We start from the raw sequence: 69,560 nt of genomic DNA, 5'->3' as shown, positions 1-69,560 counted from the left end.
TGGGAACTCGGAGCTGCTTTACATCACCTGCTCTCACAGATCGAAAGAATCACAGAATGGCTGAGGTTGGAAGGGACTCCTGGAAGTCACCTTGTCCACCCTCCCCACACAAGCAGAACCACCAAGAGGCAGTTGCCCAGGACCGTGTCCAGGTAGTTTTTGAATATCTCTAAAGAGGGAGACTAGGTAAACTCCCTGGGACACCTATGCCAGTGCTCAGTCACTCCCACAGCACAGGACAATGTGCTGCCCCCTCTCCAGGGCACAGGTCACTGGACTGATTGCATCCACAGAGGATTACCCAGTTTTGGTCAGTCGAGTATTAGAGCATTGTCTTCAAAGGAAACAGTTCTATTCATCAGTTCTACTGTCAAACACCACAACCCTGCCAGCTGTTTATTGGATGTGAACAAATACGAGCAGCTTTCCCATCCCTGTTTCTTAGGGTGCAAATCAAGAGGTTGCGCAGAGGAGTAAGAATCATGTAAAGAACAGCTGCTGTTCTGTCCAGTGACCATTTGGAGGTCACTTCCCATGATGGTGAAGACACATGGGCCCTAGCAACAGACCACAGCAGTGAAATGGGAAGCACAGGTTGAGGCAGCTCTGGGCCTGCCTTCTGCACAGCAGAGTCACAGGGTGGTTCTTGCTCTGCACCTGTAGGAAGTGAGAATCAAGATGAAGCAGTGGAGGGTCTCATCATCAGTACTGAAGGTAATCACAGCCTTGTTGGCACAAGTGCCAGCACAAGCCATGTCCAGGGCAGCTTGTGAATCAGCTAAGAAGTGGAGGATGTGCTTGGGCCTGCAGGAAGCCAAATGGGAGGTGAGTAATGCATGCAGAGAAGGAACCAGGGAACTAGCCGGCCATGTGCCTGCCACCAGCCAGATGCACACAGCCTTATGCACGATGGCCTCATAGTACAGTGGGTTGCAGAGAGTCAAGCAGTGGTTGTAGGACATGAAAGTGTAGAGAAAGCATTGAGCACTTCCCAGGAGCCAGAAGTACAGGTGGGCCATGCAGCTGTGGAAGGAGATGTGTATGTCCCCTGGCCTGAGAAGCCATACAGAACCTTTGGAAGGAAGGCACTGGAGAAGAGAGACTGCAACTTTTGGTCTTCGGTCATTCGGAGCTACAGTTCATCCACCATAATTCCATCCCAGTGGAGAACGTGGGTAGGGTGATTACCGTCCTTGCACTTGTACAGTTTGTGCCAAGGCAACTGGATTTTCATGGTGGGAAATAAGATATGAGACTGTGGTGGCTGCCAAGAGGTAGTTCCACCGATCATAAGGAAACAAGGTTGCTTGGAGCCCCATCTAACCTAACCTTGATGCTTCCAATGATGGGGCTTCCATAACATCTCTGGGCAACATTTTACAGTGTCTCACCACCCTTATCATACAAAAATTTCTTCCTTATATCCAATCTAAATCTACCCACTTTCAGTTTTACGCCATCGCGCCTTGCCCTTTCACTACAGGCCCTGGTAAAAGGAATTTACATGTTAAAAAGTGCTCTCCCTCCAAGAAAGGCAGCCAATTCCTGAGTAAAAATTATTTAGGGGGACCAATGAAGCAGTCAAGAGCTCTGCACCTGCCTTCAGCATTCATGGGAAGTGCTCCCAGTACCCTCATCCTTGCTGATCTTCCCGTTCTCCTGCACAGTTTCTATCACAGCAATTTGATCTCCTTCAGAAATCAACTGTCCCCACTTCTGTGCTGACCACTCTCAGCTCCACATGCTTAGCTCCGGTTTCGAGCCTTGATACATTCAGCGGCATAGACGACTTTACCCTGCTGCTGCCTCCAGGCCATGGCCCCTAAATGAGGTGGTGGAGGGGAGACGTCGACCCAAAGGCTGTTCCCTGCATGACCACTCCTGCTATTCTGCCAGCAAATCATCTTCCAGAGCCCCACACCCTTCACCCCACCACCCCAGAGCAGCTCCAACCATAGTGAGAGGAACACCCTAACACCCTTCCTCAAGAGCTCATGGGGCTGCTGAGCCCTCAGGATCTCCTGCCTTCTGGGCATTTGTGGGCAGAGATACCAGCAGGGCAAGGCCTGATGCTCACTGGCAGCAGAGCAGCCACAGATGTCTTCCTCAGCTCCAAGGGATGGTTCCCAAAAGAGGAGCCAATGTAGGGTGTTTGAACCGCTCATTTGTCTGTGACTGGAGCAGGGTTTCCTTGTGCTCTCAATCCCTTCCACCCCTTCTCCTTTGGCATCTTGGGGACCATCCAGATAGGGAAGGACCACATGGAGGCCAAGCTTGAATGCAACAGAACTTTAATGAGTCAAAAGAGGGAAAGAAATCTCTGCCAGTGGAGGCCACCAATGCATGGATGCCCAGGGGCAGCTGTGAGTCTTTCGTCCTTGACTGTGGAGATGTTTCCTCATCGTGTCTGTCTGCCTGCCCCATAGAGGATGAGGAAGACAGATGGTCCCCAACAGGGTAGCCTTGTGGGAACCTTGCTGCTAAGGGGATGTGAAGCAATCAAGGAAAAGGGAGAGAAAACCAAAGTCATTCAGCTATGCTGAAAGCAGCATTGAAAACATCAATCCTTTGCCCAGCACCATGTTCTGAGTTCCTCAGGGTGTCTCCTTGGGGTTTCCCCAGAGTCTTTAGTAGGGGAGGCACCTTCTGCCACTGTAGCATCTGGAAATGCCAGAGAGGTCACAGCACCCAGAGGTGATGGGCACTCCATCACAGCTGAGGACGTTGCCAACGGCAGCGGAGGTGGAGGATCCCACAACGGTGTTCTGTGGGAAGGAGCTGAGGATGGGGCCAGGCAGGGTCACCAGCACAGCAGGAGGCTCAATGAAGACAGTGGAGTTCTGGCACTGCCTGATGCAGGGCTCATTGCAGCTGTTGGCCAGTGGTGTTGGGCCACAGGGCAGGCACTGGTTGTAGCAGGACATGTCTCAGGGCTGGAGGTGCACCTGGGAGAGAGGATACGGATAGTGAAGAGCACATGGGTGAGTGAAAAGCAGCCTGATTTCCCTGTCACAAAGAATCTAAGGCCACTACTGAGTGGAGAGCTGAAAGCTCAGCTCGAAGCCAGATGGTCCCATTTTCCTACAAAGAGGAGCCTGGACTATGGAGGACATTTCCTAGCACATAAACTAAAAGATCCCTCTGCCATGTCCCAGCCTCTCGCTAAGCAGACGCTCATCCCTCTTCCCTCTATCATGACAAAAACACCCAAGCCCCCCAGCACAAGCCAGAGCCAATATCAGCTGAGATGTCCACCAGGAGAGATCTCACTTAGGAAAAGAAGGAGGATGAGCTTCAGACTCACCTGGTTCCTAAGGAGAAGGACGCCAGAGACCTTGGATCAAGGAGGACCTGAATGAAAGGAACATGAAGCCTGACTTTGCTGTGCTGTGAGTGGAAGGATAGACCCTGTGGCCTTCACAGGAAAGCCAAACAGCTGATGACCACAAACAACTTCATGTGCCACATTGGAATCTCAGTCTGAGCCCAGCAGCTCTCCCTGGGAGGAAAGGGTCGTTGGATTCAAGACCACATCCCCCAAAGCCAGCTACTGTCCCACAGGGCTGTCCAGTATAGACCCTCTTTTTGACAAGGGCTGTGCCCAGTGGGGAAATTTTCTAAGGCCATGTCCCCTCCTGAATATCGATCAGCCTGAGCTCACATCCAGCTTGGAGACAGTACAGCCAAGGGCTTTCCCCCTTGCCTTTGAGAGACCTCAGTGAGATCAGAGCCAGGGAGCTCTGCTGGGAGAGCTCAGCCAGGGCAGGTTCCCCTCTCCGTGGAGCTGCTGTTTCTGAGCTGAGGCTCTAATGTAGCCATGATAGCTGACTTTTCCTTTTCTATTGCTACCTGAGAGCTTCCAGCAGAACCCCGTGCCCTTCCCTTCCACATCTGGTTTTAAATGTCCAAGTTTCCAATGAGACATATTCGAGAAAATAAGAGTACTGTTAAAATAGCAAGCACTTGACCTCCAAACCTTCCTGCCATGCCCTGCTGCTGTGCCGTTTGCCCTCCCCTTGGCTCCTTCCAGAACACCGGCGTCCCCGTGGCCGAGGTGCCCGTGCCGGGGACAGCCCGCGCCCGCCCTAACCTCACCGCCGGTGTCGCTGCGGGCAGCTCCGCTCCGGCCGGTCTCTGCCGCGGCGCCGCCTTCCTGCTCGGGGCGTAGGGCTGAGCCCCGGGCGGAACTGGCGGAGGCGGAGAGGAGAGTAGAGGAGGTGGCGGAGAGGAGGGGGCGCGGCCGGAGCGGAGAGCCGGGGCTGGCGGTGGGCAGCGAGGCGCGGGCGGCGGAGCGGCGGGATGCGGCGGTGCCGGGGCGAAGGGCTGTCGGGGCTGGCCGTGCTGCTGCTGGGTGCGTGGAGCTGTTTACTCGGCGGCGGGGGGCCGGTCTGAGGGCTGTGTGGGGCCAGGGCTGAACCTGGGGAGGCCCTGGCACGTCCCTGACTTCTTCACGTACTTCTCTAATCATCCTCCCATCCATCTCCCCCTCTGTTACATCACACATTCCATGTGAAAACTCAGTGCTCAGTTCTATGTTCAGCTCTCCCTATTTCCTTTCTTTCATCTGTGTCTTTCCATATAACTCATATAACTCATGGAGTCATTCCTTCCCCCTTGCTACTTTCTTTCCTGTATCCCCTCTTCTTCTTCAGTGACTCCACCCTTTCACCTATCATTCATGCATTCATCTCTCCATCAAATATGAATGGACACTTCCATTAATGCACATGTTGACATCCTCTGGAAACACATCTAATTATCTCTAATTGTTCCTCACTGCTTCTAGTAGATTTGTTCTAGGAAACAGTAGCAGGGCTGGGCAGAAACTTTGAGTGGTTTTTCTTCTTTATTTCCTCAGCAGTGGCTGCGGGCAGAGCCCAGGTGCTGCAGGAGCCGTCGGCAGAGACCCCCGAAAGCACCGGCATCAACATCACCTGCTCGCACCCCAACATACAGACCACGGAGTTCATCTACTGGTACCGTCAGCTCCCGGAACGAGGCCCTGCATTTCTCGTGCTCACTCGTAAAGACTCGAAAGAGCTGCGGGACCCGCCGGGGCGGCTGTGGGTGTCGGCAGACCGCCGCTCCAGCGCCCTGTGGCTCGCCCGGCCCCGGCGCGGGGACGCAGCGGTGTATTACTGCGCCCTGGGAGACACGGGGAGAGGAGCCGGGGCTGCGGCCGGGCAGGAACCGGCGCGGGCGGGGCCGGACGTGTGTGTCGGGGCCGGGGGGACAGCCCCGGACGGGCCCGCCAGGGGGCGCTGCCGCTCCGCCCGGCGGGGGCGCCTCGCCCCAAGCGGCCACAACTGGCCCAGGCTTGCCGAGGCCTCCCAGCCCCCTCGCTCCCGGGAGACGCGCTCCCGACTCCCACGGAGTCAGTGGTTCAAGCTCCCCAGCGGCAGGAGAAGGGCATGTCGAGGTCAGAGGCACCTTCAAGCGCTCCCCACAGGGGCTCAGTGGTGAGACCACGAGCTTGTTTGACAGGATTCAGCACCTCTGGAGTTGAGGCCCAGGAGACAGGGCAAAATGCTTGGCCTGGACACACTGAGCGCAGCCTCAAGGTATGCCAGGTTCCTCCTGGAGGAGTGAGTCAGAAAGGGTTTTTGCTGAGACCAGGGGCTGGAGGTCTGATGGGAGTGAGAGCTGGCAGGAGGCCTCTGGCAAGAGACTGTGGGCTCCAGCCAGTCCCTGGGGAACCCTGTGTGGCTCGCGCAGCTGTCAGAGGTGGTCAAACCCCATGGGCAGAGGCTTCTGAGGCACAGAGGGAAGGATCAGCCCTGCTCCCTGTTCCAGCTGGACTTGAGAAATGTGTTTCCAGGCAACTCTTGGCAGGTGACAAAGAAGGCAGAGTAACAGGTATGGCCAGGCCAGCACACGCATCAGACACATGTTCACACACTTTTAGTCCCTCTCATCCCTTTCTCCATCTGTCTTCCCACACTTGTTTTAGCCCAAACTGCTTTGATCCTTCCATTTTCCTGTGTTTGCTGCTTATTTTAAGCATACCATGTCATGTGCAATCCAGGAAAAAACTTTTCCACTTCATCCCATAAGGGGTTTGATCCCCGTGTAGGTAGAAACACCCGGAGCTGAGAGGCAGTGCTTCTACACTGGACTATGCCTGAAAGGATGCTCAAGCACCTTCTGACATGGAGGGCTGTATGGTGTATGAAGGCACGGACTCCGGCTGTGATAAGCACGAAATCATTTATTGCTTCTCAGGCCTCGGCTTTTATACCCAAGCTCTAAAATTTTCCATGCACCTGCTAGACAAGTAAACACATATTTCAGATCACTAACCCAGTTGCCTTATTCAGTTCCCACTAAGATAAGTATGCAAAGCTGTTTTCTGTTCCATGTTTATATTGGACCAATTCCTCTTCATTTCGTCCATATTGACATCTGCGTTCCTTTTTCTGTGTGCTCTGTTTACTGTCTTTGGCCGTACGCAGGCCTCTGCTTGTAGATCTGCCACAGATCCCCCTTTTTTGTTTAACACCAGACCATTTATTAACAAGGTCACCATGACTCGTGCTTCTACTCGTCGTGACGCTCTTAGCAGGTTATGTATCATACTAAAAACAATTAAAAACAGAATCAAAAAGAACCCTGCTAAGGCAATAAATACACAGATTTTTAAATTTAGTGCAGAAAGACAATTTTTTTGATTTACCCATGAGAAATCCTTTTGTAATGTTTCAAATGCATTGCAGTTCATTAAATCTTGAATTTTTAGTATTTGAGCTTTTAGTTGATCATGTAAAGGACGAATATTTTGTTGCAAAAACATGTCAAAACCACCTTGGAGATGGTATTTAACCATTTCCAAGGCATGTAGCGACGTATTCCAGGGGAGAGATGTAATACGAAGTCTTTGAGAGTTGTACCCCCAATCACAATACAGAGAGAGATGTATTTTTAACGCATTTTGCCGATCCCCTATCCATATTACTGCTGCTTCTAAAGCTTGTAATCTGGCTAATATTTCTTCATCTATATGTTCTTGCGTATCTAATTCTTCAGTTACATTAAATAAAGTTTCTCCTACAAGCTTAGCAGTCTGGACACATTCAGTAAACACAGCAACAGCTACAGGAGCTGAAGCTAAAATAACAATTGCAGATACTATTGCAAAAATCAGCCATCCAAAAAATCGTTTAGAGCGTCTGCGTGTTTGGTTTATTTCTTCTTGCAAAATTCTGCTAAAATGTCCTAACCCTCCAGAACCTTCCCATTCTCTGGTAAGGTTGATGGGCAACCACACTTCCACTTGTCGTCGCAATAGAAGATGACATGAAATATTATTGATTATTGGTTCTTGTGTAGATATATGTGTTTTATACCATACTCACATTAAATTTACACAATAAGATTGATTACATTCTTGTACACTTGCATTTTGAGCCAAAGCAAATACATACAGCTGAGAAGTACAAATCATTACAGAATCTTCTTGCTCACAACTACTATTTGTTGTAGTATTATCTGTGGTTAGCTTATGAAGACTTCTGTTTACAAATACAAATCCCATTCGCCAGCCCTCAGTATGTAGTCCAATAAAAAAAGAATCTACATGAGACAGAAAAGAGATAAGCATTAAAAACTGAAAGATTAATAAGAATACACATCCCTAGGTATGCCTGATTTTACTCATTGATCAGCTCGAGTGGTTCCAGCCTTCCTTTTCCTGTACTGGGCTCAGCTGATGAGCCGGCTTAACGAATTTTGCAGGAATCCAGAAGGAATCTGAGGACAAAGACACACAAGCATACCCTTGACCCCATGTTATCAGGAGGACTGGTCCTTCCGAGCGCTTATAATACACCTTCAGTTGTTCAGGCCATTCAACAGTTCTTCTGAAATGTTGCTCTACTGTTGTGGATGGCAAAGAAGACATCTCTAGAAAATTTAAAACATAAGTTGCTTTATACAGTCACTCTTGAGGTGTCATACCTACGGGATTTCCCCTTTTTTGTTTAGCAAGTATGGCTTTTAAAGTATGATGCATATGTTCCACAATTGCTTGCCCAGCTGGGGAATGAGGAATACCGGTGACATGTTTAATACCCCATGTCTGTAAAAAGGCCTGTATTTTAGCGGACACATAAGCTGGTCCGTTATCAGTTTTTACAGTTTTTGATACTCCTGTGACTGCAATGCCTTGCAACCAATGTTCAATAACGTCACGAGCCCTCTCTCCTGTATGAGCAGTAGCTACAACAAAGTGAGAAAACAAATCAACTGAAACATGTACATAGCGCAAACGTCCAAATTCCATAATGTGCGTAACTTCAGATTGCCAAAGTTTATCAGGTGTAAGCCCTCATGGGTTAACCCCCGCAAATGATGGCAGAGGAGCCAGCTGCTGACAATCGGCACAAGTTCGCACAATATCATGTGCTTGTTGTTCTGTTAAAGAAAATTGCTTCCTTAACGCCTTCGCATTTTGATGAAAAAAATCATGTGACATTTTAGCTTGCTGCATAATGTTCGGAGTTGTTACCGACAGAGTGTGATAATCTGCAACTCCGTTTCCCTCAATTAAAGGACCAGGTAAACAGCTATGAGAGCATATGTGGACAATAAACTAAGGAAACTGTCTTTTTTGTAAAAACAACATTAATTGCAGCAATAGCTTAAATAACAATTGGTTCCCTACTTGTTTTAGAAATGCTCCTTCAAGTCTTTGAACAATGCCAGTTGCAAATGATCAAACTGTGTGCCTGAGCACTTCTCTCTTACCCTAGAGTGATATTTTCTCCTTTTTGTCCCTGGGCACAGAGGTGGCTCCTCAAGCAAAACATCTCCATGAACAGCAGCTGCTGCAGAATGTCTCTGACCTGAGCCCACAGCAGGAGTCCGTGAGGTTTTAATGTTCACGTGCAATTGGGTAGGCTAGACCAGGAAAGCAAGAGCAGGAGGTAGGAATGGAGATGACCCCAGCCCAGGTCAGGCAGTGTCCACGCTAGAAGGATGCAGGTGCTCATGGATGACTTTTACCACTTCAATATCTGCTGCAGGAGGAAAATGGCTGCCACAAGGAAACCAGTTGTCTGAGGTGTATGGTAGACAAATTTCTGAAGCAGGCAATCCATGAACAGACTAGGACAGAGGCTCTCTGTGACCTGCTAACTACAAGTGAGGAAGAACTGTTGGATGATGTAAAGTTCAAGGTCAGCCTTGCCTGCGGTGACCAGGAGTCTGTGGAGTTTAAGATCCTCAGAGAACTGACCAAGACAAACAGGACAACTACTGCAATGGACTTCAGAATAGCACATCTTGAAATGGCCAGGGATTGACCTGCTTGGCAAGATGCCCTGGGAAACTTCCCTGGAGCACAGCAGTCTCAGGAGAGCCAGCTAACCTTCAAGGAGAGCCTCCTCAGAGTACAAGGATGGTCCTCTGCAATGTGGACAAAAGAATGCAGCTGGAGTGGAAAACTGCAAGAGATGTAAAGGGAATCAAGAAAGGTGTTTCTGGGCCTATTGGCAGCAACAGGATGGCTAACTAGATGTGGGCTTATTGCTTGGTGAAGAAGTGGATCTGGTGACATGTGCCATGCACTTGATGTCTCTCCTGAGCTTTTGCTGGTATGGCTTCTCCTCAGGCCTACCACATGCCTGCATGTCCCCACAGACTCTATGGGAATGAAGCAGCACCCACAGTAGAAGAATAAGGAATTAAGGAGCTCGTACTACCATTTGGACATACACAAGTTCATGGGATCTCTTGGGATGCATCCAAGGGCATTCAAGGAGCTGACTGGACAGTATCTACCCAGTGCCTGGAAGGAAGATGGAGCAAATAATTTAGAGAAGGCTCCTTCTCTAAATGCATGAAAGGCAAGAAGGGGATTTGGAGCAGCTGACATGGTTTTACTGAGGACAAATGATGCCTCACCAACCTCATTGCTTTCCATGAGGAGGTGACAGGCACTGTGGGAAGGGGAGGGGCACTGCCTGGGGTGTGCCGTGACTTTAGCAAGACCTTTAACATAGCCTCATGGGTGCACACACATGCACAGCCATAGGCACACAGAGCTATGCACACTAGCAGGCATGCACATGCACAAATATGTGTGCTGTTGGGGAATTTTTATTGTATCATTTAAGGCAAATTAAACACATGCTTATGCTTAGATTAAAAAAAAAACCAACACAACAATCACCAAATGATCAATGTATTGGACAGTCTTCCCACCATATGCAGTTCTACAAGGAGTTTGCAAAGATGAGTCAATTCCTTATATACACTGTCAGCAGCATAAGTGCCAACTGTCATAAGTGATCTCCCTAAGGGTGCCGTGGGGGTGTGGGACCAGTCCCAGCTCTGTAAAGTCACTGGTGCCTCAGTGATGAGTATTCACAGGGCAGCAGAGTGTGGCACACCTGGGACAAGCCAGACTCCCCACAGGCTGCAAACACTGAGGCTGGGGCGCCCGAAATTATAATAACTGATCCCAGTAAGAAAGGCACTCCTCCTCTTCAAAGCATTCCTTAAAAATGTCATTTGTTAGTGCCAGGACTAGAAAGAAAGAGATGATAATATAGGTAACCTTACATCCCTCGAGACGCTGGGCACACTGAGCAGGTCCCATTCACAGAAGAGTTGCTCCATTTTGGTCCGTTGAGTTTTAGAGCATTTTCTTCAAAGGAAACAGTTCCATTCATCATTTCAACTGTCAAACGCTACAACTCTGCCAGTTGTTTATTGCATGTGAACAACTACGAGCAGCTTTCCCAACCTTGTTTCTTAGGGTGGAAACCAAGGTGTTGAGCAGGGGAGTAAGAAAGATGCAAAGAAGAGCCACTGGTCTGCCTAGTGACCCTTTGGAGGGGGTTCATGTGTAGGTGGAGACACACGTGCCATAGAAACAGGCCACAGCAGTGAAATGGGATGCATGGGTTAGGCAGCTCAGTGCCTGCCTTCTGCACAGCAGAGCTACAGGACGATTCTTGCTCTGCACCTGTAGAGAAGTGAGGATGAAGTGGAAGCAGCAGAGGGTCACCTCACCAATACCGAATGTGATGACATCCTTGTTGGCAGAAGTGCCAGCACAAGCCATGTCCAGGAGGAGGGGTGGCAGATGACTGAACTGGTGCATGTGCCTGGGTGCACAGTAAACCAAATGGGACATGATTATTGTAGGCAGAGCACACAGGGAACTGGCCAGTCCTGTCACTGCCACCAGCCAGATGCACACAGCTGGTGCGTGACGGCCCAGTAGCATATTGGGTTGCAGAGAGCCAAGCAGTGGCCACAGGACATGGGAGAAGTACAGCTGGGCCATGCAGCACTGCAAGGAGATGGGTTTGTTCCCTGGCCTGAGGAAGCCCTCCAGCACCTTTGGAAGGAAGACACCGGAGGAGAAGCTTTTTGTCTTCAGTTGTGCTGAGCTGGACATCGTCAGCTGTAATTCCCTCTTGGTGGAGGACATGGCTGTGGGGATTTCCATCCTTCCACTTGTACACTTTTGTCAAGACAGCTGGATTTGCATGCAGGAAATAAAATATGGGAGTGTAGTGGTTGCCAAGAGACATTTTCACTGATCAGAAGGGAAGAGATTAACATCCTCTCCTCCCTGAATGGCAACCAGTCCCTGAGCACAGAGTTTCTGTGGGGACTCTTGGAAAGTGCACCCAGTCCCCTCATCCTTGCTGATCTTCTCATTCCCCTGCATGCTCTTTATGAGAACAATTTGATCTCCCTCAGAAATACACCGTTTCACTGTCCCCATTTCTGTGCTGACTGCCCACAGTTCCCACAGGTTTAGCTCCAGTTTCCAGCCTCAACTCATTCAGCAGCATGGGTGACTTTTCCCTGCTGATGCCTCCAGGCCATGGCCCGAGATTTGGTGATGGAGGAGAGAGGTCACCCCAAAGCCTGTTCCCTGCATTACCACTCCTGCTGTTCTGCGGAGCCAATCATCTTCTGGAACTCCACACCCACTACCCAACCACCCCAGCACAGCTCCGGCCATAGCAAGAGGAACACCCTTCCTCAAGAGCTCATAGGGCTGCTGCCCCCTCAGGGCCTCCTGCCTCCCTGGGCACCCATGAGCAGAGACAGAGCAGGGCAACGCCTGATGCTCATTGGCAGCAGAGCAGCCCGGGATGCCTTCCTCAGCTCCAAGGGATGGTTCCCAAAAGAGGAGCCCCTGCAACCTGTCCCAACCTCCCATTCCTCTCTGAATGGAGAAGGATCTCCTTGTGCTCTCAACCCCTTCCATCCCTTCTGCTTTGGGATCTAGGGGACTGTCCACAGAGAAGGACCACATGGAGGCCAGGCTTAAATGCAACAGAACTTTAATGAGTCCAAAGAGGGAAACAAAGTCACTCCACCTGGAGGCCATCAATGTCTGGATCCCCAAGGGCAGCTGTGAGTCTGCTGTCCTTGGCTATGGAGAAGTTCCCACATCATGTCTGTCCTCCTGGCTCACAGAAGGAGATGAGACAGACAGTCCCTACCAGGCTGGCATTAGGGGGACAAGGGGATCCAAAGCAAACAAGGAAAAGGGAGAGAAAGGCAAAGCCATTCCGCTGTGTTGAAAACAACATTCAAAAGATCAATCCGCTGCCCAGCACCATGTTCTGAGTTCCTCAGGGAGTCTCTTCTTGGGGCTTTCCTATAATCTTTATCAGAGGAGGGACCTTCTTCCACAGTAGCGGCTGGAAATGCCAGAGAGGTCACAGCACCCAGAGGTGATGGGCACTCCATCACAGCTGAGGATGCTGCCAACGGCAGCGGAGGTGGAGGATCCCACAACGGTGTTCTGTGGGAAGGAGCTGAGGATGGGGCCAGGCAGGGTCACCACCACGGGAGAGGGCTCGATGACAACGGTGGAGTTCTGGCACTGCCTGACACAGGGCTCATTGCAGCTGTTGGCCAGAGGTGTTGGGCCACAGGGCCGGCAGGGCAGGCACTGGTTGTAGCAGGACATGTCTCGAGTGTGGATATGCACCTGGGAGAGGATGAGGGAGGAAAGAGAGTACAAGGGTGTGTGAGGAGCAGCCTGGTTACCCTGTCACAAGGGATCTAAGGCCACTACTGAGTGGAGAGATGGAAGCTGTGCTAAGGAGCCACATTGTCATCAGTGGTCTACAAAGAGGAGCCTGGCCCATGGAGAGTCTCGTAATTTGTAAACCAAAGCCATCTAAGGTACATTTGAGCTACTCTCTTTCAAAACTTCCCCACACTTCTATCTCGCATGACAAGGAGCTCCAGGACGCAGAAAAGAACAGGGGCAATACCAGCTGAGAGGTCCATCGAGGAGAGATCTCACTTTGGAAGAGGAGGAGAAGGAGCTTCAGACTCACCTGGTTCCCAAGGAGAAAGAGGCCAGAGAAGTGGATGAGAGAGCAGGGACTTGGGCTGGCTTTTATACCTGCCCTTCATTGCCGCAGCACCAGAGGCACCCTTTGCGGAGGTAACAATTTTTGCACAAGCTCATCTTGAATGCAAACCATCGCAGCTGATGATATGGGCTGTGCTTTGGTCTCCTGCACTGCTGCCTTTTCATTTCCAGAGTTGTTCCATGCCCATTCCCCAATGAAAATTGCATTTGAGGAAGAGGATGAAAGGCCCCAGGATTTCCAGGGCAGGAATACGGCAGTGCAAGGCAGAAGACTCAGTTCAAGTGCTGGGTGGGTCCAGAGGAGGCAAGTGACACCAGCCTGGGTCACTTCAGTGGGGCTGTTTTGTGTCGTTCTCTGGAAGAAGCTCCAGCCGTCCTCCGCTGGCAGCCCAAGTGCTCCCGCACATGAGGAATTGATATGTCCACCTCTTTCTTTCCCTCCTCAGCTCACCCCAGTGGTCACTTGTTGCCTCCCCAGGTTTGTGCGTTGTCCTGTTAGGTTTTTGACCCCATCCTGCCTAACACTGTCTTCAGGAAAAAACTGTGGCCTGTTTTGACTCGTCCCCACTCTGTGCAGTCTGTGAGTACACAAGTAAAGACATGGAATGCCTGGGGCCTTGTCCTTTCCCAAATGCTCTAACCCTGCCACAGTTGTCCCCAGGTGTTGTCAGCAGGATCCACACCTGGGTGTGTTCCTGCATCTGTTCTTCTCATCTGTGCTTTATGAGCAGCTGTGTTAGCGTGGATGAATGTGGAATCACAAATTAGTGTATAATTTCATGGTGGCCTGCATGAGACCGTGTGTGCATGTGTGTCCTTGTGTGTCCCTCCTCAAGAAGCAATATGCTGCTCATGACAGGGACATTCTCTGTTGCTCTCTCCATGAGCACCAGAGAGCAGCAGATTCCCAGATTCAGAAGGCACCTGAGTGCAGCTGAGTGGTGATGGCACCAGCCTGCTGGAGATGTGTCCAGGGAAGAGGCACTGAAATGCAGCCCCTGCCTCCTGACACCTCCTTCTCCTGCCCCTCCAAAGCTGCTGCCAATTTCAGGCCACAAGAACAGTTTCACTCCTGTTTGACTCCTTAGTTTAATTCATATTAACAATATTGGGAGTGCCTCAGCATGGTTGGCAGTCCCCACTCCCTGCCTCTCCAGGCCAGGACACAGCTCCTTTCCCCAGTATTAGGGAGTTCAAAAGGATGGGGATTGTTTTCTGGGCAAGGAGAAAGGATGAGGAATCTTGTCCACCATGTGCTGGCCATCCTTGGGTGCAAGTTTCCAATGCGGTGTTGGTGGTGTCTGGGGTGGGATGCAGTCTTATCTCACGTCCATGTCAATGCCAAATGGACTTGTACAGCCCATTGACCTGATGCCATGTCAGGCAGGGGTTAAGACCTTGGATCAAACAGGTCCTGAATGAAAGGAACATGAAGCCTGAGGTCACTGGTGAGTGGAAGGACAGACCCTGTGGCTTGCACAAGGAAAGCCAAAGAGCTGACAACTGCTTTGGTCTTACAGCCTACAAGGACCTTCATGTCCCACACTGGAATCTCAGTCTGAGTGCCCAGCAACTGCCGCAGGAGGGTACAGACATTAGATTTGAGGCCACATCCACCAAATCCTAGTGCTGTCCTACAGGGTTTCCAAAAGGGACCCTCTTTCCGACACGGGGTGTCAAGGGTGTATGGAGTTCCTGAGCCCATCTCCCCTCCCGAATGTTTGTCTTCCTGGACTCAGGCCCAACCAGGAGACAGTGCAGCCAAGGCTTCCCCCTTCCCTTTCATGTATTTTGGTGAGCTCATTGCCAGGGAGCTCTGCTGGGACAGCTCAGCCAGGGATGACTTCCCTCTCTGTGGAGCTGCTTCTGAGCTGAGACTCTAGTGTAGTTGAGGGCAAAGCTCATTGCATTCTCAGGAGGTGATGAGCACTGTGGACAAGAAAAGGCAGTGGAGACGAGTATCTAGAGTATAGCAGGACCTCTGACAGCCTCTCCTGTCCTTTTTATGACCTAACTGGAGGTAATTGGGCTTAATAAGAGGATGGTAAGGTAAGAGTGGAATGTCAGTCAGAAAGAGTTGTGAGCAGTGGTGCAAAGCCCAGCTGGCAGACATGACCTGGTGGGGTCCCTCAGGGATCAGCAGTAGCACCAACACTTCCTAGTGTTTTCATGTACAGTAGTAGGAAGGTCAGCACTTCCTGCAGGTTTGGGGATAACACCCAAGTACAGGGAAGAGGCAGGATACTGATCTCTGTAAGCCAAATTGTTCCCAGCAGGTCCATGAAGTACCTGTTTCAAGGAAACCGAGAAGGTTGCCTAGACTCTGGAAGTGCTCTGCCACAGGAGTAGAGGCAATGAAGATCTGCTGGAATGAGGGGAGCTCAAGTTCAGAAGCAGGCTAAAAGAATTGAGAACAGGAATGGGGTGGTGTTGGTGGGGGGGTGGGTTCTGCAATCTCCATCCTGGAGTGGCCTGGTATAATGGGAACTGTTCAATGCAGGTGTTGGTCTAGATGACCTTGGGAGCTCCCTTCTGACCTGTGTTATGACACTGGGATTCCCCACCACCCCTGCCCTCCGTGACCCCTGCCTGCCCATGGGCACATTTGTCCTCACACTCCCTCTGCCCCAACACAACTCCTAGGCATTGTGCTGCGGCTGCAAAGCAGTAGCTGAAGGGAGGCTCTCAGCCTCCTCACTCCCAGCTGCAGGAAACGAGTGGCTGCTGGTTCCATGCCCTGGGCTCGTAGAGAGCTCTGGGAAGCTGGTCCATGTGCTGGGCCAAGGCCCCGCTGCTGTGCCAGGCTGCCGCTGGCGCTGTGCAGGTTTCTTCTTGCTGGAGGACGGGGAGAGTCCATTTCCCAGTTGGGCAAACTGGTGCCCGTGCAGAGCCTCTGAGTGCTCTGAAGCCGGGCGATCCTCCGAGCGGCGCCGGCGCAGAGCTGAGCGCCGGGGCGGAGCAGACGGCGGACGGCAGGAGCGGAGAGCAGGAGAGGAGGCGGCGCGGCTGGTGCAGAGAGTCGGGACAGGCGGGGAGCAGCGAGGCGCGGACGGCGGACCGGCGAGATGCGGTGGTGCCGAGGCACAGGGCTGGCGGGGCTGGCTGTGCTGCTTCTGGGTGCGCGGGGCTGGCGGCGGTGGATGGGGCCAAGGTTGTGCCCGGCGGGTTCCTCGGGAAGCCCAGCACCAACTCTCCCCTCTCCTTCTTCAGCCTCTCTTTCCCCCTCCTGCCTTTCTGACATCTTGACCATGAGCCAGCAACGTGCCCTTGTGGACAAAAAGGCCAATGGCATCCTGGGGTGCATCAAGAAGAGTGTGGCCAGCAGGTCAAGGGAGGTCATCCTCCCCCTCTACTCTGCCCTGGTGAGGCCGCATTTGGAGTACTGTGTCCAGTTCTGGGCTCCCCGGTTCAAGAAGGACAGGGAAATGCTGGAGAGGGTGCAGCAGAGAGCTACCAAGCTCTCTAGGGGACTGGAACACCTCTCTTATGAAGAAAGACTGAGTGATTTGGGTCTCTTCAGTCTGGAAAAAAAGTGACTGAGGGGGGATCTTATCAACACTTTTAAATACTTAAAGGGTGGGTGTCAGGATGATGGGGCCAGGCTCTTTTCAGTTGTGCCCGGGGACAGGACAAGAGGTAATGGGCACAAACTTGAGCATAGGAAGTTCCACCTAAACATGAGGAGGAAATTCTTTACTTTCAGGGTGGCAGAGCACTGGAACAGGCTGCCCAGAGAGGTGGTGGAGTCTCCAACTCTGGAGACATTCAAAACCTCTCTGGACACGTTCCTGTGTAACCTGCTCTAGGTGACCCTGCTCTGGCAGGGGGGTTTGACTAGATGATGTCCAGAGGTCCCTTCCAACCCTATGTTTCTATGATTCTATGACCTTTTGTGCCCCTTCCCAACCCTCCGAGTCCTCTCTCCTGTTCTCCCTCTTTTTTCCCCACCTCTGTTGGTACGAGACTCCTTGCATGTACACCTGATTTTTCACGCACGCTCTCCTTCCCCTGTGCATTCTGCAGTTCTTATTGCCCTCAATATAGCTCTCTCTCCTTCACTGTAACAAGCCCTCTCCCTGTCTGCTCTTTATCCACCCATGCACTCATATTCTGACTCATCTCTCCATGCATTTACCATCTCCAAAGCCTCTTCCTACTCCTCAAGACCCCTCTCTCATCTTTCCCTCTGCTTCCTTCATATCCATAACCACAAATTGTCTTTTCTGCACCGTGCCATTATTCCATATATCCTCTGATCCCTCTGTGCTTTCTGCATTTATTCTTCTTCTCAATTCAGCCCTTCATTCTTCATTGTAGCACATCTAACTCTACTGTCTCCTCTTCTTCTCTCCACCCATGCATCCATCCACCCATGCATCCATGCATCCATCCCTCCACCTGGCTTTCATTCTAGCTCTGTATGCATCCATTACAAAGTCCCTTGCAGACTTGTCCCCTTGCTCCACAAACCCACACGAGGATCACTCTCGATGCCCACTTGGTCCCCATTTGTTCCAGTCCATCTCTATCCACATGCCACTCTTTCTGACGATTTTTCTGGCAAAAGAGCCATCAAACCTGAGTGATCTTTGGCCTTTTCTTATACTTTCTCAGCAGTGGCTGTGGGCAGAGCCCAGGTGCTGCAGGAGCTGTCTGCAGAGACCACCGAGGGCATCGGCATCAACATCACTTGCTCACACCCCAACATAAAGTCTTACGACTACATCTACTGGTACCGTCAGCTCCCGGGACGAGGACCTGCATTGCTCCTGAGCACTCTCAAAGACTCCAAAGAGCTGCGGGACCCGCCGGGGCGGCTGTGGGTGTCGGCAGACCGCCGCTCCAGCGCCCTGTGGCTCGCCCGGCCCCGGTGCGGGGACGCGGCGGTGTATTACTGCGCCCTGGGAGACACGGGGAGAGGAGCCGGGGCTGCGGCCGGGCAGGAACCGGCGCGGGCGGGGCCGGGCGTGTGTGTCGTGGCCGGGGGGACAGCCCCGGACGGGCCCGCCAGGGGGCGCTGCCGCTCCGCCCGCCGGGGCCGCCTCGCCACAAACGGCCCCCCGCCCGGCCCCGCGCCCCGGGCCGCTTCTCCCTCCCGACCGGCCCCGGCAGCGGCAACCCCGCACTCCCAGCGGGACGCACACAGAAATCCCCCGCCACACTGCCGCCGCCGCCGGGGCAGGAATGGTGCCCGGAGCGCTGGCCGTGTCCGGCGGGGCCCGGCAAGGAGCGATGGCAGCTGCCGGCCCCGCTGGCGCCCGGACAGGAGCAGCGCCTTTCTGCTCCGCACAGGGCGGTGGGCGGCAGAGATCCTCCTGCCCACGGGCAGCTGCACAGCCTTTGCTCCTGCCGCACGGACTGCCCAGTGCTGACATGGAACATACAGGGCCTCTTCTCGGCCTTTTGACTTTCCCCACGAGGATGCCGAGGGAACCCTGAGCAGCTGCTTTCCTCTGCTCTGCAACCACAGGGACTCCAGGGCGCAGTTGCCAATGCCAAATGGTCCTTAGAAAAGGACAACCAGGAAGGGTTTCTCATTTCATTACTCTGTGAAAGCTCAGATATACAATGGAAAACTGAGTCCTCCAGTCCCACATTTTCCAAGAGCTTTCAAAATGTTCCTGCTGGCGTTACAAAGTCGTTGCATGTGTTCAGGAGTTGAAGCTCCCCAGCAGCAGGAGAAGGGCATGTCGAGGTCAGAGGCACCTTCAAATGCTCCCCACAGGGCCTCAGTGGTGAGACCATGAGCTTGTTTGACAGGATTCAGCACCTCTGGAGTTGAGGCCCAGGAGACAGGGTAAAATGCTTGGCCTGGACACACTGAGCGCAGCCTCAAGGCATGCCAGGTTCCTCCTGGAGGAGTGAGTCAGAAAGGGTTTTTGCTGAGTTGCCCTCAGGGGCTGGAGGTCTGAGGGGAGTGAGAGCTGGCAGGAGGCCTCTGGCAAGAGACTGTGGGCTCCAGCCAGTCCCCGGGGAACCCTGTGTGACTCAAATAGCTGACAGAGGTGGTCAAACCACATGGGCAGAGGCTTCCAAGGGACAGAGTGAAGGATCAGCCCTGCTCCTTATTTTCTTTCAACTTGATGACTTTATTTCCAGGGAACTCCTGGCAGGTGACAAACAAGGCAGAGCAACAGGTATGGCCAGGCCAGCACACACATTAGACACACGCTCACACACTTTAGCCCCTCTCATCGCTTTCTCCATCTGTCTTCCCACGCTTGCTCCTGTCCAAATGGCCTTGATCCCTCTATTTCCCCATCTCTGCTGCTTCTCCTAAACATCCCATGTCACACACAATCCCCAAATACTTTTTCACTCTATCCCATAAGGCGTTTGATCCCCTTGTAGGCAGAAACATCCCTGAGTTTATGTGATGATCCTCTCTTCTCACACTTCTGGAGGGTGCCGTCCCTAGAGAAAGTGGCTGATTGTGATACTTGAATGAAGAAGGATTTGATGTCTGTGAAGCAGAGGGCTGTGCTGGATGTCCTCCAGCCAACAGAGGTGGTGTGTCTTACTGTGGGTGGGATGTTTACAGCAGGTGCTCTTCCTAGAGACATTTCTCTTGAAAGGTCTCATCCATGGCCTTGGGAGAAAGGAGAGAAAACCCTGTAGGGACAGGGAGTCAGACGCCTGGATCTAGGTGCTATTGGCCATTCCTCGTTCTGCCTCCTTTCAGACACTACCGAGGCACAAGGACCACATCACGGGTGCAAAAGTTCCTCTCTCAAACCCCATGACAGGTGAGTGCAGGCCCTTTTCCCTGGCTGGGCAGTGGATGCCAGGAGAAGTTCACTGCTCCCATGCTGGGGGCTGGTTGTGCTGGTTGTGATCTCCAGGAGGAGCAAAAAGCAGGAAAACAGCCTGCAGCCTCCTAGTGCCTGACAACAGACTGCTTGCTCTCTTCCTTCAGGCTTCCACAGGAGTTTTCAGGTCCTCAGGTCCCTTTGGCAGTGTGACCTGGAGCTGAGAGGCAGCGCTTCTACACCAAGCTATGTCTGCCTGAGGGGATGCTCAAGCACCTTCTGACATGGAACACTGTGAGAAGCCTGGCTGTGGCCTGACTTCCCAAAGACGAGCCTTCCCGTGCTGAACAACCTCCCCTTGGCCCTTGCAAAATTAGGGTCACAGTTTGGTTTCGTTCCTTGGGCTGAGCACTTTAACAACTTCAATTAGTCTCTCTGCAGAGCCTCCTCGTGGCAGAGATGTGGAGTCCCAAGCCAGACAGTCCCAAACTCCTGTCTGCAGCAGCAGAGAAAGAGTTTTGCTCCACCCCCTGTGCTGAGGGTTGGTGGGTGCTTTGGGCTGGCAGAGGGAGGAGAAGTGGTGAACTCTCAAGCTTCAACTCCTGCTTCCTGTGACATGCTTTGACACGGGGTGCATGGGAGAGTGTGACATGGTCCTGATTTTCCTGGCAGCTCTGGTGGGACTGGCATATTTTGGTGAGACACAAGGTTCAGGCTGGGGAGGAGCAGGGCAAGAGGTTGTTGTGCCAGTGGTGGGAGAAGAAATTTGAGTTTGACTCTGCAGGAAACTGGGATTCATTCCACAGGGAGAGCAGGGAGTACAGGTGGGAATGGAAAATCATCTGGGAGATGTCAGCTGTAATGGGTATGGAAGGAGGACGAAGACTCTGCACATGCCTTTCAGTGCTCGCAAGAACCTTTCTATGGGTTATTTTTGCACGGGTGTTTAGAGAAAGAGAGAGCTGCTTGGGTAGAGTCCTACACTGGAAATGGAAACTTCTCTCCCAGGTGTATTTGACCAAATGCTGCCAGCCTGTGTAGGGATGGTTGAAATTTTAGGGGAAGGCTGGGTCAATGCAAGGAATGTTGGAATTCCTTTACAGGTCATGCACAGAAGGACTCTGTGCTCCAATTCCCTCCAGAAAGGACCATCCAGGCAGGATACGACACAACACTGCACTGCAATTTCTCCACCAACTATTCCGGTGCCTTCATCTACAGGTACCAGCAGCTCCCAAAGCAGTCCCCTCAGATGCTGTTGTGGGTGAGCAAGTACAAAGCTCATGTGGATTCAGGGAGGTTCTCCTCCATGCTGTCTGCAGAGGACTCCCAGGTGCTTCTGCATGTGCGGGACGCCGAGCTCCAGGACAACGCTCTCTACCTCTGCGCACTGAGCCCACATCTGTGCCCTCAGTGTGCAGCACTGCACAAGAAGGGGAGGGTGTACCCTGGGGAGTGATTCCCTCCCCACCACTGCTTGCATGGAGCTCTAAGCTCATCTTGCCCAGGAACCACACCCGGGTGCTGTGGTGAGGCTGGGTCTCTGTCTGCACAGTCTGTGCAGCAGGGAGAGGATCTGAGAATTGGTTAGGTTGAAAAGCATCTTTTGAGATCATGCAGTCCCTGTTAAAGCCGGGCCAGCCAGAGCAGGTTTCCCAGGACTACGTTCATTTTGGTTTTTCTGCTGGTGGGCACTCACTCTTCTCCCGTCAGTGGGCATTACTGAGAAGAGTCTCTTCTTCATTCCCTCCCATCAGCTATTTACACACATTGCCAAGATCTCCCACAAGCCTTCTCTTCCCCAGGCTGAACACTGCCAGCCCTCTCAGCCCATCCTCAGAGGAAACATGCTCCAGTCCATCCACTATTTTGCTGTGCTCACTCCAGTATCTTTCTTGTACTGGGGAGCCCAGAACTGGACCCAGCACTCCACAAGTGGCCTCACCAGCACTGAGTGGAGAGGAAGGGTCAGGTACCTTGTCCTGCTGGTGATTCTCTTCCTGCTGCAGCCCAGGATGCTGTTGGCCTGCCTTGCCACGAGGGTGCATTGCCACAGCAGGCTCAGGGACACCCCTGAGCCACTGAGACTGAGTGGGACACAGCAGTGAGTGTTCAGGAGAAGCATCCCAGAGGCTTCTTCAGCTATAACTTTTCCTGAGCGTCCCTCAATGACCACTGTGTGAGAAGGGGGCTCTTGGTGGGAGACGTGACTGCTCCTGTGGCTTTACTTCCCAGGTACAGAAGCCCAAAGTGGGAAAATGACTTCCTGGCCCTACGTCTGGGGATCAGGGAAAGCCTAGACATGTGAGCAAGACCCATCAACCAGGCATTGGACAAGATTCCCTGTTCAACCACTTGAGCTGTCCGCCTGCTTTTCATGTCTCCCCTCCAGCCCTGAGCACTCACTAGTACTTGGCTGGGGCGATGCCTCTGGGTCCCTCTGGGTTCTCTGCCCAACAGAAAACTGCTGGTGGCTGCATTTCCAGGATGTGCATTTCTGGGCTCTAGTTTGTCCCTCTGTGCACAAGGCTCTTGCCATACTAAGTCCCTCAGCCTTTCTTTATGAGAGAGGTGTTCCAGTCCCCTAATCATCTTGGTAGCCCTTTGCTGTACCCTCTCCAGCAGTTCCCTGTCCTTCTTGAACCGGGGAGCCCAGAAATGGACACAGTACTCCAGATGCAGCCTCACCAGGGCAGAGTAGAGAGGAAGGATGACCTCCACTCGATCTGCTGGTCACGCTTTTCTTGATGCACCCCAGGATGCCATCAGCCTTTTTGTCCACTGGGGCGCATTGCTGGCTCATGTCTGAGGCCAGGTTGTCCACCAGGATTCCCAGGTCTTTTTCCACTGAGCCGCTCTCCAGCAGGTCAGCCCCCAACCTGTACTGGTGCATGGGGTTATTCCTCCCCACGTGCAGCACCCTACGCTTGCCCTTATTGAATTTCATAAGGTTTCTCTCCACCCAGCTCTCATGCCTTTCCAGGTCTCACTGTATGTCAGCACAGGCTTCTGCTGTGTCAGCCACTCCTCCCAGTTTTGTATCATCAGCAAACTTGCTGAGGGTGCACTCTATCCCTTCATCCAGGTCATTGATGAATATATTCACTAGGACTGGGCCCAGTACTGACCCCTGGGGAACACCACTTGTTACTGACCTCCAACTAAACTCTGTGCCTCTAATCACGACCCTCTGAGCTCTATCTTTCAACCAGTTTTCAATGCTTAGGGGAAGGGTCACAGGTGAGGGGGAAAGAGGGGATTGGGGATGAGCAAGGGGAGCCAATAGAGAGGAGGAAGGAAAAAGGGAGGTACTTGCAAGTAGGCAGTGGCTGGTCAGTGCGCTTGTTGGGATGAGCCCTGTGCCCGATCACCACAGTCCCCTCTACCTTCTTCATAAATCCTTTCTTAATCTTCCTTCTGTCTACCTTCACTCCCTTTCCCATGTGCGAATGCTACAAGGTCTGAGGGCCAGTAAATGGAGCGACTGATGTGCAAGAGAGATCTGGGTGCCAGTAACTGGGCAAACAACCAATGGCCATGGGGACTGTAGGCCTGGGTGCCAGTAACTGGATGGACCAGGGTGTGCTGCAAGGTCTCAGTGTCAGCAACTGGAGAAGCGGCCTCTGGTCACAGACCCTGTCGATCTCTGTGCCGGGGCTGGAGGGACTGGGGTGTAAGCAAGGTCTGGGTGCCAGCAACTGGAGTAGGAAGAACGTGTCCCAGGGCTCATATCTCTTGCTGTCAGCAACTGGAGGCACCACACTGCATATGTGTGTGTGAGAGATCAAAGGACCAACGACTGCAGGGACTTCGGTGTGTTTTCTCCTGGGTGAATTGAACCTGACATGCATGGGTGATTATGTGGACTCTACCAGCATATTTCAAGCTGGCCCATCCAGAGAGTGGGAGAAAAAGCTGTATCTGAAGTCTGAGACAGAGATGGGTAAGTGAGATCAAGGCTAGTGCATGGCTATTAGAGAGCCTCATATGGTGGCAATATCTGAGGGATCTGCAATTGTGAGGGTGGTTGTGAGAGGAGCGGGTGATTGCATGTATCTGTCTGTTGGAGAAAAACAGCCTAGTCTAGCCAGAGACCCCAGTGCTGGGTAAGAGGGCCCAGGCTGCAGGCAGGGCTATTGGATGGGCTGAGGGCCTGTGTTGGTATTTGAGACACGCACAAATGTGGGTGTGCTTGTGACTCCAGAGGGTGAGGGGGTGTGTGTTAGAACTAGGGAAGTGCATGTCACAGCCGTAATGGAGTCAGTCAAACAAAGGGACACTTTAATGATGAAGAGACCGGAGCATCTCTGGTAGGCTGAGAGAACTGGGCCCGTTCAGCCCCAAGAAGAGAAGGCTCAGGGGAGATCTCATCAAGGCATACAAATAGCTGAAAGGGAGCTGTGAAGAAACTGGAGCCACGCTCTTCTCCCTGGTGCCCAGTGACAGGCATTTGGCACAAACTGAAACAACGGAGGCTTCGTCTGAACCCTAGGAAACCCTTTTTCACTGTGAGGGAGCCCTGGCACAGGGTGGCCAGAGAGGTTGTGGTGTCTCCGTCCTTGTAGGAATACAAAATCCATCTGGACATGGTCCTTTGCACCCAGGTCTAGGTCACGCTTCCTGAGGTGGTGTGTGGACCCACTGACCTCCAGACATCCCTTCCAAACTTACCAATTCCGTGTTTCTGTAACACAAGACATGAGGAGGGTCTGAGAGGACTGGTCTTCTTCAGCCTTCAAAAGAGAAACTAAAGTTGAGAGCTTTTTCTAACACTTGATTGGAGCATGAAGAGCCAGATGGAGCCAAACTCCTTCTTGAGCACAGTGAAACAGAGAAAGGCAATGGCCATGGTCTGGAACAGGGGAAATTCCTACTAGAAATTTGGAGTTCTTTTTTTTGTTTTGTTTTTTTTTGTTTGTTTGTTTTTTTAATGCATGCATGTTGATCCCATTAAGAATGGGACTCTGCCTCCACAGAGTCTTGACTAAACTACCACCAATTGGAGATAAGAAGGTAAAGGGGCATAGCACAGGTGATGTTATGTCCCTTCAGGTGCTGGGAGCCCCAGCTCTGGGGCATGAAGTAGAGCTCGAGTCGGGTCTTAACACATAGTGCAAATCCTGCCCATGCTGAGATTCATCTTAGGCATTGTCATCTCTGGAGTTTTCATGGCATTTCCTTAGAAATAAACCACTCCCAATTTCTACTGTTCAGCAAAAGGGCGTTTATATGAAAGCACAGTGCTTCACTCCTAGATCAAGACAAGGACGTGCTTGTGGCAGCATTGCCAAGTTTGCCAAGTGATATATACAGCTCAGCACAGCACTGGTCTGGATCTACTCAGGTCAGGTTAACTTAACGACAATGAACAGTTTGTCCCTCTGCCATGAGTGGTGCATGGGATCACTCTGGAGTTCACATGGCAAGGGGGTGGGAGTAGGAGTCCCCACCTGCAGTACCCCCACCCCTTCACATGCCCTTTCAGCTGTGGGTGCGGGGCTGCCCTATCCATAGCCCTCACAGTGCAGCACCCCAATGGGTGCCCCATGGTCTCCCTGGGAGTGGGTGTCACCACTCATCCCTCATCCTGCTTTCCAGTGAACTTATGCCATTTTCCTAGGGTAAATCGTCCTTATCGTCTCTGGGTTTGTGGCATCTACACAGCAGTTCTGGAGCCAGGTTCTTCTCTCACACTCTGGGTTATCCCACCAGAATAGGACAGAGCCAGAAGCCCTGGGCTGCTGCACAGCAGTTTTCATCTTGTGTTTGGGGGAATCTGGGGGAGAGTTGTTTTTCCCAGGTAGCTGAGGAAATAATGGGGAGAAGTGAGAGAAATGGAAGAGACTTCTGTTCCCAAAGGAAATAGCAGTGTCCCCAAATTGCTCAGGCCCCCAGGCAAAGTTCTGAAACTTCACTGTGGAAGAAACCCCTGACGTCCAATATAAGCCAGCACCGGTGTTCAGAAGAGCAGGGGATTCTCGCTGGGGAGGAGGGGACTCCACTGTGAGCTCACTGGGAACAGCCTCTCCCCACCACTGGGACACGCAGAGCCCCCAAGGGCTCTTCATGGGGAAATGCTGAGAATGCCACTGGCTGAGGGAGCCACAGGTGTTGCTGCTGGAGGAGGGAGAAACTCAGAAGCAGCATCTGAGGCACAGGAAGAACAGATCACTGCTCTTCCCCGCTGCTTCCTTGGCTCCCCCAACAACATTGTTTCCGGCAGCTCTGTTATCTCGGGGCTGGGAGGGGGTTTTCTGACTCTGTCTCACTCCACAAAGAGGAGGGTTGATGTCGACATGCAGCTTGGATCTCTCATCCTCACGGCCTTCCTGGGGCAACTGCTGGGTAAGTCCTGGCTTACTATAAATGCATCCTTCTTCCCCCAAGGAAACCCTTGCCAGCCTGATCAGGATCATGCAGAGAACTACTCTTGAATTACAGGAAAACACTGTGAAATACCAGCTCACATTTGTGGTTTTGCACCATTTTTCTCAAGACGCTCTTGCTGTTTGAAAGGAGAGAGGAGAGATACCTCAGACCTCTTCTGCTGCTCTTCTCTCACCTTCAATGCCTTTCTCTCTGCATCTCTCTTCTGACCCACCTGCTCTCACCATAGGAGATCTCAGCGCTCTCTCTGCACTCTCACACTTTTTCTTTCCAATGCAAATCAGCAGAACTTGTATGCTCTCATCCCACTGACATTAACTGGGTGTCCCATTCTGCCTCCTGGATGGCTTATGTCTGCCATGGCTTCCAGTTTTCCCCTGGTTGTTGACTCAGTCGGGGATCCCTCTTTCTACCATTCAGCTGGTAGATGAGATGAGAGGGATGGGGAAGCAGGATGAATCTTTTTGACAGAGCCCTATGGATGCCTCAACATGATAGAAGGGTGCTGGTCCCAGCATGCAAACACTAGGCTACTACTGGGTAGTAGCAGCAGGAGCAGGGAGGAGGAGCAGGAGGAGCAAGGAGGAGCAGGGACTCAGCACAGCTCTTCTCAAGATCCACACTGAGCTCCGAGCTCCACATTGCCACTCAAACTCCTCTCCACCTGACTGTCCCCAGGCCTCAGGATTTTCCTCTAAGGCAGATGACAGGGAGCCTTCTATGCTTGCTTTTCAGATGTGCTGGTGGTTTTCTTCCCCTGCTGAGCTGCTGACCTTCGCTTTCTTCCAGGTACCATGGGACAGACCACTGTCACCCAGCAAGAAGGACAAGTCACAGTGAAGCAGGGAGACACCTTCCAGACAACCTGCACATACCAGACTTCCAGGTTTTATGCCTTGCTTTGGTACCAGCAGAGGAAAGGCCAAGGTCCCCAGCTGGTCTCCTATCAGGTAGCAGCTGGCCGCAAGCCCAGTGGCCGTCCCACCACCGTGCTGAACACCACTGAGAAATACAGCCTCCTGCAGCTGGAGGAAGTCGGGCTCTCTGACAGTGCCTTGTACCTCTGCGCAGTGCGTGACACCCCGGTGCAGGGAGCTTCCTTGGCTGTGCAAGAACCCAGGGGAGGGAGGGGATGTGTCTGTGCAAGGCTAAGGGTGGGGGAAGGGGCCCTCAGCTGTGCCCTGGCAGTGCTGCTTCCCCTGTACACCCAGGGGTCTGCAGGACAAGATCCTGTGATGGAATGTTTTCTGTCCATTCCACACATTGATTTATGCAACCATGGTCTTAAATAGTCCCATACCACACTAAATGAAGGCACAGTCTTCCTATAGCCAATGCATTGGAAGTCTGGTAAAACACAAGCAGCACGCACATGAGCCATTGCATGTACATATTAGCGATTTATTCGTCTTCGCCACTCCTAATAACCACAGGCACATCCATCCTCCCCAACAGCGACTGAGTTTGTCTTGTCTCGAGATGGTGACACCTTAAAACTGGTTCCATTGTGTTATTTCCCTCTTGAACATTGGCCATGGCAGTTGATGTAAAGAGATGCTGTACCTTTTCTTCACGTAAGCAGATCTCAGCATGGGGCCTCCATGCATCCTCATTCCCCTGTTCTCGCTGGGGACGTTAAACATTCTAGTGGGAGCTGGTCAGTTCCTCCTGCTCATCTGCTGTGACGAACTGGCACTTTTGGTAGCAAGTGTCCTGGATCTGCTCAGTCACAAATGATCAAATTGTGTCTGAGCACTGCTCTCTTCCCCTAGAGGGTCCTTCTGTCCTTTAATCCCTGGGTACTGTGGTGGGGGAAACAAAGGAAACATCTCAAGGGAAACATCCCCATGAACAGCAGCTGCTGCTGCAGAGGCTCCCCACACAGGGACAGGCGTTGCCCCTCACTCTACTGTGTTGGGGAGGACACTCATCACAGCCTCACAGACTCTCTGGGAATGTAGCAGCACCCACAGTAGAAGAATATGGAACTAAGGAGCTCTTAATACAATTTGGACATACACAAGTTCATGGGATCATCGGAGCGTGGCACACCTGGGACAAGCCAGACTCCCCACAGGTTGCAGACACTGAGGCCGGGGCACCAGAAATGACACTGACTGATCACAGTAAGAAAGGCACTCAGCCTCTTCACAGCATTCCTTAAAATGCTATTTGTTAGCATTAAGACTAGAAAGAAAGAAAGGACCAGTATAGATAACCTGACAGCCCTTCAGATGATGGAACCCAGAACTGCGCTACATCAATTGCTGTCACAGAATGAGAGAATCACAGAATGGCTGAGGTTGGAAGGGAGCCCTGCAGGTCATCTGGTCCAACCTCCCCGCTCAAGCAAGGGCACCTAGAGCCAGTTGCCCAGGATGGTGTCTAGGTGGCTTTTGAATATCTCTAAGGAAAGAGCCTTGGCAACTTCCCCGGGCCTGCCAGGCCAGTGCTCTGTCACTCCCACAGCACAGGACAATGTGTTGTCCCCTTGACAGGGCACAGGACACTGTGCAGATCTCATCCACAGAAGGGTTACACAGCTTTGGTCAATCATGATTTCAGATCATTTTCATCAAAGGAAACAGATCTTGTCATCGTTTCTACTGTCAACAACTACGACCCTGCCAGAAGTGTATTGTACACGAACAAGTATCAGCAGCTTTCACGTCCTTATTTCTTGGAGTGTAAATCAAGGAGTTCAGCAAGGGAGTAAGAAAGGTGTAAAGAACAGACGCTGTTCTGTCAGTAGATGGTTTAAATCACCATTAAAAAGAAAAGAAAGAAAAGAACTTTTGGCTACAGTGCCCTTAATTGGAGCTGTAAAACCCACATGGATCCTGTGCCCTTTTCCTGCCTTTCCAGGATCATTTTTGTAGAGCTGGCCATCCTAAGGGCTGTTCCCTGTATTAGCACTCTAGACATTCTACAAAACAAATCATGTTCCGGAGTATCACACCCATCACCGCACAACCCCAGAGCAGTTCTGGCCATAGCAAGAGGGACACCCTTCCTCAAGAGCTCGTGGGGATGCTGACACCTCAGGGCCTCCTGCCTTCCATGGCATTTGTGGGTAGACACAGATCAAGGCAAGGTCTGATGCTCACTGGAAGTAGAGCAACTCAGAATATCTTCCTTAGCTCCAAGGAATGGTGCTCAAGAGAGGAGCCACTGCAGGCTGTCCCAACCTCCCACTCCTCTGAGAATGGAGACGGGTCTCCTTGTGCCCTCACCCCCTTCCACCCCAGAGCAACACCTTTCTCCTTTGGCAGCCTGGGGAGTGTCCACAGAGGAAAGGACTACATGGAGGCCAGGCTTAAATGCAATGGAACTTTAATGAGTCCAAAGACAAAAAGAAAGTCATTCCAAATGAAGGACAGGAGTGTAGGGGGCCCTGGAGGCAGTCAAGAGTCTGCTGTGCTTGACCATGTAGAAGTCTTCACATGATGTCTGTCTGCCTGCCCCATAGAAAGAGAGGAGAAAGATGATCCCCACCAGGCACGTCTTGGTGGGACCTTGCTGTCAAGGGGAATTGAACGAAGCAAGGAAAATGAAAGAAGGACAAAGCCGTTCAGCTACACTGCAAACACATGCCAAATCCTGATCCTTTGCCCAGCATGATGTTCTGAGTTCCTCAGGGAATCTCCCTGGGTCTTTCCCAGCATCTTTATCAGAGGAGGGACCTTCTGCCATAGTAGCGGCTGGAAATGCCAGAGAGGTCACAGCACCCAGAGGTGATGGGCACTCCATCACAGCTGAGGATGCTGCCAACAGCAGCGGAGGTGGAAGATCCCACAACGGTGTTCTGTGGGAAGGAGCTGAGGATGGGGCCGGGCAGGGTCACCACCACAGCAGGAGGCTCAATGACAACGCAGGAATTCTGGCACTGCCTGACACAGGGCTCATTGCAGCTGTTGGCCAGAGGTGTTGGGCCACAGGGCCGGCAGGGCAGGCACTGGTTGTAGCAGGACATTCTATAAGGGTTTGGAGGTGCACCTGGGAGAGAGGATACGGATAGTGAAGAGCACAAGGGTGAATGAGAAGCAGCCTTGTTTCCCCGTCACAAAGAATCTAAGGCCACTACTGAGTGGGGAGCTCAAAGCTCAGCCCAGAGCCCCATGGTCCTTATTGCCCTACAAAAAGCAGCCTGGATCTTCCCTAGTGCATAAACCAAAAGATCCCTCTGCCATGTCCCAGCCTCTCGCTAAGCAGACGCTCGCCCCTCTGACAAGAACATCCAAGCCCCAGCACAGGCCACAGACAATATCAGCTGAGATGTCCATCAAGGAGAGACCTCACTTAGGAAAAGAAGAAGGAGCTGCAGACTCACCTGGTTCCCAAGGAGAAGCAGGCCAGAGAAGTGGATGATAGAGCAGGGACTTGGACTGGCTTTTATACCTGCCCTTCATTGCCACAGCACCAGAGGCACCCTTTGCAGAGGTAACAATTTTTGCACAAGCTCATCTTGAATGCAAACCATCGCAGCTAATGATATGGGCTGTGCTTTGGCTGCCTTTTCATTTCCAGAGTTGTTCCATGCCCATTCCCCAGTGAAGGCTTCCTGTGATCAGTGGGATGAAAGGCCCCAGGATTTCCAGGGCAGGAATGCAGCAGTGTGGACAGAAGAGTCAGCTCAAGTGCTGTATGGTTCCAGGGCAGGAAAGATGCCTCAACATAGGCCACTCTGTTGGGGCTGTTTGAAGTGTCGTTCTGAGAAAGAAGCTCCAGCCGTCCTCACCTAGACACCCATGGGCTCCTGTGCATGAGGAAGTGCCACATCCTTCTCTTGCCCTCCCTCCTCAGCTCACCTCAACGGTCACTTGATGTTGCCTTCCTGGCTGTGTGCGTTGCGCTGCTAGGTTATGACGACATCCTGCCTCACACTGCCCTCAGGAAACTGGCCAGTTTTGACTGTCTCCTTGCAGTCTGTGAGTACATCAAAGACACCATGGGCATGCCAGGGGCCTTGTACTATCCCAGAATGCCCTAGCCTTGCTGTGGTTGTCCCCAGATGTCCTCAGCAGAGCCCACAGTACATTTTTATGTGTTTCCATTTGTGTGCTTTTGAGTGCAGCCAGCTTTTTGTGAATGGATACGGGAGAACAAATTTGTTTATGATTCCACACCAGTGTGCATAAGCCTGTGTGAGTGTGTGTGTATGTCCTTGTTGTCCCTCCTCAGGAGGGAATGTGCAGGTCATAGTGAGGACAATCTCCCCTGCTCTCTCCATGAGCACCACAGAGCAGCAGGTTCCCAGGATTAGAAGGAGCCCGAGTGCAGCTGAGTGGTGATGGCACCAGCCTGCTGGAGATCCGCCCAGGGAAGACGTACTGAAATGCAGCCCCTGCCTTCTGAGATCTCCTTCTTCTGCCTCTCCACAGCTGATACTCTGCTGCTGCCCATTTCATGCCACAACAAGGATGGTTCCACTCCACTTGGGATCCTTAGTTCAATTGAGTGTGACAATATCAGGAGTACCTCAGCATGGCTGGCAGTCCCCACTCCCTGCCTCTCCAGGCCAGGACACAGCTGCTCTCCCCAGTGCTAGAGAGTTCAAAGGATGGGGATTGCTTTCTGGGCAAGGTGAAGGCTGAGAAATCCTGCCCACCATGTGCTGGCCATCCCTGAGTGGATCTGCTTCCAATACCGTGTCAGGGATATCTGGGTTAGGACACAGGGCCCCTCTCATGCCCAAGCTAAGGCCCAACGGAGTTGTTCAGCTCATTGGCCTGGTGCTGTGTCAGGCAGGGGCTGAGAGTGTGTCCCAAACAGGTACTGAATGAAAAGAACATGAAGCCAAGGGCCAAGTGCATTGCTTTCTCAGGAGGTAACAGGCACTGTGGAGAGGGCAAGGGCAGGGGATATGGGTACCTGGAGTTCAGAAGGAACTTTGATACCCTCTCCCATTCTTCTTTATGACCAAATTGGAGATGAATGGGTGCATTAAGAGGATGATAAAATGGGTGGAAAATTGGCTGGACTACCAGGCTCAAAGAGTTGTGCCTATGGAGAAATGGGCTGACTGGAGCCTCATGAAGGCCAAAAAGTGCAAGGGCAATGTTTTGTATCTGATGGAGGAACCAGCCCATGCACTCACGTAAGCTGGGAGCTGGCTGCCTAGGAAGCAGATCGACAGAAAAGGATGTGGGGTATAAGGACAGCAAGCTGAACGTAAGACCACAGTGTGCCCTTGCAGCAAAGGTCAAGTGCATCCTAAGCTGTATTAGTCAAAGCGTAGCCCACAGGTCCAGGAAGGTGACCCTGCCCCTCTGGCCCATGTGAGACCACATCTGGAGCACTGCCTCCAGGCTGAGGTGCCTTCGTCCAAGAAGGATATTGACCTACTGAAGCAAGTCCAACAAAGGCCACCAAAGCAGATAGGGGGCGGGTAAACATGACGTGCGAGGAGAGCCTGAGAGAACTGGGCCTGACCATCTCGGAAAAGGAAAGGCACAGGGGAGACCTCCTTGCTTTCTACAACTGTTTGATTAGAGAGAAAAGAGACAAAGGACGAAGACACTGGAAGTGCTAAGTGACTGAGTAGCGTCAATGGACATCACCTAGCATAGGGAGAAATCTGTAGGATTTCATATGGGAAGCTGGACCATCTGCTGTGCCAAGGCCCCGCTGCTGTGCCAGGCTGCAGCTGGCACTGTGCAGGCTTCTTGCTGGAGGACGGGGAGAGTCCATTTCCCAGCTGGGCAAAGTGGTATTCGTGCGGAGTCCCTGAGCGCTCTGAGCTCGGGCGAGCCCCCAAGCGGCGCCGGCGCAGGGCCGAGATCCGGGGCGGAGCTGGCGGCGGCGCAGGGGAGAGGCGAGGAGGCGGCGGGGAGGAGGCCGTGCGGCCGGAGCAGAGAGCAGGGTCTGACGGGGGGCAGCGAGGCGCGGGCGGCGGAGCAGCGGGATGCGGCGGTGCCGGGGCGCAGGGCTCGCAGGGCTGACCGCGCTGCTGCTGGGTGCGTGGGTCTGGCCGTGGTGGATGAGGCCAGGGCTGTGACCGGCGGGTTCTCTGGAGAGCCCAGCACCAACTCTTCCCTCTCCTTCTTCAGCCTCTCTTTCCCCCTCCTGCGTCTGACATCTTTTGTGCCCCTTTAAAAACCCTCCGAGTCTTCCTATTCTTCTTCTCCCTCTTTCTTCAACACCTCTGTTGGTACAAGCCTCCTTGCATGCACACCTGATTTTTCATGCACCCTCTCCCTCCCCTGTGCATTCAACAGTACTTATTGCCCTCAACATAGCCCTCTCTCCTTCACTCTAAGAACCCCTCTACCTCTCTACTCTTCCTCTCTTCCCTCACTGATTTTCTGACCCATCTCTCCATGCAACTACCATCCCTAACCCCTCTTCCTGCTCCCTGAGGTCCCTTTCTCTTCTTACCCTCTGCTTCCCTCATATATGTAGGCACAAGGTTGCTTTCTGCATCGTGCCATACATCCACTCATCCCCCTGTGCATTCACCTTTTATACTTCTGAATTCATCCCTCCATCCTTCACTGTAACACACTCACCTTTCCTGTCCTTCTGCCTCTCATCATCCATCCATGCACCTGACTTTCCTTCTGTCTCTCCAGGCATCGTTTGCAATTTCCCTCCCAGACTGCTCCCCTTGTTCCACACACACCAGGATCACTCTCCATCCCTGTTGATGAGCTCCCTGTCCCCAGTTATGCCAGTCTGTCTCTGTCTCACTGCCACTCTTTGTAGTGATTTCTTGGGGAAAAGAGCCATCAGAGCTGGGCGACCATTCTTGATTTTTGTTCTTTCCTTCTCTTTCTCGGCAGTGGCTGTGGGCAGAGCCCAGGTGCTGCAGGAGCCGTCGGCAGAGACCACCGAGGGCACCGAAATCAACATCACTTGCTCGCACCCCAATATACAGACCATGGAGTTCATCTACTGGTACTGTCAGCTCCCAGGACGAGGCCCCGCACTGCTCCTGAGCACTCTAAAAGACTCCAAAGAGCTGCGGGACCCGCCGGGGCGGCTGTGGGTGTCGGCAGACCGCCGCTCCAGCGCCCTGTAGCTCGCCCGGCCCCGGCGCGGGGACGCGGCGGTGTATTACTGCGCCCTGGGAGACACGGGGAGAGGAGCCGGGGCTGCGGCCGGGCAGGAACCGGCGCGGGCGGGGCCGGGCGTGTGTGTCGTGGCCGGGGGGACAGCCCCGCGCGGGCCCGCCAGGGGGCGCTGCCGCTCCGCCCGCCGGGGCCGCCTCTGCCAAACGGCCACAACCGGCCCCGCGCCCCGGACCGCTTCCCTCGCCCCACCGGCCTCGGCCCCGGCAGCGGCAACCCCGCACTCCCAGTGGGACGCACACAGAAATCCCCCGCCACACTGCCGCCGCCGCGGGGGCAGGAATGGCGCCCGGAGCGCTGGCCGTGTCCGGCGGGGCCCGGCAAGGAGCGATGGCAGCCGCCGGCCCCGCTGGCTCCCGGCCAGGGGCAGCGCCTTTCTGCTCTGGACAGGGCGGCGGGCGGCAGAGATCCTCCTGCCCACGGGCAGCCGCCCAGCCCTCGCTCCTGCCGCACAGACCGCCCACTGCTGCTGCTGCTCCACGGGCAGGGGCTGGGGATCTCTTCCACCCCACTCATGTCGCCAGGCACTCTTAGAACAGAAAGACCCAACTGGTACAGTGCCAACACAAGCCCTTGCTTTGACAGCACAACCACAAGTGGCAACTTTGTCAATCCGCTTAGCTACACACTTACAACTTGAATCCTCCAGCTCCACACTCTGCTTCTGGGGTGCTCCAGCTGGTGTTGCAAAGGCATCCTGTGGAGCCAGCAGTTCTACATCGGCACCAACTTGAGAAGGAGATACTGATTGTCACAGACACCTTCAAGTGTCTCCTGCAGTGCCTGGTGATCAGAACATAGAGCTTGGGGCACAGGATTCCCCTTAACCTCAGACTGAGAGCTTTGGTGTTGAAGGGAAGTCCAGGAGATAGGAGAGAAGCCTGAGCAGTGCACTGGCTGAAAGACACATCTGAGACTCGAGGTCAGACTCAGGAGGGAGCCCCAAAGAGATGTGCTAAGTTGCCCATTGGGGCTGAAGGTCTATGGGGAGACCTGGAAAGGGGCCTCTGGACATGGGGTCCTGGGCCCAGCTAGTCCCCAGTGAGGCCTGTGTGGCTGTAGGAGCTGAGAGAGCTGGGACAGTCCATGTTCAGAGGCTTCAGGGGCAGAGAGGAAAGGGTCAGTCCTCTTCCCTGCCTCAGCTGGGGCCTGTAGTGGCAGCCATAGTTGTATTCCAAGGGAACTCCTGGCAGGTTTGCAGTCATTGGAGAGCAGACGGCAGCCCACTGTCCTTCTGCCATGGCCTCAACTGAACAACAGGACAGTAAAGGCCTTGTGGGAGCGTGGTTGTGAATGGGGGCTGCTGTGCCAAGAACGTGCTTCCTGCAGTCCCTGCCAACTGTGTGAGAAAGGCCCTGGGTGAGAAGAGGCAGAGGAGCCCTGCTCCAGGCAGCAGACACCAGAAGACATGAAAATCAAGTAGGCCTTTTGCTTGCCTGGGTATTGAGGTTCTGGGGCCCAGGGTGGGAGAAGCATGTGGAGGCTGTGGGTAATGTGGGTAGGAGAAGGGACATAGAAGTACTGCCTGCACAACAGAGAGCTGTGTTGCCATGTCCTCCCCCTGCCAGAGTGAGGCAGTGTGTCTGTCCCTGTGCAGCTGGTTTCTGGAGCAGATGCTCTTCACAGAGATGTTTCTCTTCAGGTTCCTCCTCTATGGCCAGAGGAGAAGGGAAAGAGTGTGTGACACCTGGGTCCTCGGCACTTCAGTGTGTGCCTGGTCCTCTCTCCATCCAGACAGTCCCAGGGACAGGGTGGACATGGGCGGGTGCAGGGGTGCCTTCTCCCTCTCCTGCAGAGCTGGGTGCAGGCCTGTGCAGCTGGCTAGGTGGTGGGTGTCAGGAGAAGTTCTCAAGGGATCTTTGTTCTTTAGATGGCCACTACTTAAACCATGATTCTTTTATGTCTCTAGAGGGCTGCCTTGTGGTAGAGGTCGGGGGACAGGCCCAAAGAGGCCTGGCTGGAGCAGGAGGGCGAGAGTTTTGCTCCACCCTCTGGGCTGTGGTTTGGAGGCCTCTTTGATCAGGCAGAGGTAGAAGAAGAGGTGAAGGTGCAAGCCTCAGGTCCCTCATGCTCGCAGGTCCCTGGGTAGCCCCGTGAAGAGAGAGCGTGACATGGTCCTGATTTTCCTGTCAGCCCTGGTGGGACTGGCTGACTTTGGTGAGATGTGACTTTCAGGCTGGGGAGATTGAGGCAAGAGTTTGTGCATCTGGTGGTGGAAGGGAGGAGATGTGAGTGCTGACTGCCTGGGATGCCTGGAGTGCATCCGTAGGGAGATCAGGGGCTGCATATGGGTACAGCAAATAATCTGGGAGATGTCAGGAGTAATGGGCGTCAAAGGAGGACTAAGACCTCACCTGAACTTTGCAGCTGCTCAGCATTCCTGAATGTGCTGCTAATGCATATTAAGCCTGAAAAGAGGGAAAGGTGCTGGGGAATGGACCAACGTGGCATAGAGCAGCTTCTCTGCTGTTTGTATTGGATACAATGCTACCAATCTCTGTAGGGATGGTCATAAACAAGAAGCTGCAGAACAAAAAGGGACAAACAGCTCATCATTTCTGAGGCTAGAAAAGTGAGATGGACAGCGGGGACAGTGAGCAAACTGATGAAGTGGTAGATGGACAGGTCCATTGGCACCAAATCTGAAAGCTCTTCCTGGCTTTACAGGTCATGCCCAAAAGGACTCTGTGCTCCAGTTCCCAGCAGAAATGACCATCCAGGTGGGACACAAGGCAACTCTGCACTGCAATTTCTCCACCAGCGATTCCAATCCCTACATCTTCTGGTACCAGCAGCACCAGACCCAGTCCCTTCAGATGCTGCTACGACTAAGCAAGTACAGAGCTCACGAGGCATCAGGGAGGTTCTCCTCCACACTGTCTGCAAAGGACTCCCAGGTGCTTCTGCATGTGCGAGACACCGAGCTCCAGGACAGCGCTGCCTATTTCTGTGCACTGAGCCCACACTGGTGCCCACAGCTGGCAGCAGTGCACAGAAACGTGGGGGTGCTCTGAGGAGCAGTTCCCTCCCTGCCACTGCTTGCATGGAGCTCTGAGCTCAGCCTGCCCAGCAGTGGCACCTGGGGCTGTGGTGAGGGTGGGCCTCTGCCTCCCCAGCCTGTGCTGCTGTGAAGCACATGCCAATGTGACTTTTACAGCTGTGTCTAGATCCAGGGTCTTTGGTGATGAATAGAACCCAAGAAACCTGACTTGGGCAGGCCCATTGGAGGCTAAACCATAAAGAAGCCAAACCAGGCTTGTAAATGCCCTCTGCTTAGAATAGCTGGTACAGTGGCGTGAGTCCTCAGGGCAAGTAACCTATCAGCTTGTGTGCTTCTTCCCTTTCCCTGTGGTTCCACTGATGGACACAGCTGGAGAATGAAGCTTGTGGTAGGAGGCACAACTGCTCTTATGGTTTTGCCACATGGCCATAGTAGCCCCAGAAGGGAAGAGCCCTTCCTTGCCCCATATGTAGGCATCATCAAGTGTAAAAGACCCATCAGCCAGATGCTGAACAAGATTCTCTGGTTAAACCCTTCCTGCACTCAGCCAATGCCAGAGAGTGGTCCCACTCTTTTTCATGTCTCTTTTCCTTCTCAGGAAAACCACCAGTGCTCAACTGGGAGGAACCCCTATGTCCCTCAGTCCATGCTGGTTTTTCTCTCCAACAACTGGTAACCACATCACAGTGATCTCATTTGCTCCCATAGGGAACACAATGGTTGCTCATGAAGCATCATCCACTGCACCTGAGAAAGCCTAGGCTAGATTGCAGTTGTCCTAGTGCTGCTGCAGGATGGCCTGCCTCTCCCAAGTGATGTGGGTCTGCTCTGCCAGCCCTGTTGCAAGCTTTGAATGCCCCTATTTATCTTAGAGGGCTTTAGGCAGTGTTGATGGGGAATTGACAGCAGCCTTCGGGGTCCGCACTCCTTTGTGTCTCAGGTCCCTTGGACACTTCAGGTCCTGCTTTTGATTGCTCTCCAGGGCTGCAGAGTGCTTCAACACTCCACAGAGACAGTTCTCCCCCAAAAGCAAGGAATGACAAACAGTGATGGCTACTTGAGGACACACCCATGCTCAGGTTCTTTCTCCAGCCTCAGTGGTCGGTCGTAGGGATTTTCCCAAGTGCCCCTGAGAAAGAGAGCACAGCTGACAAGGGCGGGCATCAGCCTGTCCTTGGCACTGGTGCCTGGGTCTGGCTGCAAGTCTAGGAGCCAAGTGCCCAGGACAGGTGGACACAGGAAAATCACCTCCAGAAGCACCACTGCTCCAGAAGGGAGGTGCAGATGTTCAGTATGGATTCAATTATCTCAATGGAGAGCTCTACACTCAGGTGAAATCAGTCCCACGCTGATCTTAAAGGTGTGTCTGCCATCTTGATGCCTCCTCTTTCTGAAGTGGTCACATGGACCCCCTTCAGTGTCCATGTGCAGAAAGAAGAGCTTTGAGAACATGATGCCTCAAATGAAACTTGGAAGGGGGAAAAGCAAGGGCCCTTTGGAAGTGCTGACGTCCTCCCAATGAGTGTGAGGAGAGAGTTGCTGCCCAGCCAGCCTTTCACAGTTCTGCAGTTTGGGGACTTTGCCAATCTCATTGAAGTGTTTCCACAACAAAGCCCAAAATGAGTGGCATGATGGACTGTTAAAAACTGATGTGGAGTTTCAGATGTGGAAATGTCCTGCCACATCTAGCATGAAGCATAGTGATTTGCATATTTTTAATTAAATATTTAAAAATACCTTAAGATACAGGATTGAGGGATGGAGAGGGAGTGTAAATTTTGTTGACTGACTTCTGTTAGGAATAATGGCTATAGGTAGAGATACCAGACATTGCCAAATTTTCTGTTGAACCAGAGCATGATTCTCTGAAACAGCCATGGGACTGGGACATAAATCCTTCCAGAAAATGTCAAACTAAACAGAGAAATACATGCCCATTTCCTAAAGCAGTGAGCCAGCTGCTGGGAATAATTTAGGGGGCACAGGTGAATCCCTGACAAAATGAAGCCCTTGGCAACCTGGAATTCAAACCTGTGGGAGGACAACTCTTCCAGTGTTCTGTTGGAGAGCTGCTTCTGGATGGAATTTGTTAGCCTTTCCAAGTGGTGGTCTTTAGAGCACTGGGAGGCATTCTGAGTTTACCCAGGAGGGAACAGAGGGAGGTGGGAGGATTCGAATTCAGGGGCAGCCCAACCTAAGATGGCTGTGAGGTGAGAGAGATGGTTTCAGTGGGGAACTGGTGGCTTCTCACTACCTGTGATGCCCAGGTGCAGTTACACTTTGGTGAGGACCTTCTGCAGGGTGGAAGCCATGGGAGGGAGGGGACGAACCTCTTTGCTCCCACTGAGACCCTTTGAAAAGTCTCTTCACTTGTTCTGGAAGGCCCACCACAGAGCTTGCTTCACATCTTTGTTCCTGAGTGTGTAAATGAAGGGGCTCAACAAAGGAGTTACAGCTGTGTGAAAGGTGTTCATGAGTTTGTTCAAATCCAGGGAGTTCTAGGCTGATGGCTTGACGCACAGGAACATGGTGGAGCCACACCAGATTGTGACAACACTGAGGTGGGCGGAGGAAGTGGAAAACACCTTTTTTTGACCATGGGCTGACATGTTTCTGAGCATGGAAGAGGTGATGTACACATAGGAGAAGAGGGTGACGCATACGGGAGGCCAGCAGGCCAGTTACGCAGACAAGGAAGGTCGCTAGCTCAATGGGCAGAGAGAAACAGGCACTGCCAAGCCTCAGTTCACCCTGTTTCATACACAGCAGGCAATCCATGCCTTCCAAACACCAGTTTTTCTTCTGTTGACAAGGGGGACTAGACAGCCGGTAGACTAGACACGACACAGACGTACACACACTTATACAGGTCTTTATGCATCTAGAGTTAGTTGAGAAGACTCTCGCCCAAAGAGAAGCTGTCTACACTGTCCAGGATCACAACACAGGTGTTGGACTTGCATCTTCTGCAAGTCCTGTGTCCAAGGCATCAGTGTGGTTGAGGGGAGACTGATCTGCACTTGGTGGGAAGGGGAGATGCAGCTGAGTGAGAGTAATGTGCCCAGCTTCAGTCCTTCCACCCACACAGAAGCTTTCTGTCTGCTATCCATCTGTCCTCGAGTACCTTGGACAGGGGGTTTCACCATGGGATGGGTGTGCTAGGAAGGCTAAGTATATGTGGGCTTATTGTTCGGTGAGGATGGCAACCTGGTGACAAATGACAGGGAAAAGATTGACATACTCAGTGTCTATTTCTCCTCGGCTTTTACTGGTATGGCTTCTCCTCAGGCCGACCAGATCCCTGCACATCCCCACAGACTCTATGGGAATGAAGCAGCACCCACAGTAGAAGAATAAGGAATTAAGGATCTTTTACTACCATATGGACAAACACAACTTCATGGGATCACTTGGGATGCATCCAAGGGCGTTCAAGGAGCGGACCGGACAGCCTCTACTCAGTCCCTGGAAGGAAGATGGAGACAATACTCTCAGGAGCCCTTTCTAAACCCATGAAAGGCAAGAAGGGGATTTGGAGCAGCTGACATGGTTTTACTGAGGGCAAATGATGCCTCACCAACCTCATTGCTTTCCATGAGGAGGTGACAGGCACTGTGGGAAGGGGAGGGGCACTACCTAGGGTGTACCTTGATTTCATCAAGACCTTTGACATAGCCTCACGGGTGCACACACATGCACACCCATACACACAGCAAGGCATGCACACTCACAGGCATGCACACACCTTGATATGTGTACTGTTGGGGAAAATTTATTGTACCATTTGAGGCAAATTAAACACATGCTTATTCTTAGATTTTAAAAAAAGAAACAAAAAAAACCCAGAACAACCAACCAACCACCAAATGATCAATCTATTGGCCAGTCCTACAACCATAAGCAGTTCTACAAGGAGTCTGCAAATATATGTCAGAAGCCGATTCCTTACATACACTGGCAGCAGCACCAATCCTATGAATGGTGCAAGGCACACCTCAGCCTGGCGATGGGTCTGTCCCCCTGTTCTGCGAAAGGGGCAAAGCGGTTTTGGCAGAAGATAAACCCCCTTGCATTCCAACACTCCTCACCGAGGTGGGAGGCTATGTGCGGCTAAGTTTAAATTCTGAGTGATGCCTAATGCAGCACTATTAGTCCAATCGCGTTTAATATGTGTTAAACTTGTTATGGATACACTAATAGTGGACTGCACCTTCAGTCTAGTCATGCTCATGAACTAGCATGGCCACTCTCGAGTCTTTGGTCATGTTCTGTGAGAAACCGAAACAACTATCTATTTAAAAAGTGCAGTTTATTTAAACAACAGATATATATGTTTTCAGGATTGCCAGTGATAAATACACTGTCTGCAAAGCACGTGCAAATGAAAGTATTGTTACATATACAAATCGCGCGACAAAGTTATAAACAATACAGCCTGGCTATAAATGTAGGAAAGAGTCTCTAGAGAAATTGCTAAGTTTCCCAAGAAAGCATTCGGTATAATCTAAGTCTTACCCAAAGGTGTCCCTATGGGGGGGAAGAGAGGCTCAGCCCGTCAACTGATCCCGGAAGTCAGTGATGGAATTCTTTGTGATGGTGTCTTCCCTGCGTATCCCCCCTGTCTTGGACTGTTTTTATACTATTTGTTATCTTCAAGGTGGAGTTTGAGTGACTTTAGTCGTACATACTTTTATTATGATTGGTGTAAAATTCTCTCACCTCACAATTAAAGGTATAGTTTACGAGAAATTCAGGGCTCAGACTCAAGGAGGAGTGGTCGCACCTTGGAGGTAGGTAGCCTTCGGGATGGAGGTGTGTTTTGGTATTATAATGACATTATAATGAGCAAAGTTCCCACAAAGGACAGGATTTCATTAAAATTTGACAAAATGTTGGCTCCGAGTATCGAGCGGGCAGCTAATTGGCAGCTTATCTGTTTCATGCTATCATCCCATTCCCATATCTGCTATACATCATAAAGTAAAGCCGCGGAATAATTGCATCCCGCCCCATGCCTCATGTAACTTCACAAGCATCCTTATCAGGGAACCACAGATGTTGTATTCTTCATGCCAGCTGCGGCTGTTTTCTACCCCAGAAGCCTCTTAATTTTATACTTTTCCTTAATGTGTGAACAATGCTGTAATTTTGTATTTTTAGGCAATTTAGTAATTATTCCACACCCCCAGCACCAGCTCTGCTGCCCAAAGGTGGCCACTCAGCATTCCCATTCCAGGGTTGGTACAAGACAATGCTGCAGCTGTTTCTCATCTCATCACCAAGGGAAACTGCTCTCCCTTCCAGAGAGTCCTTCTGTCTCTGCATTCCTGCTGCCAGCCACTTTAACCCCTGCTGCATTTGGGCCTTTGTGCCCTCTGTGGCAGGTCATTCCTTGGTCACAAATTACCACTGCTGAGCAGTTACAAGTTGAATTTCCGCTTCAGTGCACACACAAATTCACACACATGAGCACAACCACACACGTCAGCTTACACACACCCAAAGAGCAACTCATTCCTGTGCTCTTATAACGAGGTGTGTGCACACACGTTTCCAAAGGAGCCCATGTCCATAGCAACATGCATGGCCACTCCCCCCACCAACAGGTACACACAGATATTCACACACACACATGTTTATACATATGCATGCTCCTGCACACATGCATTTGCATACAGATTACACGCATGCTCCTCTACACAGATGCACACACACCAAAGCACACATCTGCACGCACCTACGCGCACTCAATTACGTATATGCAGAGCAGTCACACACATTCATGCTCCTGCATGAAGGCACGTGTGGGTGCTATAACACATACACACTCATGGACACAACTGCCCAAACACACACACACACACAGAACATTTGTGCACACTCATATTTGCATGTGTGTTACACGTGTGTGTGCGAATGCAGACATGAGCACAGCCAGAGGAACATATACTTGAGCACAATCACGCACACACTCCACGGAGAAGCAGGACCCCTGACAACAGCTCTCAGCCCCTCTAGAGGACTCCAGACAAGTCCTTCAGACCCTACAGGTAAGGAACAAATGAGTCACTGGCCAGCCCCATCACCTTTAGTGAGCTCAAGGGTTTGGCAGGTGTTCAGTCAGCTTCTTTCTCACTGTAAGACACAGCGAAGCCACAGCAGAGTCGAAGCTGTCATGTCGTTCCGACGATTGAGCCTCTCCACGTCTCAGGTCTGCATGTGAAGGATAAGATAAAAACTAGAGAACATCCCCATTGCTGCAGCCCAACAAAGAATTCCCACATTACAATAAAAAAAAAAAAATAATCCTGCAGTGTTGGAAGCTCCTGCCTGGCCTTGTTGATCTGCTCAAGGGTCTGGGCCCAGCCTCTGCCCTTGCAAAGGGAGCGGTGCCACAGTAACACACTCATGTGGCAGCAGAAGGGTGTGTGTCTGGGACAAGCCAGCCTCCCCTCAGGCTACAGACACTGAGGCTGGGACATCAGAAGTGATGGAGTAGTGAACCTGTCTCCAGACTCACTTGAAGGGAAATACCCTCTCTTCAAAAGGCAGAGAAAGGCAGAAGCAACATCCATTTGCAGAGCAGATGAGAACATGGTTTGGCTACCCTGGGAAAGTTCATGCATTCTTTTGATATTTTCCCCAGTTTTAATGGCTGTGCTGGCCTTTTTTCCTCTTGTGTTTTGCATGCAGGTGCAGGGGGTGTCATTGCCTGTAGCGAGAGGGTGCTGCCTGCAGAACATAAAGGTTCATTCCCACTCAGGCCAATCCCTGGCCCCATTCCTGTCCCATGCTGAAGAGGGGATGCCCCTTCCCTGGGCTTGTTTGCAGGGAAGGGGGGGATGCCACCATGTTCACCCCCACCCCACCCCCGCACCATTTGCTGCCCACACCCCTTTGTGCTGCCGCACCTGCATCTCACACAGGGCCGCTGCTTCAGCTCCAAACATCCCCACGTCCACTTCAAGCATGGGACAAACAACCAAACACAGCACAAATTTCCCTTTTCTTTGCTCTACCCCATGTTTCTTGAAACACGTTACTACTTCTGGTGGGCTGGGACATTCAGCAAATTCCTCGTCAATTTTCCAATTCACCAGGAAAACCACCTAGGCCAAGTGTCTTGTGATGGCCCCCCATGACTGTGTGTGGGGCCAGCCAGGCATTCGGTCTGTCTCTTCTTCACTATCCTTTCTCTGCAGAGGCATTTCCCACTGGGACCTGCCGACTATACCAAATATTTTGCTGCTCATTTGTTTTGATTTGCAGAATAAAATCAATCAGACTCTGAAAAGTATCCTTTAAAATGCCAGTTCTTAAACTAAGACTATGAAGAAAGAGAAGGCAGTATAGAGGATCCTATGTCCTTCGGATGCTAGGAGCCCTATGTGCTGTCAAATCGGCACCTCTAATCAGGGCACAGCACGCCATGCAGGTCCTGCCCATGAAAGGGTTACCCCATTCCAGTCCATCAAGTTTTAGAGGATTTTCATAAAAGAAAACAGCTCTATTCATCATTTCTGCTTTCAAACAGAAACAATGTTCACACGAGAACCTCATACCGTATACTTAGATAGAGGCAAGGACATGCAGGTAGTGCAATCACTGGCACCGAGCAGGAGAAGCCGACAGGCTCATCGGTTACAGTCAAGCGGCTGAGTTTGTCCTCTGGCCAAGGGATTTGTGCAGCACAACACAGCTGTGAAGGCCAAGCTCTGCATGTAGCACAGCACAGCAGAGGCCAGGGCCTCCACAGGTTACATGGGTCACTAACTCCTTGATGTACAGTGATCTTTGGGTTAGGGTGACAGGATGGGCCAGTTGTTTACTTCATGTGAAGATATACCAACTCTTGAACCTGCTCAGAGCAGCTTTCCCATCCTTCTTCCTTAGGGTGTAAACCAAGAGGTTGAGCAGGGGAGTAAGAATGATGTAAAGAAGAGCCACTGCTCTGCCTAGTGGCCCTTTGAAGGGACCTCCCATGTAGGTGGAGACACACGGGCCATAGAAACAGACCACGGCAGTGAAATGGGAAGCACGGGTTGAGAGAGCTCAGTGCCTGCCTTCTGCAAAGCAGAACCCCAGCATGATTAAAATCACTGTGAAAAAAGAGCAACCTCTGTCAACAATGCCCTTAGTTTGAAGTGCAAAACCCACATGGATCCTGTGCCCTTTTCCTACCTTTACAAGATCTCCTCACTTGCCCAGCTAAACTAGAGTTCACGCCAAGAGCCAGTAGCAGGGCTCTGGCAGTGCTTTGGCCAAAGGGCTTCCTCATCTGTCAGAAGAAACACCATCTCTCCCTCTTTTATAAGGATAACTGCAGACAGTATCATCATTGTGAAGAATTACTTAGCTCCAGTTAATCCAGCCTCAATGAATTCAGCAGAACGGGTGACATTTCCCAGCTACTCCTGCCAACGCCTACTGTCCATGGCTCCTGGATTGGGCCGTGGAGGGGAGAGGAAGGTGGAGTAGCAGCTATGGGCCATCCCAAGGGCTGTTCCCTGCTTTATCACTCCTTCCATTTGCAGAGCAACTCATCTTCTCGAGGCCCACACTGACTGCCTGACAGCCCAGCAAATTTCCAGCCATAGCAAGAGGAACGCCCTTCTCCAAGAGCTCATGGGATTGCTGACACCTCAGGGCCTCCTGCCTTCCTGGGGCATTTGCGGGCAGAGATATCAGCCTGATGGTCACTGGCAGCAGAGCAGCTCAGGCTATCTTCCTCTGCTTCAAGGTTTGCTGCCCAAAAATAGGAGCCACTGCAGGCTGTCCCAATCTCCCACTTCTCTGCAAATGGTGACAGGTCTCCTTGTGCCCTCACCCCTTTCCACCCCAGAGCAACACCCTTCTCCTTTGGTAGCTTGGAGAATGTCCACAGAGGGAAGAACACCATGGAGGCCAGGCTTGAATGCAGCAGAACTTTAATGAGTCCAAAGAAGGAAACAAAGTCACTCCAGGTGGGGGCCGCAAGTTCATGGAGCCCTGGCAGCCACGGAAACTCTGTGGTCCTTAACCACAGAGAAGTTCTTGCACGATGTCTGTCTGCCTGCCCCATAGAGGAAGAGGAGACAGAAGGTACCCACCAGGCTGGCATTAGTGGGACCATGCTGCAAAGGGGAACCAAAGCAAATAAAGAAAAGGGAAAGAAAAGCAAAGCCCTTCAGCTACACCGAAAACACATCCTAAATCTCAATCCCTTGCCCAGCATCATGTTCTGCGTTGCTCGAGGTGTCTCCCTGGGGCTTTCCCAGCATCTTTATCAGAGGAGGCACCTTCTGCCATAGTAGCGTCTGGAAATGCCAGAGAGGTCACAGCACCCAGAGGTGATGGGCACTCCATCACAGCTGAGGATGCTGCCAACAGCAGCAGAGGTGGAGGATCCCACAACGGTGTTCTGTGGGAAGGAGCTGAGGATGGGGCCAGGCAGGGTCACCACCACAGCAGGAGGCTCGATGACAACGCAGGAGTTCTGGCACTGCCTGACACAGGGCTCGTTGCAGCTGTTGGCCAGTGGGGTCGGGCCACAGGGCCGGCAGGGCAGGCACTGGTTGTAGCAGGACATGTCTCGAGTGTGGATATGCACCTGGGAGAGGATCAGGGAGGAAGAGAGCATAAGGGTGGGTGAGGAGCAGCCTGTTAGGAAAAGAGCCACGACCACTTCTGGGTGGGGAGCTGGCAGCTCAGCCAGAAGACACACAGTTTTCATCACCCTATACTGAGCAGCCTGGCCTGGAGTGACTCTCTCCTAGTCTGTAGACCAAAAGCCCCTCTGCCACATCCCAGCCTCTCTCTACCCTTCTCCACACTTCCCTCTAGCATGACAAGAACATGCAAGCCACAAGACAGGACAAAGCCAAGATCAGCTGAGAGGTCCATTGAGGAGAGTTCTCAATTTGGAAGAGAAGGAGAAGGAACTGCAGACTCACCTGGTTCCAAAGGAGAAGGAGGCCAGAGAAGCGGATGAGAGAGCAGGGACTTGGGACGGCTTTTATACCTGCCCTTCATTGCCGCAGCACCAGAGGCACCCTTTGCAGAGGTAACAATTTTTGCACAAGCTCATCTTGAATGCAAACCATCACAGCTAATGATATGGACTGTGCTTTGGTTTCAACACTGCTGCCTTTTCATTTCCAGGTTTGTTCCATGCCCATTCCCCAGTGAAGGTTTCCTGTGATCACTGGGATGGAAGGCCCCAGGATTTCCAGGGCAGGAATGCAGCAGTGCGGGCGGAAGAGTCAGCTCAAGTGCTGTATGGTTCCAGGGCAGGAAAGACACGTCAGCTTGGGTCACCTGTTGGGGCTGTTTGAAATGTTGTTCTCAGGACAAATCTTCAGCCAGCCTCAGCTGGCAGCCCATGGGCTCCTGTGCAGGAGAACCTGCCATGTCCTTCTCTTTCCCTCGCTCCTCAGCTCACCCTGGTGGTCACTTGATGTTGCTTCCCCAGATGTTGCACTGCCAGATTATGATCCCATCCTGCCTACCACTGCCCCGTTCCCAGGGGTCCTCAGCATGGTTCACGGTGTGCCTATGTGTGTTCTTGTGTTTTGTGTAACTGTAAATAACCAGGTTTTTGTGACTATATACGGGAGCACAAACTTGTGCATGATTCTATGCCAGTGTGCCTGAGCCTCTGTGTATCTCTCCTTGCGTGTCACACATCAAGAGGGCATGTGCTGGTTATGGCAGGGATACTGTCCACTGCCCTGTCCATGAGCAACAGAGAGCTGCAGGTTCCCAGGGTCAGAAGGATCCCGAGTGCAGCGGAGTGGTCATGGCACCAGCCTGCTGGAGATGTGTGGTGGGAAACTGGTACGCGTGCGCTGAGCGCTCTGAGCCCGGGCGAGCCCCCGAGCGGCGCCGGTGCAGGGCTGAGCCCCGGGGCGGAGCTGGCGGCGGCGCAGGAGAGGAGGCGGCGGAGAGGAGGCGGCGCGGCCGGAGCAGAGAGCCGGGGCTGGCGGGGGGCAGCGAGGCGCGAGCGGCGGAGCGGCGCGATGCGGCGGTGCCGGGGCGCAGGGCTGGCAGGGCTGGCCGCGCTGCTGCTGGGTGCGTGGGGCTGGCGGCGGTGGATGGGTGCAGGGCTGTGCCTGGTTGGTTCTCCAGGGAGCCCAGCGCCAACTCTTCCCTCTCCTTCTTCAGCCTGTCTTTCCCGCTCCTGTCTCTGCCATCTTTTGTGCCCCTTTTTTGCCCCTCTCCTATTTTCATGCACCCTTTCCTTCACCTGTGCATTCCGCAGTCCTAATTGGCCTCAACATAGCCCTCTCTCCTTCAGTGTAACAAGCCCTCTCCCTGTCTACTCTTCCCTCACTGATTTTCTGACCCATCTCTCCATGCAACTACCATCCCTAACCCCTCTTCCTGCTCCCTGAGGTCCCTTTCTCTTCTTACCCTCTGCTTCCTTCATACATGTAGGCACAAGGTTGCTTTCTGCATCGTGCCATACATCCACTCATCCCCCTGTGCATTCACCTTTTATACTTCTGAATTCATCCCTCCACCCTTCACTGTAACACACTCACCTTTCCTGTCCTTCTGTCTCTCATCATTCATCCATCCATCCATGCACCTGACTTTCCTTCTGTCTCTCCAGGCATCGTTTGCAATTTCCCTCCCAGACTGCTCCCCTTGTTCCACACACACCAGGATCACTCTCCATCCCTGTTGATGAGCTCCCTATCGCCACTTGTGCCAGTCTGTCTCTGTCACACTGCCACTCTTTGTAGTGATTTCTTGGGGAAAAGAGCCATCAGAGCTGGGCGACCATTCTTGATTTTTGGCCTTTCCTTCTCTTTCTCGGCAGTGGCTGTGGGCAGAGCCCAGGTGCTGCAGGAGCCGTCGGCAGAGACCACCGAGGGCACCGAAATCAACATCACTTGCTCGCACCCCAGTATCCGAACCACGGAGTTCATCCACTGGTACCGTCAGCTCCCAGGACGAGGCCCCGCACTGCTCCTGAGCACTCTAAAAGACTCCAAAGAGCTGCGGGACCCGCCGGGGCGGCTGTGGGTGTCGGCAGACCGCCGCTCCAGCGCCCTGTGGCTCGCCCGGCCCCGGCGCGGGGACGCGGCCGTGTATTACTGCGCCCTGGGAGACACAGGGAGAGGAGCCGGGGCTGCGGCCGGGCAGGAACCGGCGCGGGCGGGGCCGGGCGTGTGTGTCGGGGCCGGGGGAACAGCCCCGCACGGGCCCGCCAGGGGGCGCTGCCGCTCCGCCCGCCGGGGCCGCCTCGCCGTAACGGGCCACAACTGGCCCCCCGCCCCGGACCGCTTCCCCCGCCCCACCGGCCACGGCAGCGGCAACCCCGCACTCCCAGTGGGACGCACACAGAAATCCCCCGCCACACTGCCGCCGCCGCCGGGGCAGGAAGGGCGCCCGGAGCGCTGGCCGTGTCCGGCGGGGCCCGGCAAGGAGCGATGGCAGCCGCCGGCCCCGCTGGCGCCCGGACGGGAGCACCGTCCTTCTACTCAGCACAGGGCGGCGGGCGGCAGAGATCCTCCTGCCCACGGGCAGCCGCCCAGCCCTCGCTCCTGCCGCACGGACCGCCCACTGCTGACATGGAACATACAGGGCCTCTTCTCGGCCTTTTGACTTTCCCCACGAGGATGCCGAGGGAACCCTGGGCAGCTGCTTTCCTCTGCTCTGCAACCACGGGGACTCCAGGGCGCAGTTGCCAATGCCAAATGGTCCTTAGAAAAGGACAGCCAGGAAGGGTTTCTCATTTTGTTACTGTGTAAAAGCTCAGATACACAATGGAAAACTGAGTCCTCCAGCTACAGAATTTCCCAGAGCTTTCAAAATATTCCTGCTAGCCTTACAAAGTCGTTGCATGGGGTCAGGAGTTGAAGCTCCCCAGCAGCAGGAGAAGGGCGTGTCGAGGTCAGAGGCACCTTCAAGCGCTCCCCACAGGGCCTCAGTGGTGAGACCACGAGCTTGTTTGACAGGATTCAGCACCTTTGGATTTGAGGCCCAGGAGACAGGGTAAACTGCTTAGCCTGGACACACTGAGCACAGCCTCAAGGCATGCCAGGTTCCTCCTGGAGGAGTGAGTCAGAAAGGGTTTTTGCTGAGTTGCCCTCAGGGGCTGGAGGTCTGAGGGGAGTGAGAGCTGGCAGGAGGCCTCTGGCAAGAGATTCTGGGCTCCAGCCAGTCCCTGGGGAACCCTGTGTGGCTCGAGCAGCTGACGGAGGTGGTCAAACCCATGGGCAGAGGCTTCCAAGGAACAGAGGGAAGGATCAGCCCTGCTCCCTGTTCCAGCTGGACTTGAGAAATGTGTTTCCAGGCAACTCGGCAGGTGACAAACAAGGTAGAGCAACAGGCATGGCCAGGTCAGTACACGCATCATGGTCACATGGGATTGGCCCCTCTCACCTCTTTCTCCATCTGTCTTCCCATGCTTGCTCCTGGCCAAATTGCCTTGATCCTTCCCTTTCACTGTCTCTGCTGCTTCTCTGAAGCATCCCATGTTATGCACAATCCAGAATTCATCCACAAGGCATTTTATTGCCTTGTAGGCAAAACCACCCCTGAGTTTAGAAGATGATCCTCTTTTCTCACCCTTCTGGAGGGAGTCATCCCCAGGCAAAGAAGTAACCAGAATACCTGAAGGGATGGGGAATAGATGTCTGTGATGAAGATGATTGTGCCAGATGTCTTCAGCACACCTGATGTCTCAGGTGGTGTGCCTGACTCTGGGTGGGATATTTGTAGGAGATGCTGTTTCCAGGGACGTTTATTTCCCGTGAAGGGCCTCATCCGTGGCCTGGGAAGAAGGCCAATAATATGCCTATGGGGACAGGGAGACAGGCACCCGTTTCCTGTGGCATTTTGGCTGCTCCTGGTTCTACCTCCTCTCAGCTAATGCCAAGGGAAAAGGAGCGCATTGCGGGCTACAAAAGGGCCTGTCTCCAACCCCATGAGAGGTGGGTGCAGGCCCCTGTCTCCAGCTGGTCACTGGAAGGCAGGAGAAGTTCACCACGGACACTCCTCCCGTGTTTGGGGCAGTTTGTCTGGTTGTGATCTCCAGAAGGAGCAAAAAGCAGGAAAACAGCCTGCAGCCTCCTGTTGCCCGACAGCAGACTGTTTGATAAGACAAGAAGGTAAAGGGGGTAGGACAGGTGAGGTTATGTCCCTCCAGATGCTGTGAATCCTGAGTTATGGAGCATGAGGCGGAGATCAAGGTGGGCCTAGGCACACAGTGCAAATTCTGCCCATGCTGAGATTCATTTTAGGCATTGTCATCTCTGGAGTTTTCATGGCATTCCCTTAGAAATAAACCACTCCCACTTTCTGCTGTTCAGCAAAAGAAAGCACAGCATTTCACTTCTAGATCTAGACAAGGATGTGTTTCACAGAATCACAGAATTTCAGAGTTGGAAGGGACCTCTAGATATCATCTAGTCCAACTCCCCTGCTAAAGCAGGATTGCCTAGAGCACATTACTCAGAACTGCATCCAGGCGGGTCTTGGAAGTCTCCAGAGGAGGGGACTCCACAACCTCCCTGGGCAGCCTGTTCCAGTGCTCTGTCACCCTCACCGTAAAGAAGTTTTTTCTCATATTTGATCAGAACTTCCTATGTTCCAGCTTGTGCCCGTTACCCCTCGTCCTGTTATTGGGAACCCCTGAAAAGAGTCTGGCACCATCCTCCTTAAACCCACCCTTTAGACACTTGTAAACATTCATAAGGTCTCCCCTCAGCCTTCTCTTCTCCAGGCTAAAGAGTCCCAGCTCTCTCAGCCTTTCCTCAGAAGGGAGGTGCTCCAATCCCTCACTCATCTTTGTTGCCCTATGCTGGACTCTCTCCAGTAGTTCCCTGTCTCTCTTGAACTGGGCAGCCCAGAACTGGACGCATTATCCCAATTCTGGCCTCACCAGTGCAGAGGAGAGGGGGAGAATGACCTCCCTTGACCTGCTGGCCGCGCTCTTCCCTGTGGAGCCCAGAGGAGCCCAGAATTCTGTTGGCCTTCTTGGCAACAAGGGCACATTGCTTGCTCATGGATAATTTACTGTCTACCAAGACCCCCAGATCCTTTTCTCCAGAACTGCTTCCCGGCAGGTTCACCCCTAACCTATATTGGTGCCTGATATTCTTCCTCCCCAGGTGCAGGACCCTACACTTGTCCTTGTTGAACCTCATTAGGTTCTTCTCTGCCCAGCTCTCCAGCCTGTCTAGGTCACACTGGATGGCAGCACGGCTATCTATCTGGGGTGTCAGTCACCCCAACAAGTTTGGTATCATCAGTGAACTTGCTGAGGATACACTGTCCCCTCCTCCAGGTCGTTGATGAATATGTTAAACAATACTGGTCCAAGTATTGACCCCTGGGGGACACCACTGGTTATGGGCCTCCAACTCAACCCTGCTCCATTAATCGCAACCCTCTGGGTCCTGTTACACAGCCAGCTCTCAATCCACCTCACTGTCCCCTCATCTAGTCTACACTTCCTCGGTTTCCTAAGGAGGATGTTACGAGACACAGTGTCAAAAGCCTTGCTGAAGTCAAGGTAGATGACACCTGCTGCTCTGCCCTCATTCAGCCAACCAGTTATAACATCATAGATGGCTATGAGATTGGTCAAGCATGATTTACCCTTGGTAAATCCATATCGGCCACTTCCAATAACTTCCTGCTCCTGAACGTGCTTGGATATGACATCCAGAACGAGTCGCTCCATTACCTTCCCAGGGACGGAGGTGAGACTAACCGGTCTGTAGTTCCCTGAGTCCTCCTTCTTGCCCTTTTTGAAGACTGGAGTGATATTGGCCTTCCTCTGGTCCTCAGGCACCTCTCCTGTTCTCCATGACCTTTCAAAGATGATGGAGAGTGGCCAAGCAATGACATGTGCCAGCTCTCTCAGCACTCGCGGGTGCATCTCGTCAGGGCCCACAGACTTTTGGATGTCCAGTTTGGCCAAGTGGTCTCTAACCTGATTTTCCCCTACTGGGGAAAACTCCTCCTCTCTCCAGACCTTCCCCCTTGCCTCCAGAGCCTGGGATTCATGAGGGACAGCTTCAGCAGTGAAGACTCAAGCAAAGGCGGCATTCAGTAGCTCTGCCTTCTCTGTGTCTTCCACCACTAGGGCGCCCACCTCATTCGTTAGTGGGCCTACATTTTCCCTAGTCTTCCTTTTTCTATTGATATACTAAAAGAACCTCTTCTTGTTATCTTTAACTGCGGTGGCCAAGACGAGTTCTGCTTGAGCTTTGGCCCTTCTAATTTTCGCCCTGCGTGGCTTATCTACATCTCGGCATTTTTCTTAAGTAGACAACCCCCTTGTCCAAAGATCATAAACTTTCCTTTTTTTCTTGTGTCGTGGTTTGGCCTCAGACGGCAACAAAGAACCACATGCCTCTCGCTCGAGTCTTCCCAATACAGGAAGAATCAGAAGAAAAAGGCAAGACTCTTGGGTTGAGACAAAGGCAGTTTAACAGAACAGCAAAGGGAACAAGCAAACACCAACAATAACACGGATAGAGGAATATACAAACACGATGACGGAACCCTTGCTCCCAGCCGCTCACCAACCAGACCCTGGACACCCCAGCCCGATCCAAGCAGCAAATTCCTGCCCGCTCCCCAGGCAGCTCAGGGTGGGCATGGCTCACATGGCATGGAATACCAGGAAAAATTAACCCTATCCCTGCCGGAACCAGGACATCCTGAGGTCCAGCCAAAGCTCTCTATTTAGCCAGGCTGGTCTACTTCCCTGTCTGGTCGTTTTTTGGGGCTTGGGGATGGCCTTCTCCTGTGCTTTTAAGAGTTCCTCTTTGAAGTAAGACCAGCCTTCCCGGGCACTTTTGCCCTTCAGGACTGTCCCCCAAGGCACACTCTCAGCCATGCTCCTAAGCAGGCCAAAGTCCGCCCTTTGGAAATCTAAGGTGGCAGTTCTGCTGGCTCCCCGCCTTGCTTCACCGAGAATTGAAAATTCTATCATTTCATGATCACTCTGCCCAGGATGACCTCCAATCTTTACATCCCCTACGAGACCTTCTCTGTTAACAAGCAGCAGGTCCAGTGGGGCACTTTCCCTAGTCAGCTCCCTCAGCAGCTGCGTTAGGAAGTTGTCTTCCACGCACTCCAGAAACCTCCGGGACTGTTCCCTCTCTGCTGTGTTATATTTCCAGCAGACATCTGGGAAGTTGAAGTCCCCATGTTTGTGGCAGTGTTGCCAAGTTTGCCAAGTGATATATACAGCTCAGCATAGCACAGGTCGGGGCCTACTCAGGTCAGGTTAACTTAACGACAATGAGCAGTTGGTTCTCTCTGCCGTGAGTGGTGCATGGGATCACTCTGGACTTCATGTGGAAAGGTGGTGGGAGAAGGGGTCCCCACCTGCAGTACCCCCACCCCTTCACGTGCCCTTTCAGCTGTGGGTGCAGGGCTGCCCTATCCACAGCCCTCACAGTGCAGCACCCCAATGGGTGTCCCATGTTCTCCCTCGGAGTGGGGGTGACCCACCCATCTTCATCCTGCTCCCTGCTGACCCCTCACCCTTTCCCTAGAGTAGAAGTAGGTTGTCTTTGTCATCTCTGGGTTTGTGACATCTAAGAGCAGTTCTGGATCCCACCAGAACAGGACATGGCCAGAAGCCCGGGGCTGCTGCACAGGAGGGTTCCTTTCCTAACTGGGGGAATTTGGGGGAGAGGCATTGTTCCCAAGCAGATGAGGAAAGAAAGGGGAGAAGTGAGAGAAACAGAAGAGAATTCTGTTCCCAAAAGAAACAGCAACATCCTACACAACTGAGGAGCACAGAGAGAAAATATGAAACCTCATTGAGGAGTAAAGCCCTAACGTCACAAATGGCCCAGCAGTGCGTGTGCAGAAGAGCAGGGGATTCTAACCGGGGAGGTGGGGACTCTACTTTGAGCTCACTGGGAACAGCCTCTTCCCACCACTGGGACACGCAGAGCCCCCAGGGACACAAAACATGGACATGCTGAGAATGCCACTGGCTGAGGGAGCCACAGGTGTTGCTGCTGGAGGAGGGAGAAACCCAGAAGCAGCATCTGAGGCACAGGAAGAACAGACCTCTGCTCTTCCCCGCTTCTTCCTTGGCTCCCCCAACAGCGTTGTTTCCGGCAGCTCTGTTATCTCGGGGCTGGGAGGGGGTTTTCTGACTCTGTCTCACTCCACAAAGAGGCGGGTTGATGTCGACATGCAGCTCGGATCTCTCATCCTCACGGCCTTCCTGGGGCAACTGCTGGGTAAGTCCTGGCTTTCTATAAATGCATCCTTCTTCCCCCAAGGAAACCCTTGCCAGCCTGATCAGGATCATGCAGAGAACTACTCTTGAATTACAGGAAAACACTGTGAAATACCAGCTCACATTTGTGGTTTTGCATCTCTTTTCTCAAGATGCTCTTACTGTTTGAAAGGAGAGAGGAGAGACACCTCAGACCTCTTCTGCTGCTCTTCTCTCACCTTCAGTGCCTTTCTCTCTGCCTCTCTCTTCTGATCCACCTGCTCTCACCACAGGAGATCTCAGCGCTCTCTCTCACTCTCACATTTCTCCCTTTCCAGTGCAAATCAGTAGATCCTGTCAAAGCTCTTACAGGGACTTTAAAGCTCTCATCCCACTGACATTAACTGGGTGTCCCATTCTGCCTCCTGGCTGGCACATGTCTGCCGTGGGTTCCAGTTTTCTCCTGGATGTTGACACAGCCAGGGATCCCTCTTTCAAGCTCACAATTGTATATAATCAGGGAGCTGGGAGCCCTCGGAGATGGGATGGATGGGGAGGCAGAGTGAATCTTTTTGCCGTAGCTGCATGGGCCCCTTTACCTGCTGGAGGGTTGCTGGTCCCAGCACATGAGGGTCAGGCATGACAGGCTGTTCCCTGCTCCACTGAGCAGCAGGAACAGGAGCAGGCAGGAGGAGAAGGGACACAGCACAGCTCTCCTCAGGGTCCACGTTGGGCTTAGACACCGGAACTGCTGCCCAAAAGTACTCTCCACCTGGCTTTCCCCCTGCCTTTAGGATTTTCCTGCAGGGCAATGGACAGGGAGCATTCTCTACAAGGGTTTTTTATCCACTCCTGGTTTGCTTCCCAAAGCCATTCCCTGACGAGCTGCCGACATTCACTTCCTTCCAGGCACTGTGGGACAGATCACTGTCACCCATCAAGAAGAACAAGTCACAGTGAAGCAGGGAGACACCTTCCAGACAACATGCACATACCAGACCTCCTACTTTCAAGGCTTGGTCTGGTACCAGCAGAGGAAAGGCCAAGGTCCCCAGCTGGTCTCCTATCAGGCAACTGCTGGCCACAAGCCCAGTGGCCGTCTCACCACCTTGCTGAACACCACCGAGAAATACAGCCTCCTGCAGCTAGAGGAAGTCAATCTCTCTGACAGTGCCTTGTACCTCTGTGCTGTGCAAGACACCGTGGTGCAGGGAGCTTCCTTGGCTGTGCAAGAGACCAGGGGAGGGAGGAGATGTGTCTGTGCAAGGCTGAGGGTGAGGGAAGGGGCCTTCATGTGTCCTCTGGCAGTGCTGCTTCCCCGGTGCACCCACAACTCTGCAGTCCAACATCCAAGGGCCTTTGCATTTACATATTAGCATTTTTTTCATCTTGACCACTATTAATAACCACAGCACATCCATCCTCCCTCACAGCAACTGAGTTTGTCTTCTCTCAAGATGGAGGCACCTTAAAATTGGTTCCATTGTTTTATTTCCCTCTTGAACTTCAGCCATGGCAGTTGATGTAAAGCGATGCTGTACCTTTTCCTTCTCCTGTCTGCATGACTAACGATAGAACAAAACAAATGCAGACAAAGTAAAGCTCAACCCAGGCAAACGCCAGCATGGGGTATCCTTGGGCCCTCACTGCCCTGTGCTCTTTGGGAAGACAGCCCCAGCCTCAGCCTCATATTAGCAGGTGTCTCCTCTACTCCCCTGGTAGAAACAAAGAACACATGACACTCTCCATGGGGTGTTTGTCATCTCCTGCAGGGACGCCTTGCTGTCTGGGACCAGCCTCCTCAGCTCCTATGCAAGACGCAAGGCTGCAGCAAAGGACTGTGTGTCTGCTGATAGCCCAGCTTCCCGCAGGCTGCAAATGCTGAGTTCTGCACACAGAAAAGAGGTTCAGTTAATGAAGATTCTCCCAGGTGTAGTTGTAGGGAAATGCATTCTCTCCAAAGGCCAAAAAAAACCACTTTAAATAACATCTGAGAGGAAAAGGAGATTTTGTATCAGCGTATCAGCACTTCAGTTCACATGTCTGTGTGGAACTGGTTGCCTCCTCTCTCAGCAGCTTTTCCTCCCTCCCCTCTTGGGCTTTGCTTGTGAGGAGTTGGAAGATGTGCAGGATCAGAAAGGGGGTTGCGTCTCTGCTGCCATATCAACCCTTGAGCAATGCCTTGGGCAGAGGCGTTTCAGCAAGCCCAGCATTTTCCTGCAACACTTCAGTAGGTCCCCTTCCACAGTGGGAAAGTGCTCTCCAACCCCTCTGTGGGTAAAAGCAGGAATTTGGAAAGCCTCTGGCCACCCTTGGGACACTTAGGCAGCAGCCCCAGCCTCTCTTCCTGCCATGCCTCTCTCCTGCTTCCCTCTTCCCTCTGCACAGGAATTGTGTGAGACTGCAAGGTCATCTTCTCCCGTTCTGGCTCCCAGCAAAACTCCCGGCAGACTATGGAACACCCAACCCCAAGAGGAGTCTGTGAGCCTCCCACCTGCTTGCTGCAGTGCCCAGGCTGGACGCTGCTGATCAGGCTCCCCAACCACACGACATACTCAAGAGGGCATTTCTAGGGAGAGACAAAGCCAGGCAGGCCACTGGCTCTGGAGGAGCCTTCCTCCCTTCCCAGGAGCAGTGCCTTAAAGGGGGCCACGCACTGTGTCCCACACTCCCCTTCCTCTGAGGACAGTGAAGAATCCCCTTTTCCCTCCACTCACCTGAGACTAACACCTTGCTCACTGCGCGCTTGCCAGAGTGTCCACACAGGGAAGGACAACACAGAGAAAGAGGCGGGGATGCAGCAGAACTTTCATACCCCAAAGGATGAAAACAACGTTCCTTCAAGCAGAGGGTCACCCTGGAGAGAACACCAGGAACAGTGGGGCTTTAGTGCCCTTTGCCTGTAGCAGAGTTCCTGCTGGGCATCCCTCAGCTTGCCCTGAGGAGGGAGAGGTGCAGCACGTTCCCCCCTAGGCTGGCCTGGGCAGACTAAAGAGGACCAGAAGCCAACATGAGAGGAGAGGGAAAGGGGAGAGCAGCAGGAAGCAAAGGCAGACATGAGCCATGCTTTCAGCCTTCCTTTGCAAGGAGAATGGGAGATGTTCTATCTCTCCAAAAGGGAATGACCAGGAGCTCCATCCTCCCTTCATTCACATGTCAGCACACATATAAACGCATGTGCATGCACACCCAGTTACACAGGACCCCCTGCACATGCACACACATTCACTCCCCCAGATTGTCATCACATAAGCGTTCACTTGCATACTCGCACTTGCATGTACGTATATATGCAAACTCCTGTACAAACACACAGATGTATGTGCTTGTCTCCATGAACGTATGCCCACAGACACACACACACACACACTGACAACACACACACGCACTTGCTCACCTGCAAAAACATGTGTGGACACAAACACACGCACAGACACATGGAGAAATGCCCTTGTTCACACACATCAGCAGACACACACTCTCACACGTGCGTTTGCAAATACCCGCACAAATGCAAACACAGAGGCACAAATATGCCCCCAGGCACAGACAGATGCATATGCACATGAGGAAGCCCAGCCTCCCCCCACACTCTGAGAAGCAGGACTCCACGGGCAGTTCTCTGCCCCTGTGACCCTGACAACTTCAGGCAAGTCCATGTGTGAGAGACAAAGTCAAAGCTCAAGACCATCCCTATTGCTGCAGCTCCAGACATTCTCCACCTTACAAGTCAAAATGATCCTGAAGTTTTGCAAGCTCTGGCCCATCCCTGGTTGATTGCTGTAGGGCAGTTGTGGAGGACTGGGACCAGTTCCAGCTGCAGCGCTGGGAGAGGTGCTGCCCTGACACGTTCACATGGCAGCAAATGTTGTGTGTGGGGGCAGCCTGCAGCTGCAAATGCTGGGGCTGGGACACCAGAGAGGAAGCTGGCCTGATGAAGTTGCCTTAAGATAAATACCATCTCTTTAAAAGACAAACTAATATTAATTAGCAGGTGGCATCAGGAGGAGATTTCAAGCTGTCTGAGCCAAGCCCTGACATCTGTCAGTGAACGTGGCTCATTCGAGCTCAGGGAGCTGCTCTGCTGAGGTGACCATCTCCTCATCTGCTTTTAGCACTGGAGCAGCCAGAAGAGCCAGAGGAGTGGTGGCAGAAGGCTGTGCCCAGCACTGCACAGGCACCGGGAGGACAAGCCTTGTCCCCGGAGAGGCTCTCAGAAAGGCTGGCATTTTCTGAGGGTCCTCACCTGGCCTGGAAGGCTCCCATTCAGGTCCCCCCAACTGGGACCTGCCTCCCGTGGAAGGAATCCCTCTCCCAGCTGTGCTCTGCAAGGGCAGCATCAGGAAGCAAGGTGCCAGCCAGACGAGTTTGTTAGAAATCTTCTCAGAAAGCGGCTGCAGCATTGCTTAGGCTAAATCATCTGCTTCTGTCATTAGCCACAGGGCAGCCATAATAGATATGTACAATGTGTGTAAAAAGCACACCTATGTCAGGATTTTCCATTGTTGGATGTTGAGCGTGGCAGTGGCTGCTCAGGTGGACCATTATGCCTTGTCCTGTCACTACAGGCCCTCATAAAAAGCCCTTCTCCATCCTATAAGCCCACTTAATATATTGACATGCAGCAATGAGGTCTCACTGGAGCCTTCTCTTTAGTGTCTCTGGCTGAAGAACTCCAACTCTCTCAGCTTTTCTTCCTAAGACAGGTGTTCCAGTCCTCGGGTCATTTTTTACAGCCATCCCGTGGTCCCTGTCTTTCTTTATTGGGAACCCCAGAACAACTGGACACAGTACTCGAGGTGGGCTCTCACCAGAGTGGAGCAGAAGGGGAGAATCACCTCCCTTGACCTGCTGGAAAAGCTTCTTTTGATGCAGCTCAGGATACAACTGTCTTTCTGGGCTATAAGCACACATTGTCAGCTCATGTCCAGTTTTGCAACCACTGGTATCCCCAAGTCTTTCTCCACAGAGCTGCTCTCAATCAATTTGACTCTCAGTCTGTACTGATAATGGAGATTGCCCCAGCCCAGCTGCAGAACCTTGCACTTGGTCTTGTGGGACTTCAGGAGGTTCCTATGCACCCATTCCGCCAGACTGTCAAGGTCCCTCTGGATGGCATCCCTTCCCTCAAGAGTACCAATTGCACCACTCAGCTTGGTGTCATCTGCAAAATTGCCGAGGGTGCACTCAATCCCACTGTCTATGTTATTAATGAAGGTATCAAACACTATTGGTCCCAGTATGGACAGGACAAGGGCTAATTGTTTTAAACAGAAAGAGGGTAGAATTAGGTTGGACATTTTGTATAATTTGGAAATTTGCAGAAGGGTGGCGAGACACTGGAGCAAGTTGCCCAGAGAAGTGGTAGATGCCCCGTCATTGGAAGTGATCAAGGTCAGGCTGGATTGGACTTTGAGCAATCTGATCTAGTGACAGATGTCCCTGCCCATGGCCGGAGTGTTGGATTAGTCGGTCTTTCAAAGTTCTTTCCAACACAAACCATTCTATGAATCTATGACAACCCCAGCCACGCCCACCAGGGGCACTGCTGCGCTGCTTGACGGAAACACCTTTCCCCGTCCAGCCATACCCAGACACGGGCGCTGGGGCAACTGTTCCCCTGCCGCCAGGCGTTCTCATCAGCATCAGCGCTGGCACCAGCATCAAGCATCAAGCATCAGCATCGCAATCAGCATCAAGTAAGATGTGACATTACTGAAGGAGAGAAAACCACAGCACAGGCATTTGAGATGTGCTAAGAACAAGCATTTTCTCCTCCCCATTTCATTCTTTGTTCCCCTTGCAGAGTCATTTCCGGCAGCTCTGCTCTCTCGGGGCTCTTGGTGGGGATGTGTGATTTTTCTGAGTCTCTCCCACACACGCAGGAGGATCGGTCTCAGCATGCACCTCGGGTATCTTGTCCTTGCTGCCTTCCTGAGGCAACCACTGGGTAACCATTGGCTTTGACTGGAGGCATGATTCCCCTTCTTCCCAGGAGACCCTCACCCCCTCAACAGGTCTCTGCAGGGAGTTGCTCTTGAATTATGGGCAAATGTTGGGAAACACCAGATCGCAAGTGTGGTTTTGCACCTGCTTTCTCAAGATACTGCTGCTACTGATGGAAAAGAAAAGATGAGACCGAGAAGAAAGAGCTCCTCTCCCGACCATCACAGACCTCTTGCCTTCCTTTTCTCTTGCCACCCATTCACCTCTCTCTGCCTGTCTCTTCCGACCTCTCTGGGCCCAGTGTTTCGCAGACATATCATTGCAGAAACTCTTTTCTATCTTGATAGTACACCTTTTCTGACCTTGTACCCAAAACACAAATGTTTTTTGAAAGCTGATGCAGGGACATGAAAGCTCTCTCATGCCACTCACGTTCTTAGGGTGTCCCAGTCTCTCTCCTGGCTGGCACATGTCATGCAGCTTGCCTGGACTATCCATTCCTCCTGCAAGTCCTCAATACCTGGGCTTCTTTTTCCCTCCCTTTCTTGACCTCGGAGACTCCTGAGAGGACAGGGAATGGGGAGCAGGATGAAACTCCTCACAGGGGTTCCCATGATCTCTCACCATGCTGGAGGTGTCCTGAAGCCAGCAGAGGAAGGTCAGGCACCACAGGCTCTTCCCTGGAGACTCCGGGCAGCAGGAGAGTGGAAACCAATGATGTGGGTGAAAGCACAGCTCTCCTCTGCGGGTATCCCTGTGGGAGGTAATTGGCATTACTGTGTTGTGGGATCCATGCTGAGCTGAGGTGTGAGGCTGCCTGCCCAAAGATACCGCCTTGCTGTACCCATCCATGGGGCTAGTGCTGCAGAGAAAGGAAAAGGGAGCCTGCTCCTCTGACATATTACATCTCCTCTTGTTTTGAGTCTCTGAGTCTTTCCCTGCACAGTCACTGACCCTCTCTTTCTTCCAGGCGCCATGGGACAGACCACTGTCACCCAGCAAGAAGGACAAGTCACAGTGAAGCAGGGAGACACCTTTGAAACCACCTGCACCTACAGAACATCCAGCTTTGATGCCTTGCTCTGGTACAAACAGAGAAAAGGACAAGCCCCACAGCGTATCTCCTATCAGGCAGCAGCTGGTCGCAAGCGCAGCGGCCGTCTCACTGCCGTGCTGAACACCACCGAGAAATACAGCCTCCTGCAGCTGGAGGAAGTCGAGCTCTCTGACAGTGCCTTGTACCTCTGTGCAGTGCGTGACACCCCGGTGCAGGGAGCTTCCTTGGCTGTGCAAGAACCCAGGGGAGGGAGGGGACGTGTCTGTGCAAGGCTGAGGGTGAGGGAAGGGGCTGTCAGGTGTCCCCTGGCAGTGCTGCTTCGCCTGTTCACCCAGGGATCTGCAGGACAAGATTCTCTTCCAGGAGAGGACAGTGTCAGTGACCTCAGAAGAAAGAGAAGGTGGTGAAAGACTCTCAGGTTCCCTTGTTTTCACCACGGGTTATGAGGTTGTTTTGCCCAATGGCTCTGGTGAGCTGGTGGGCAATGCAGGAGGTTGTGGGGTTTTGTGCAATGGTTCCTCACTGCTGCTCTTTGCTTTCTGGATCTCCCTGCTGCACACTGCTTCTGTAGGGTTTCCTGTGGGCCTGTCTCTTTGAGTCTCTCCTCTGAGATGTGTCCCTTAGAGGCTGGAGTTCAAAGAAAGATGGAAAACCTGCCCTCTGGCAATGGCCCTTCCTGGAATTACATGATTACAATAATTTTCAAAAATACTCAGAACCACCTTGTGGACCCTCCAATTGCTGCATGGCCGTGTGCTGAGGTCTGGAGGACCTGCTCTCCCCATTGCACTCCCCCCATCCTTGGAGGCCTTCTCATGCAGTACCTCATAGGCTTCCTGCAGCCCTGCCCCAGTGTGACCAGGCTGTACAGCTCTATCCATGATCTTGGTAGGGGAGCAGACCACCAAGCAGAGGTGGACAACATGCCCTGCCAGAAGAAGAGCTGGCCTAGGGGAAAGATACTTTGTGATTCCAACGTCAACCTGGGAGTCCCCTTAGCCCTGCACATCTGTGCAACTGCTGGGCTGTGCTGGGGACTCTTTGGGGGCAGAAGGCGTATGGGTGGCCTGCCCTTACTATCCTTGCCCTTGGGTCAGGCCATGCTCCCCCTTTCAGGGGACAAGTGGGAAGATTAGGATGAGAAGGTCAGGGGTCATTCTGAAATCTTTTTATCACACGATCTTTGCTCCTGCATCTTTGGGGGCCATCTTCTGACTGAGCTTCTTTTCCTGCCACAGGGCTATCCAGAGCAGAAGGAATTCCCTTCTGCATAGGCTTGTGAGCTGCTGACCTCTCAGAGCCTCCAGCAGCACTGGGGAGCACTCTCTAAGGGAAAGCAATGGTCAGTCTCCTTGTTGCAGGACGTGTTATGACGCCAAGAGATTGTAAGTGAGCAGAGATGCTGGAATACAGGGCCTGATACCCACTGGCTGTGGAGGAGATGAGTATATCTTCCTCAGCTCCAAGGGACAGTGATTGGAAGAGACCCATTGCCCTGTAGCCCACACTCCCCTTCCTCTTCTGCTTGTGCCCTCACCTTATCCCCCGCCACCCAAGACAATGCCTTTCTTCCTTAGCAGACAAGGTAAGGTCCACCATGAAAAGGATGAGATGGAAGCAGAGGTCAGCATGCAGAAAACTTTAATGACTCTGAGGTGGAAAGAAGTTCACTTGTAGAGGAGGTGGCCAGAGCAGGGAGAGGATCAGCAGATGCCAAAACTCTGCTGCCATTGCCCACAGTTCAGATCCCACAGGCCTGTCCCACAGAGGGAGAGGGGCCAGCAGAAGGCCCATGGTGGCTTTGCAGGTCTTACAACCCCAAAAAACAGAAGACAAGAAGGAGATGGGAGAGAAGATAAGGTAGGGAAGTTAGACTTTGGCCACATTTTCAGCGAGCCCCAGCAGCTCTCCTTTGGAAGGGCAGCAATGGCTGCTCAGCCTCCCTAAAATCAATGGCCAGGAGCTTTGTCCTGAATCCAGCATCAGGTACCTGGGGTCCTTGTCAGGGCTGTCACCAGCGCATTTAGCAGGGGGGGCACCTTCTGCCATAGTAGCGGCTGGAAATGCCAGAGAGGTCACAGCACCCAGAGGTGATGGGCACTCCATCACAGCTGAGGATGCTGCCAACAGCAGCGGAGGTGGAGGATCCCACAACGGTGTTCTGTGGGAAGGAGCTGAGGATGGGGCCGGGCAGGGTCACCATCACACCAGGAGGCGCAATGAAGACAGTGGAGTTCTGGCACTGCCTGACACAGGGCTCGTTGCAGCTGTTGGCCAGTGGGGTCGGGCCACAGGGCTGGCAGGGTTGCCAGGGCAGGCACTGGTCATAGCAGGACATGTCTTGGCTTCAGAGGTGCACCTGGGAGAGAAGGCAGGGAGGAAGCAAAACAAGGGGATGTGTGAGAAGCAGCCCATCACATCACCATGAGAGAGACAAAGAATATGTAGAGCTGGGAGATGCTTCAGATGCTCCATCATTGGAAGTGTTCAAGGTCAGGCTGGATGGGGCTTTGAGCAACCTGTTCTAGTGACAGATGTCCCTGCCCATGGCAGGGGGGTTGGATGAAATGTACTTTCAAAGTCCCTTCCAGCGCAAACCATTCTATGCCAGGGGCACTGCTGCTGAAGTGATAGGTAGATGTATTTAGAGTCGGGCAAAGCTGAAATAACTTTCTGGCAGAAGGAGTTTGTTCTGCAGTTCCCACCAGAATTGAGCATCCAGGTAGGACACAACAAAACAGGATTGTTCTCCAAAGGCCTGAGTCAACAGAAACAGGTCCTGTGGGGACAGGCACCATTTGGCTTCTTGATGAACCTTACACTGTGCTGTAGACAGAGGTTATAGGTCAGAGGGCTGGGAAGGCAGGGGATGCTTGGTGGCCAGTGGCTAGAGGTGAGGCAGCAGTGTGGCCTTCTGTGGGTCTGAATAGGGCAGCTGGTGTCTGCAGAGTTTGGGTGTGTTGACCATTGTGTTTCTGAGACCTGCAGCCTTGGGTGTGCTGACAGGAGCTTGGGGCTAGACACCGTGCAGGAGCCCGGAGAGGCACCCAGCCAAGGGCTTGAGGATGGAGAGAGAGAGGACACCACCGGCATCAGGGAAGGAGATACATGTTGCACAGGGGGATGTGTCAGAGAGGTGGGTCACCAGGTGCAAGCCTATCCCCCTTTAACCCCTCACCTTGCAAAGGCAGAAGCTGTTGACTGCAGGAGCAACATGTGCCAGTACTGGGGAAGAGAAAACCACAGCACAGGCATTTGAGATGTGCTAAGAACAAGCATTTTCTCCTCCCCATTTCATTCTTTGTTCCCCTTGCAGAGTCATTTCCGGCAGCTCTGCTCTCTCGGGGCTCTTGGTGGGGATGTGTGATTTTTCTGAGTCTCTCCCACACACGCAGGAGGATCGGTCTCAGCATGCACCTCGGGTATCTTGTCCTTGCTGCCTTCCTGAGGCAACCACTGGGTAACCATTGGCTTTGACTGGAGGCATGATTCCCCTTCTTCCCAGGAGACCCTCACCCCCTCAACAGGTCTCTGCAGGGAGTTGCTCTTGAATTATGGGCAAATGTTGGGAAACACCAGATCGCAAGTGTGGTTTTGCACCTGCTTTCTCAAGATACTGCTGCTACTGATGGAAAAGAAAAGATGAGACCGAGAAGAAAGAGCTCCTCTCCCGACCATCACAGACCTCTTGCCTTCCTTTTCTCTTGCCACCCATTCACCTCTCTCTGCCTGTCTCTTCCGACCTCTCTGGGCCCAGTGTTTCGCAGACATATCATTGCAGAAACTCTTTTCTATCTTGATAGTACACCTTTTCTGACCTTGTACCCAAAACACAAATGTTTTTTGAAAGCTGATGCAGGGACATGAAAGCTCTCTCATGCCACTCACGTTCTTAGGGTGTCCCAGTCTCTCTCCTGGCTGGCACATGTCATGCAGCTTGCCTGGACTATCCATTCCTCCTGCAAGTCCTCAGTGCCTGGGCTTCCATTGCCCTCTTTTTCTTGACCTCAGAGCCTCCTGAGAGGACAGTTTTGCACCATTTTTCTCAAGATGCTCTTACTGTTTGCAAGGAGAGAGAAGAGATACCTCAGACCTCTTCTGCTGCTCTTCTCTCACCTTCAATGCCTTTCTCTCTGCCTCTCTCTTCTGATCCACCTGCTCTCACCATAGAAGATCTCAGCTCTCTCTGCACTCTCATATTTTTCCTTGCCAATGCAAATCAGCAAAACTTGTCAAAGCTGCCCCAAGGACCCTTATGCTCTCATCCCAATGACAGTAACTGGGTCTCCCATTCTGCCTCCTGGCTGGCTCATGTCTGCCATGGCAAACACTAGGCATGAAAGGCTGTTCCCTGTTTCAATGGGTATCAGGAGCAGGAGCAGGGAGGAGGAGCAGGGACACAGCACAGCTCCTCTCAAGTTCCCCACTGAGCTCAGCGCTCCACGCTGCTGCCCAAAATTCCTCTTCGCTTGCTGTATCCAGAACTCAGGATTTTCCTCTAAGGCAGATGACAGGGAGCATTCTATGCTTGCTTTTCATATGTGCTCGTGGTTTGCTTTCCCCTGCTGAGCTGCTGACCTTCACTTTCTTCCAGGCACCATGGGACAGATCACTGTCACCCAGCAAGAAGGACAAGTCACAGTGAAGCAGAGAGACACCTTCCAAACCACCTGCACATACCAGACTTCCAGCTTTTATGGCTTGGTCTGGTACCAGCAGAGGAAAGGCCAAGGTCTCCAGCTGGTCTCCTATCAGGCAACTGCTGGCCGCAAGCCCGGTGGCCGTCTCACCACCATGCTGAACACCACCGAGAAATACAGCCTCCTGCAGCTGGAGGAAGTCGAGCTCTCTGACAGTGCCTTGTACCTCTGTGCTGTGCAAGACACCCCGGTGCAGGGAGCTTCCTTGGCTGTGCAAGAACCCAGGAGAGGGAGGGGATGTGTCTGTGCAAGGCTGAGGGTGGGGGAAGGGGCCCTCAGCTGTGCCCTGGCAGCGCTGCTCCCCCTGTACACCCAGGGGTCTGCAGGACAAGATCCTGTGATGGAATGTTTTCTGTCCATTCCAGACGTCAGTTTATGCAACCATGGACTTAAATATTCGCATACCACACTAAATGAAGGCACAGTCTTCTTATTGCCAATGCATTGGAAGTTTTGCTGTCTGATTAAACAGCACACACTTGAACCATTGCATTTATATATTACTATTTATTTGTCTTCACCACTATTAATAACCGCAGGCAGATCCATCCTCCCCAACACCCACTGGGTTTGCCTTGTCTCAAGATGGGGACACCTTAAAGCTGGTTCCACTGTGGTATTTCCCTCTTGAACATTGGCCATGGCAGTTGATGTAAAGAGATACTGTACCATTTCTTCACTTAGGCAGATCTCGGCATGGGGCATCCATGGGCCTTCATTCCTCTGTTCTCGTTGGGGACATTAAACATTCTAGTGAGAGCTGGTTGGTTCCTCCTGCTCATCTGCTGTGATGAACTGGCATTTTTGGTAGCAAGTGTCCTGGATCTGCTCAGTCACAAATGATCAAACTGTGTGCCTGAGCACTTCTCTCTTACCCTAGAGTGATATTTTCTCCTTTTTGTCCCTGGGCACAGAGGTGGCTCCTCAAGCAAAACATCTCCATGAACAGCAGCTGCTGCAGAATGTCTCTGACCTGAGCCCACAGCAGGAGTCCGTGAGGTTTTAATTTTCACGTGCAATTGGGTAGGCTAGACCAGGAAAGCAAGAGCAGGAGGTAGGAATGGAGTTGACCCCAGCCCAGGTCAGGCAGTGTCCACACTAGAAGGATGCAGATGCTCATGGATAACTTTTATCACCTCGGTGTCTCCTGCAGGAGGAAAATGGCTGCCACAAGCAAACCGGGACATGTCTGTGCTGTATGGAAGACAAATTTTTGATGCAGGAAATCCATGAACAGACTAGGACAGAGGCTCTCTGTGACCTGCTAACCACAAGTGAGGAAGAACTGTTGGATGATGTAAAGTTCAAGGCCAGCCTTGCCTGCGGTGACCAGGAGACTGTGGAATTTAAGATCCTCAGAGAACTGACCAAGACAAACAGGACAACTACTGCAATGGACTTCAGAATAGCACATCTTGAAAAGGCCAGGGATTGACCTGCTTGGCAAGATGCCCTGGGAAACTTCCCTGGAGCACAGCGGTCCCAGGAGAGCTGGCTAACCTTCACGGAGAGCCTCCTCAGAGCACAAGGATGGTCCTCTGCAATGTGGACAAAAGAACGCAGCTGGAGTGGAAAACTGCAAGAGATGTAAAGGGAATCAAGAAAATTATCTCTGAGCCTATTGGCAGCAAAAGGATGAATAAGTAGATGTGGGCTTATTGCTTGGTTAAAAAGTGGATCTGGTGACATGTGTCATGGACCTGATGCCTCTTTCTCCTCAGGCCTACCACATGCCTGCATGTCCCCACAAACTCTATGGGAATGAAGCAGCTCCCACAGTAGAAGAATAAGGAATTAAGGAGCTCGTACTACCATTTGGACATACACAAGTTCATGGGATCACTTGAGATGCATCCAAGGGCATCCAAGGAGCTGACTGGACAGTATCTACCCAGAGCAAATACTCTTAGGAGCCTTCTCGACATGCATGAAAGGCAAGAAGGGGATTGGGAGCAGCTGACATGGTCTTACTGAGGACAAATGATGCCTCACCAACCTCATTGCTTTCTATGAGGAGGTGACAGGCACTGTGGGAAGGGGAGGGGCACTGCCTGGAGTGTGCCTTGACTTCATCAAGGTCTTTGACATAGCCTCATGGGTGCACACCCATACA

At 52.6% G+C, this 69,560-nt stretch overlaps 1 protein-coding gene, 1 pseudogene and 5 gene segments (V, D, J or C); all 7 read left to right on the top strand.

Moving 5' to 3' along the window:
* Positions 1-16,382: 16,382 nt before the first annotated feature.
* Positions 16,383-20,386, top strand: LOC128919471 (T cell receptor alpha variable 4-like). The segment is given in 4 exon segments: positions 16,383-16,471; positions 17,972-18,252; positions 20,037-20,100; positions 20,271-20,386. Coding segments are annotated over 4 exon segments (513 nt in total).
* Positions 20,387-20,753: 367 nt separating this feature from the next.
* Positions 20,754-21,562, top strand: LOC128919470 (T cell receptor alpha variable 12-1-like). The segment is given in 2 exon segments: positions 20,754-20,799; positions 21,207-21,562. Coding segments are annotated over 2 exon segments (402 nt in total).
* Positions 21,563-26,362: 4,800 nt separating this feature from the next.
* LOC128919469 (T cell receptor alpha variable 36/delta variable 7-like) lies at positions 26,363-31,480 on the top strand. The segment is given in 4 exon segments: positions 26,363-26,448; positions 27,280-27,575; positions 29,072-29,202; positions 31,294-31,480. Coding segments are annotated over 4 exon segments (663 nt in total).
* Positions 31,481-33,388: 1,908 nt separating this feature from the next.
* LOC128919468 (T cell receptor alpha variable 4-like) lies at positions 33,389-35,360 on the top strand (annotated as a pseudogene).
* A 1,271-nt stretch (positions 35,361-36,631) lies between these two features.
* LOC128919275 (T cell receptor alpha variable 38-2/delta variable 8-like) lies at positions 36,632-37,936 on the top strand. The segment is given in 2 exon segments: positions 36,632-36,716; positions 37,227-37,936. Coding segments are annotated over 2 exon segments (393 nt in total).
* A 10,558-nt stretch (positions 37,937-48,494) lies between these two features.
* On the top strand, positions 48,495-50,151 carry LOC128919467 (uncharacterized). The gene is made up of 3 exons (XM_054224783.1): positions 48,495-48,609; positions 49,364-49,680; positions 49,891-50,151. The coding sequence occupies exons 1-3, from the start codon at positions 48,558-48,560 to the stop codon at positions 50,149-50,151; spliced, it is 630 nt and encodes a 209-aa protein (XP_054080758.1). The 5' UTR covers positions 48,495-48,557.
* A 5,405-nt stretch (positions 50,152-55,556) lies between these two features.
* LOC128919465 (T cell receptor alpha variable 1-1-like) lies at positions 55,557-64,021 on the top strand. The segment is given in 3 exon segments: positions 55,557-55,766; positions 62,661-62,956; positions 63,986-64,021. Coding segments are annotated over 3 exon segments (381 nt in total).
* The last annotated feature ends 5,539 nt before the right edge of the window (positions 64,022-69,560 follow it).

This window comes from Rissa tridactyla, chromosome 19 (assembly GCF_028500815.1).
Source record: "Rissa tridactyla isolate bRisTri1 chromosome 19, bRisTri1.patW.cur.20221130, whole genome shotgun sequence".
In the NCBI taxonomy this organism is placed as follows: Eukaryota; Metazoa; Chordata; class Aves; order Charadriiformes; family Laridae; genus Rissa; species Rissa tridactyla.
The sequence above is the reverse complement of the archived record's forward strand: the minus strand, read 5'-3'. Positions and strand labels throughout refer to the sequence as shown.

Excerpts from the sequence above, each read along its gene's own strand:
- LOC128919467 (XM_054224783.1), top strand. The coding sequence starts at position 48,558 with ATGCGGCGGTGCCGGGGCGCAGGGCTGGCAGGGCTGGCCGCGCTGCTG. Across the intron at positions 48,610-49,363 it reads GCTGGCCGCGCTGCTGCTGG|TGGCTGTGGGCAGAGCCCAG; the intron begins GTGCGTGGGGCT and ends CTTTCTCGGCAG. Across the intron at positions 49,681-49,890 it reads GGAGAGGAGCCGGGGCTGCG|AAATCCCCCGCCACACTGCC; the intron begins GCCGGGCAGGAA and ends GGACGCACACAG.